Source organism: Protopterus annectens, chromosome 3.part1 (assembly GCF_019279795.1).
Source record: "Protopterus annectens isolate FY-2018-M chromosome 3.part1, PAN1.0, whole genome shotgun sequence".
Taxonomy (NCBI): Eukaryota; Metazoa; Chordata; order Ceratodontiformes; family Protopteridae; genus Protopterus; species Protopterus annectens.
In genome coordinates this window covers 1,557,964,796-1,558,036,884 of record NC_056732.1, presented here as the reverse complement: position 1 = coordinate 1,558,036,884, position 72,089 = coordinate 1,557,964,796, and the positions used below count along the sequence as shown (strand labels likewise).

The following is a 72,089-nucleotide window of genomic DNA, read 5'->3' as shown; positions in this document are numbered from 1 at the left end:
CGAGTGGGTGTAAGCATGTTTGGCTACCAGTATGTGAGTATTGCATTGGTTAAGCAATGTAGAGGCTAATCGAGCGTAAGAGGCTGTAACCAGAGGATATCATACAGCGCAGTCATTCAACAGTATAGGAATGTATCCTATCATATAGATGTACATGTGAGTGTTTATGTCCAGCATATAGGTACATACATATATAGAGATGTATTAGAGACATACCATGTGGCAACAAAGCATTACAAATGAATGAAATGGGAAACACCAGTGACACCTGTATTATGTAGTGGTGCTGCTCTACATGATCACAAGACTCCCTCAGACATACATGTGTCAGTTATACACGCAAATAGTTGTACATTGGCCATATCCATCACTCTGTGCATGTAATGTACATTAACACAACAGTATCTGTCCAATCATTATGTTTGAGTAGTACTCCTGCAATGTGCTGTGTGCAACATTATCATCATGATAAAGGTAAATGGGGTAACCACAGAGGGACCGCTAGTGTTTTGTGTACAATGGGGTCATCCTCCTCACATGTACCTGGACCATGTAGGAGTGATGTGCATATCAGGACAGTGTGCCTGAGGGACAGTGGTGAGGATAACAGTAGTATGTTATGATGCATATTACAAGGGTTTCATGTGTCCAGTGGGCATGTGTGTGTAATGGACAGCTATGTATAGGGCAAATGGTGTCCTAGGAGCCAAATGGCCATATGTGTCCATAGGTGAGGGTCAGATGTTGGGGAAGGAGTGTAGGTATGTCCGTGGAAGATAGGTAGGAGCACAGAAATGACAGCATACAGGGTTGGTATATGATGCATGTGGGGAGGGGATACACCCTGGATGGGGATGGGTCTTTGGCATTCAAAATCCCATGGGAACAGTGGGACAGAGATCTCCAGCCATGGGCAACTGCCACTGCACCTACACAGCTGCAAAGGAGGCAGTGCTGGGGGCTGTCCAGGAGGGGCAGCATCACCCTGTAAATGTGACACTCTGCCCTTGAACTGGCGTATCTGGCTTTGTAACCCCTTAGGGAGCCACCTACACAACATGTCCGGGACCGCATGACAGCAGATATGTACATGTCTGGTCCCACTCCCAAGGGGGGCATGCTCCATCCTCAGTGGTGGTACCACCAGAAGGTGGTGCAGAGCCAACAGATGTTGATGTTAATGGCTGGGACCCAGATGTGCTAGCACCCTTTGCCATGGTCAGCTGAAGTGGGACAGGAGGATCTGCCGGGACCTACCAACCCATTCAGCCTATGGTGTTGCATTTTAAACCTACATATGGATTAGTGATAGACAACAGCATACAGGATTACCTACGACAGTATGCATAGATATCACCAGCAACCCAACACAACAGATGGCATACATTTGCAGAGGGAGCACAACACATGCATATATACAACATGGCAACTGTACAATGTGTAGTAGACATGTGACCGCAGCTATGAACAGTTGCCCATCATTGGCTTTCCACTGGGAATCCCACACAATGTCAGTCATACCACTGTCTCATGTGACACATGTCCAGTCAGGGATGCAATGGCAGTAACACATCCCTATCATCATGTACTGTCTGCAATCCCCACACCATGCTTCTGCTGTACACAGAAGTGTGTTCAGTGTGTAACACAGGAAACAAATGGTTGCACACACACACTGACCTGTTCACAGATGGCCCTACAGATGGGGTTCCCTCATGAACAGAGTACTGTCATGTCTGTATTTTAACATGCAGAATAGCCATTACCACACACATGTTAAACAGGCAGTAGCCTCAATGCAGCATAGCTACACTTACATGCTGTAGTTGTGTGGCACATCAACCTCCTGTCATTAGGTTATTTCCCACTGTGGAAAATGATTGAGGTACATCCAGATATCATCTGCAATGCCGTATCAGAGCACCACATCCAGGTACCACTCACAGCGACTGTCATGGCCAGATAATAACATGTTTCCCTAGATAGTGTACTGTGTTTATCATGCGGATGGCTATGGGAACACCATCACAGCTGTACCACATGCAATCATCTAGATGAGGACTGCAAAAGTGCAGAGGCCATCACCTGACCATTTCCATCTGTTACAATACACATGCTGCTGCTGTGCAGGTGTACACCTTCATATCCACCAGAGAGTGTGTGTGCGGGACAGGCAATGTACACCAGGGAAGGGCTTGGAGACTTAACCATAAGCATAATCTGCCACACACTGAATAGTACAGGGGCAAACCCCTGACTACTCATTACTATTACATGTGTATGATGTCACTACATGTGCCACAGAGGCGGCATGTTGCAGTGCTGTAAGAACATGTGTGTAGGTGAGTGAATGCGATCTGCAACAGATATAGTAGACATACATTAGGTGTGGCACACATGTCAGTCCATGTGAATGGATGCCATTGTCACCACAACCACACTCTAATGGACACGCATTGACACTTTTGCCAGGGCGGCAAATATACAATGTAACTAATTCGTCTGCCACACCGCAGTAATGCACGGGACCACATGCACTACAGGCGATATCTGGAGGTTCTATGGGCTAGGGCATGTGAAAGTGCTTGACAACTGTTGGTATGCCAAAGAGGTTTATACTGGGAGTGACTGTGGTTGGGAGCATCACAACCCACATGCAGACACAGGGTGCCAGTACTGTCATGCAGGTATGCATTGCTCCATGGGTGTGTAGTGTTTAGCTGTGCAAGATGGCTCTACAAGGCTGGGTGAGGGGTAATCCTTGCCATCGGGTCATCCGACAATGGTGTGCAGTGCAGGGGTGTAGTGTCTGCAATGTCACACACAGATGGGTACTGCATTATCTGGCCTGACATCCTGGTTACCAATATTTAGGGCCATAGCTTTGCAATGCATGCCATGTCTGTGTTTGATAGTCCTTCACACGGACATTGCCTGGGATGTGCATATCCCACAATACTGTACAGTAACATGTACATGTGTACCTGGTTTGGCAGACACATGTAGTGTACACAGCCTGTTATACCCTGATATGCCAATACAGGCCTGGTGTGGTGAAACCTGCTTATAGTGAGCAGGTTGGCCCTGCACCTGCATGGATAGAATGGACAGGTATACCATGGTGTGAGTGGCATGGGTCCATACAGGGCACATGTGTACAGCATTGTCTGGCCTTAGTGGATCACATATGATGGCACCACATATGTTGCAGCCATTCAGTGTGGAACATAGTGAAGGCACAATGTCTGCATATATGTGCCTATTGTACCGTTGTACAGGGTGCCATGTCCTCTGCAAGCCACTGTGATCACATCATGCCTACTATCTGTCCTCAATGTGCATGTTACTAGCAACATAGTGGCATATCCTAGGCAAGGTTGTATGTGCATGGCACATGAGTGCAGGACATATACCGGATACTAGTAGGGCTGCATACTTAGTTCACCAGACCTTTTGCCAGATGTATGGGTATGGCTTGCCAACACAGTGACGCGGCTGACTGACAGCTGTACTCCTCGTGAGGTGGCCAATGTGTCATAAGACGGATACTATATAGGAAAACTACAAAACCCACTCCCAAACGTGTCCAATGGTAAGACAATCACAGCCACCTCTACACAGGCTCTGACAGACAAACACACACTTGTCATGTCCTCTATAGAAACCCCTACCATATCACACTGCAGCAACACGTGTTTAGGGCATGTGCTACAGCGAATACTACAAAGCACTGTACTTGTCTCACTCAGGCAGACACAAACACACACACACAGTTGGCATGTCTGGGATTAGAAGACTGACCTAACTACTTTACTACACTACAGCATTACACAGTTACAGAACGCGCTACCAAGATTACTGGGACACAGCACTCTCAGAGGTGTATTTGTAGATGGGTGACATCATCAGCCTTGCTAACGGTGAGCATAAGCAATGTATGGAGTGTGAGCAGTATAAAGGTATTACTCAGTTCTCAGGCAAATGGACACACACACGCACACACACACACACACACACACACACACACACACACACACACACACACACACACACACACACACACACACACACACACACACAGCAAGTGTGGGACTAGAACACTAACCTAACTACTTTATTACACTATAGCATTACACAGTTACAGAACATGCTACAGAGATTACTGGGACACAGCACTCCCAGAGGTGTATTTGTAGATGGGTGACATCCTTGGCCTTGATAACGGTGGGTATAAGAAATGTATGGAGTGTGAGCAGTATAAAAGCATTACTCAGTCTTCAGACAAACGGGGACACACACACACATACATGGCAAGTGTGGGACTAGAACACCAACCTAACTACTTTATTACACTACAGCATTATGCAGTTACAGAATGCGCTACCGAGATTACTGGGACACAGCACTCCCAGAGGTGGATTTGTAGATGGATGACATCCTTGGCCTTGATAACGGTGGGTATAAGAAATGTATGGAGTGTGAGCAGTATAAAAGCTTTACTCAGTCCTCAGGCAAATGGGGACACACACGGTACCTGTGAGACTAGAACACCAACCTAACTACTTTATTACACTACAGCATTACGCAGTTACAGAATGCACTACCGAGATTACTGGGACACAGCACTCCCAGTGGTGTATTTGTAGATGGGTGACATCATCGGCCTTGCTAACGGTGGGTATAAGAAATGTATGGAGTGTGAGCAGTATAAAGGTATTATTCAGTCCTTAGGCAAACGGACACACACACACACACACACACACACACACACACACACACACACACACACAGCAAATGTGAGACTAGAACACCAACCTAACTACTTTATTACACTACAGCATTACGCAGTTAAAGAATGCACTACCGAGATTACTGGGACACAGCCCTCCCAGAGGTGTATTTGTAGATGGGTGACATCATTGGCCTTGATAACGGTGGGTATAAGAAATGTATAGAGTATGGGCAGTCTAAAAGCAATTTAGAGTCCACCGGCAAACGGGGACAGATATACACACACACACACACACACACACACACACACACACACACACACACACACACACACACACACACACACACACACACCGGTGGCGGGTACGGAACACCTGCCTATTTACAGATTACTATTACAATACTACATACTTACGAATCGCACCACACAGACCATCTGGGAATGCGGACATCAACAGGGATGCTGGCAGTTAAGATGTACATACCTATGAACCTGTGTGTTTAAAGTAGGAATCCATCCTGACCTGGAGTATGCCCATCTATGGAATGGATGACTACTACCACTATACAGAGGCACATAACCGACACAAGGTGTCACTGGGCATGCTCACACACTTAGTAGCACAGGGCTGTTCGGAATGCACTATGTGTCCATCTACACAAGGATATACCGGGCATGCTCATACTACTAGTAGCACAGGGCTGACTGGGATGCTCTCTGATGCTAAACATGAAGGGCCACAGTGGCCATGCTATTACAGGTAGACATAAAGAACACATTGTAATGGGCTCTGGTGTTAGTAGTTGTCATTGTTAGCGGGAACGCTGCTCTACATATATTTGACACTGTTTTTTTACACAACATCAGCTGTCATTCTGGGATGACATGGCTGACAGTAGGCAGTCCTTTGTCACATATCACATGCATCCATGATACAAGGGAGTGTGGATATTACCCAAGTCACATCCACCCACACAGTGCCATTCCAAGGCAAATGTCCTAAACACAGGTTAACTCCCATACACCTACAGGACAACTGCATTGTTTTCTTATGCTAACCAGTGCTAGATGTGTAGTGTCCATATTCACAGCTGGTCACTGTAGATCCAACAATGGGGAGTACTGACATATGTGCAGTGAGGAACACCTGGCTGATGTCTCTATAGTGCACAATAGCACTACCACCATATACCTCAGAACCTAGCATTACCACCATATACCTCAGAACCAGACATGTGGGCCATAACACAGGTACAGACTGCTCCAGGTGGTGTACCCACATACATAAAGGCCACTCACATGTACTGACCGGTCCCCCAATGAACGGCATCACAGATGAGCCATGTGCAGGACACAGTGTCACATGCTGCATTCTAGGATGTAAACTGCAGACACCACCATGAACTCAGACCACCAACACGCAACCATACATGTTGTATGACATAAACAAGTACACCACCATGTGACCCTTGACCTGTGTACTGTACTAAGCTCTACATCAACTGTAGAGAGTACACGTGTACTGACACAGTTGCATCATGTATTATGCAATGCAATGATACCACTGTCTGTGGCCAGGTCAGCTGTACACATACTAGGGGCCCTCAGTACTTTCCACCATTAGCAGATGTCTGTTGCTGTACACCAGTACACACCCTCATGTATGGATATGACATACATGTACCTGCCCTGGGTATGTACATGCCACCCACACAACATACCTGTAAATAGCATAGCTGTTGTAGTCCTTTGTGCATACAGGTGGCTACAGCCATTATACACATGCACATGGAATGTAGGTCCATGGCTGCTGAATGCTAACAGTACATATGGTGTGATATCAATTATGACAGAGGTAGCATCCTTTCTGTACTGCTCACCCATCATATCATACAACAGTCCATGTGTCATGTATGTCATTACACATATCCACCAATTGCAATGCCTACAAACATGACCAAATGTCAGGATTGTAGGACCTACACACCGGTACATGTAGTGTTGTGCATTCAGATAACATGCGTGTGCAGTTGCTGATGTATGCAGGTGGCGTGTATCCTAGTACATCATGCAGCTGCAATGCAGCCTCAACATTGCCAACTGTATATGGTGATATGCTGAATGTACAGAAAGATGTACCACAGGTATGGACAGATGTGTTGAAATAATTAAGTGGTGGGGCATTTTTACAGATGGATGTTTGCTGTGGACAGCTCACAGGTGTGTCAAAAATGGTCCTACAATACCCTGTGTAACTGATAAGCAATGGTTTCATTAATTTAAGGACATAACACACAACTTAGACAGTGGTCAGGGTGACAGCGAAGGTAAATCACCTGACACCTGTTAATAGATATGATGCCCCTAGTGCATATATCAGCACTATTGGCACAGGAAGCATCAGTACAGTTTGTAACATGTGCAATACTGCTGTACGTCTGACATACATAACATGAGCTAGGCAGGTCTGAGATTTACAGTACTGGCATGTGTGGTTACGTGTGTGTCCATATATGTCACATATTGTGGTGAATACATCTCAATTGTTACACACTCTCCTGTACACTAGTGTACACATCTGTACAGACTGCAATGTAGAAAGTAGGACAAAGGCAGGGGTGTGTATCTCACACATGTGAGGTATCTGTATGTGCATGACATAGGTGTATTAATTACTGAATGCCACAGTGTGTGTATGTAGGGCTGACTGGTCCCTGGGGTGATGATATATGTTACCATACTGAACTGATAAGACCCCTCCCACCATCCAGGTGATGCATTCTACTATCCGTGTTGATGTTCCTGATCTTAGGCCGTACTGACTACCTGTACATGTGTATTCTCTGTGGCGCGTCATGTAGGTGCACAGTACTGTAATGATGATTTGCACATAGACAGGGGTCCTCATCCCACCAGTAACAACTGTGTATGAGTGTGTGTTACTATGTCGGCAAAGCCATGAGTGTGTGTGTGTGTGTGTGTGTGTGTGTGTGTGTGTGTGTGTGTGTGTGTGTGTGTGTGTGTTACAGTGTCACTGAATATGTGTGCCAATAACTGAGTGTGTGGGTACAGTTGTGTGTTGGCATCCTGTCATGGGAACATGTATTACTGATTCCCATTGAGGCATCATACTTCCCACTGGCCTCTACCCTTGTAATCAGCTAGACCACTCTCTTACCTCACCACTCCATGTAACTGTACCTGTGATGTCACCCTTTATGTATGTCATGTATGTGGCAACAGTAGCTTAATACACAGCTATCATGCTCTTGGAACGGTAGACGTGTTTGTAATGTGGGACATTCTCACTGGTATGTGGCAGCTACACGGTGCATGCTGGTATATTCATACATACCTGTGAGTAGTCCACATTGACATATGGGACACTCAACTGCAAACACTGACATTCACTGGCATGTGCAAGTAGACCTGAAGAAGGACAGCAGAACATCATGACCAACATGCATTTACTGTTGTTACACAAGACACATACTGTTAACAGTATTGTACACCTGTACTACATGGTATATCTGCTGCCTGTCAACAGTGCTCAACATTTGTAAACTACACATATCATCCTAGTCTGTTCACCCTGTGCATCAGACCATATGAGCATGTCCCTGTACTGATGGTGTGGATGTCAGGGATGTGGCACAGGCATCATCAAATGCACAGGGTGTTAATGTTTGCCGGAAACCTAGGCTGCACTGTTGTTACACAAGACACATACTGTTAACAGTATTGTACACCTGTACTACATGATATATCTGCTGCCTGTCAACAGTCCTCAACATTTGCAAACTACACATATCATTCTAGTCTGTTCACCCTGTGCATCAGACCATATGAGCATGTCCCTGCACTGATGGTGTGTATGTCAGGAATATGGCACAGGCATCATCATATGCACAGGGTGTTAATGTTTGTCAGAGGCCTAGGCTGCACTGTTGTTACTCAAGACACATACTGTTAACAGTATTGTACACCTGTACTACATGGTATATCTGCTGCCTGTCAACAGACCTCAACATTTGTAAATTGCACATATCATCCTAGTCTGTTCACCCTGTGCATCAGACCATATGAGCATGTCCCTGCACAGATGGTGTGGATGTCAGGGATGCGGCACAGGCATCATCATATGCACAGGGTGTTAATGTTTGCTGGATGCCTAGGCTGCACTGTTGTTCCCTACATATGTGTCCAGTATGTGTGTATGTTTGCACACAGTTAACCCATGTGTCTGGCCTACACAGGGGTATTACTGACACCTGCAGATTGTACAGGTGAGGTTTTCCGGTTCACAGTGTCTGGCCACGGACATGTGACCTGTGCCTGCCAGGGGTTGCACAGGCGCTACCAGACAGATGTGCAAATTGGGTACTGTCTGATGTCACTTGTCCACTGGAACCGTGTCCCTGTTGCGACCATCCCAGGCCACGTGCACGTGGCCTGCTGTGTCATGGTGTGGACAGCACAGCACCAAATGCACTGCTGCTGCTACCTCCACTATGGGAGTGGGCATGTGAGGTAACTCGTACACGTAGACCTGAAACAGGTGATGTAGCAGGCCTATGTCCACATGCCCAATGCCTCACTCCTACCAGATATTCCCACACAGACAGCTCACACTCGCGGATTGTCATGCCATGGTCAAGGACTCCAACCATGTCACCCAACCGTCTATCCAAAGCATCAGCAATCTGCTGTTGAGCATTTACCATTGCCTGGATGCTGTTGTTTCAAGAACAGACAGCAACCTCTGTAGCCTCTGATCTTCTCTGTTGCACCATTCAGCACATGCCTGTGCCTCCATTACAGCCTGAAACATGCATCTGATGACACCAGCTGCTGCACTCTGTCATGCAAGAGCATGTTGGCCAGAGGTCCTCCTGCAAGCAGCACTGGCCATGTGCCTGTATGGGGCACCACCAGTAGTTTGGGTGACACCATGGTGTGCAGGCACATCTACCATAGCTTCCACACTTTCCTGTTCCAAGCTACCACGTGCCAACTGTTCTTCCTCTATGGCCACTGGTGATGGTGTATGTGCAGATATGGGATCTGTGTGCGGGAATGAGGTGGATATAGATGGAATGGCAACCAATGGCACAGTTTCATCCCCTGACAACTCTGCCTGTGTCCCAATCATACGTTCATCATCACTGCTAAAGTCTGTGGGGACACTAACATCTGATGTACCGCAGGAGGGCAATGCACCTACATCACCTGTGAGGGCAGACAAGAACTGTACATTGCAATCTATACAATAGACACACACACACACACACACACACACACGCATGTGATATGACAGAAGGCATGCAACATGCATGTGATACGGCAGACGGCATGAAGCACAGGCAATAATAGTGGTAGTTATCATACATCCCTAGGTTGCACACAACAGCATACATGTATCATAGCAGACGGTATGCAAATTACACATTCATAGTAGTGGTTAGCATACATCCCTGTGTTACACCATGTGGGCCAGCACAGGTTAACAGTACACCTGCCTGATGTGTGGCATATGACCTTGATAATCACATGTAGTATGACATGTAATCTGCTGACGTGCGCAATGACATGCATACATGTTTAACACAATGGTGTCCTGTCAAATATACAGTGGGGCAATGGTGTACCAATTCAGTGTTGTCTGTCCGCCCTACAGATATACTGCAAATTTAGCTGATGTGCATGGCCATTGCAGGGAATCATGAGGCATCTCTAGTGCTACACAGTGTGAGTTACAGACAGGGTTCATAACCATGACTGCGTTCAGATACAATACATATATACTGTTGAATGTGACCCACGTCACTGAGGTGTATACACACTAAACCATGATGTGGGAGTTGTGACACAGGTCACTGATGCATATACGGATGACACCCCTGTACATCTGCAACCATATTGCTGCAGCCTGGCAACTATGGACAGACATGGCGAACACGTCGGTACACCATGTCCCACATGACATCTGTGTACCACACACACATGAGGAGCTAGTATGGCATTTATGTCCAACACCAGCAACGGGAATGTACTCTATCTGTGGCCTGATGTGGATACTGTACAGGTGACTGCTGTCATGCTGCAACACCCTCAAGATGTTCAACACATCTTATGTGGTGGATTGATGTTACGCCTACACAAGATGTGCACAGGCCTGTAGGATGTCTAGCGTTCCACATCTACATTATGACCATTATACAAAGGCCATGGTTGAACCATGTGTAGCCATTGTACGACAGGGTGTACACACAAGCACAACACGTCTACTGTGTGTGTTGCTCCATGTCTCTGGCCATCTTCCATGGCCATGTATGTACATGTGTTGTCCAAATTATTGTGATGGGCATCTATTTCACATGTCTGTGTTGTCCCATATGACATATATGCACCACTGACAACAGGGTTATGCAGATAAAGGGTGGTATGTGGGATATGTTTTTAGGTTAGGTAGGCAGTGTAGCAGCTAGGCCAATAGATGTCATGGACATGTCAAGATAGCACATCACATTGTGTGACATTCATAGCAGGGCTATGATCCACACCGGTGAAACCTGTGTGCTGGTCATACTCTAGCCCCCTGTGTAGTGCTGTTTGTATTCACCACATGTGTAGATCAGATCTGTTGTACGTCCCTAAAGTGAACAGCACCTCCACCATTGTATGCACAGCTGTCAACATATCTGGCAATAAAGTTTGTGAGGATTCATGTCGGTGAGATGATTCACATAGTTTGCAAGTGTTGCACATGGGTAGTCATTGTGATGCATTGCAGGTCCGACCTCTATATTGTGACATGACCATACATTATGTGTACATGTTGTGAATGGCCACATGGCAGATAGATTTGTGCATTACGGTTCCTGATAAATAATAACACTCTCACCTGCAACGGGCTGCTGTCACAGCGGAACACCAGAGGTACCTAAATAGGAGTAACACAGCACTATGAGCATAATCCACCCCTGTATAAAGGCTACAGGGATCAATAAACATAACACATACACCAGTACATTAGACTATACTATGGTGTATGCACATGTGTGCATACACAAAGTAGCATACTATAATATGCGGCATGTGTGTATACATGCCTTGCATATGATGTTACATTATATATTGTACAGTGACACATGCAACTATATGGAATATAGTTGTTATAGGTGCAGTACTGACTTACTAGGCAACTCTAGGCTCAGTGTTTGAGAGACACCCACCTACACAATATCGGCTAAGGCTTGTGGATGTGGTTCTGCAGGTGTCCCAAGGTTGGCCAGTAGTTCCTCGGTACGTGTGAGTGGGGGCTGGGTTGGTTGTCCACCACCTTTTGCACCTTGTTCCCTGGCGATTGCATTTGCATGCTGTTTCACCCATCTAGTGAGGTCTGTACAGTGTCTGTGCACCTGCTGGTGTGTGCAGTTGTGGCCACCCACATCATAAACCCTCCTGTGAAGTTCCATCCACAGGGCATCCCGCTGCTGTGCATCCTGTGGCACATGGCTGAACAGGTTATCATGATTGTCAAGTAGGTATGGGATGAGGGCCTCATCCTCCAAGCGTGTAAAAGGGGGAAGCCTTGCACTCAGCATATCTGGAAGACATAATGATGGAGACAGGTCACAGTAACTCACAGAGACATACAGAGCTACAGCTGAGCATACATGTGTATCACATTAATTCAGTTCAAATAGTTGTATTTGCAAACCTACATGACACTGACATGTTTGTGTCACACACACGTGACACTCAATGTTGAATGGATATTATTACCATATATGTGTGTGTGTCACCTGATTACTTGCTCATACTCCATGTGGTTGCTGTCTTGATGTGGGCATGTCTGTTTGCCTGTACTGGTGTTCCTACCTATCAGCACATGGCTGGATGTGTCCACATTAATGCAGTTGACCTTGATGCAGTGTATATGTCACATATAAGGACTTACACTGCCTTAACAGACATTACCTGTGACCCTGCAGACATGCTCATGTAAGGTTTTACATGTATGTGCTCTACCATATACATCTACATGGCAATGTACAGCGATTTAACATCCTGCCATGTATCACCTGTGTTGCACATGTGATAGACATGGGACACTGGCTAGCCAGATGGTATTTGCAGGGATGGATATCAGCTATAGCATGTACAGTCAAAGTCAACTAGTGGGCTATATGCCATGGGCTATGTATGAATCTAGGATGAAAGGTTACCTGGCAGTAGCCAACAGGCAGGTCTGTGGGGCCAGGTGGAGCAGTGCCACATTACTGATCCACAGGGTTAATGATACATATACCATGCGTTACCATGCTGTCATCACACCATGTCTGAGAGGGGAGTGATGTGCAGCTTTGACGGACAGGAATGCATAGTATGGCAGGACTATGTCAAGTGTATGAGACAAGGATCTGTCCAGCATGTGGTAGGAGGATGTCCATGAAGTATGTGTTCGAGATCAGGATGAGTACGTGTAGCATGTCCAACATCACTGTGTTGGACATGGATCTATTCAGGGTATACATCATGCTACATAGTGGAGATGGGGAATGGAAAGGCTGGTGTAGGCCATCTGCACATGGCCAATACCCCTTAATGGAAATATGTGATCTGATATGGGTCACTTGAGTGTTCTGTATGGCTGGACAATGATCTCTATATTCATGAATGGCATGCTATCATTATTAGGGTTGCCATATATAACTACCTGACAGGTGTGGTGAAGTAGCTATCACAGGAAAGACAACTGCCCAGCTGCATCCCTCACACACAAGTGTCCATTATGTTGACTGCTGCCTAGGTGGTAGTTCATGGGTTCAGGGTTATTAATATAGGGGTGACAATGCGAGTCAGCTATTGCTTCTAGGTTATAGTCATTTGCATACTTCAATAGGCAGATGCCTTCTGTTTGTCTGTGAGGTATGGACTACAATGAGGAGGAATAAAATTCATTAACCCTGACATACTGTAGCTGCCACTGGTGTGATGATCACGTATTATTCAGACACCTTCTGTAGTGTTGGTTCTGCCAGCAGTCCTGTTGCAAAACACTCCTGTGACATAGGAATGTACATCTAGTATACCGGGTGTAGGTGGTACACAGTATGGGTGATGATGTTCTATGACCTGGCAAGGTTATGATATGCAGTGTGACATCAATCATACTGTCATCTACATCTGTACTGCTGACATCACTTAAGTGATCATGGTTCATGGCCTTCCAGACCAGACTCAGCAAGGTAGTAGTAAAGTACTTACCATTATCAGTGGTGTCTCCCACTTTGTGGGTTGTGATGCCTATTGATGTGCACCATTCAGTGTGTACACAGCCTGACATGGAGCTATGTTTTACATGATGTGTATGTGGAGAACATTTTGTTTTGCCATATGTGTATGATATAACCTGTGATGTGGGCAGGTCCCATGCAGACTGAGTGCAGCTTGTAACTGCATAGTTGTGGGTACAGGGGCCCTGTGGTGTACATGGATATATGCTTGTGTACCTGTTTGGGGGAAGGGGCCGTGTGTTTATATTATCCAAGACCCTATCTGGATTGCTTATTCATGCTAAGCTCTTGTTCAGGACTTGTAAACAGTATGTAAGCTAATAATTACTATAGCACTCAATTTTCCTCATTACCTAAAGGTAAGGGTGAACAGGTTTTGTGCATACTTTTCTCACTTGCGTAAAGTAATGTAGCTGTTGTACTCACTTTCCTCACTTATCTAGGTGAATGTAGTTCTATATTCAGACATGTCCAAGAGTCAACTGCCAGTGTTCTCACCTGTCTATCTGATGAATCTGGACATCTTGAGACAATGTACACATTGCCTCATGTACACAGACAAGCCTCTCTGCCTACCACCCAAGACTACAACCTGTGAGAGATGTACTCATCTAGCCAAACTGGAGGTAAAGGTCTCCTAACCCTGACTGTTATGTGGAGAAGGTACACAGTCGCACAACACCACACTCATCACATAAGTCTCACTGAATCTACCCCACCATTAATTGGGAAAACTACTTGTGTACCAACACATTGGCTCAATGGTTTCTGAAATTCATAAACACCAATGCCCTGACTCAACATACCCACACACACACCAGGGGCAACAATATCCTAGACCTAGTCATTACCAACATGAGTGACTGGTGCTCCACACATGAAGCCAACTCCTTGTTGGTCCAATCAGACCATGTGCTGAACACCATTGATATCCACATCCAGCACCTACCCCCCATTAAGGGAACCACAGTATAATATGTCTACAAGGCCAACTATATGCTTCTTAAGACAGACCGATGGACAGTACTGATACAACTGCTGAATCCTACAAAAATGCACTCTATAAGCACTTACAGGAGTGCATGGCTTGTGCTATCCCAAACAGAACCAGGACGCTATACCCCTAATTAACTAAACCAATCTGGTGGTCCCCTGCCATAAACATATTGTACTACAGGAGGAAGACACTGTTGCAAATGAGAGTACAATACCATGCGTGGAGGAGATCCCTGGCCAGCCTCAGTAAGAAGGTGAGATCCCTTATAAGATCCTCCAAAGCTAACTATGAAAACTATAACGCAACTAATACCAACAACAACCACAAAGCATTCTATAGCTATGTCACATATCTCGATGTCAGCAACCAGATCTGCTCTGAGTTACAGCACAAAGACACGAACATTACAAAAACAATTGATATTGGCAACATCCTGGCATATCCCTCTCAAAGCTGCACACTCTAAAGGCAATATCACAGCATCCATGGGACTGGACAACATCCCAGGTTGGGTTTTACTTGAACCCCAGATCGTACTGTCTCCCCACCTATGCACCATGTTCAATAATAGCCTCACATCAGGCATAGTACCCCTGAATGGCACACAGCAACAGTTATCCCACTCCACAAAGGTGGCGCCACAATGGACCATGGGGCCTATTTCCCTATAGGCCTGACTAACCTGGTCTGCAAGGTTATGGTGCACATCATGGATCACTGTCACAGAGACATTGGGTACCTCCCAACCTTTGACCCCTCCCTGTTTGGCATTGTTAAGGCTGTACCATGCCTCCTAAACCTGGTGGACTTCTTAGAGACAGTTACCAAGGCATTAGATGAGGGTAAGGAGGTCCACACAGCCTAACTACATCTCTCATAGGCTTTCAACACCATTACTGTTACAGACACCCTCTGGAAGGTTCGCACTGAGACGGATACCTGGTGTTAATATCATGGCATCAAACTGAATGCCTAAAAGTGCATAGTCATCCCCTTTGGATATAACTAATTACCCGCGGACTATCACATAGGTGCTAGTCCCCTACATACAGAAAAGGTAATACGGAATCCGGGAACCTCAGTAGATAGCAATCTCTCCTTCAATACCCATAATGACAAAGTGGTTAGAATATCCTTCTACATGGCCCCCCTAATTTCTAATGGGTTTGCATCCAGATCAGAGGTGCCATTTTGACTCTACACATGTCATATTAGACCCATTAAAGGATACAACACCCCATTTGGGATATACCTTACAAGACAACTGCAACAGCTTGGAAGACCACACCAGTACCACATCAAGAGCATTACTGACCTCAAACAGATGACCTATGCAGCCCAACCTATGAAACTCCAGCTGTACTCAGTTGCATACCGCATACTCACAGGTGATCTCTGCTTGACATACAAGGCCCATGTCCAACCCTGTATTGCTGGATATGCTCCAGCTAAACAGAAGGCCCTAAGAGCCACATGCTCTAGGGATATACACCTGACCACAATGATGAATAGGACGTGCTGGATGGATAGACTGATGACCCGGACACTCCCTATACTTTGGAACATGATTCCAATGTACTTCAGGCAGGGTCCCTCATGAGCACTCTTCAAGGGAAACCTTGATGTGTGGATGGGAGACAGACATGTACCCTGGGGATCAATGCAGTGGCTCTGCTGGACAGAGGCAAAGGGAACTATTGGCTCTACCATTCAGATGCACAGGGAACTAACCTATGGGGGTGGTGAAAGCCAACACACGCTAGCTAGGCTTACAGATACCCTTGGTAAGATAGCCTAGTACCTACCTTTGCACATATTACATGTCTTATGTGCATGGATAGTTAAATAGCTCTACCATTTTACTTTGCTATCATGCTGATAAACTGTCGGTTCACTAAAAGACATATGTATCCTGTTATTGTGTATTGTAAATGCCCATTGACATAACTAATGTTTGCCTAACATTACAGTAATGCTATGTAGCTTGTAATACATATCTGCCTAAAATACTGTACATAACACAGTTACTGGCACAATATCCCACAATGCAAATCATACTTGCACAGTGGCCCAACCTTCCACATGTTATTCTCTGTAATACACCATACATATGGCTACAGTTACAATACATCAACATATACTATCCCCTGTTATAGCACATACTTGTTGGACCAGCCCTGCCACTGACATCGGCTGGTGAGGAGTATTTCTGTTCAAAGCCCTTATATAGCATCCTTTGTGGTGTATGCGGTGTCTGCCTTGTGACCTACAGCAGTACACACAAATACTACAAGCGTTACTATGCTCAACAATACATCACTACAAAATAACTGTTTCCACTATATGGATTGCGTGCACTTTAAATACTACAGAATAGTACTACATACACAGACCTACTGACTGTTCTACATACCTTATTAGTAACCCGAGGTGTTGTTAACTGTTGATTCAATCCTTTTCGGTTTGTGTTTCAATGTCCTTTGTAACGTTCTGCTGGTATATACGGATGGTTTGAATGTGTGATAACACATCCTTTTCTAGTTACATATCGGTAACATGTGGTATCCTGTCAACCAATTGCTGTTCCAAAGGAGTTAATTGGATGCACATCAGCTGTGCAGCTACTCCATTAGCCAATACCATGACAACAGTGGTGTATAAGTAAGTACTCCTTCTGGGTGTTGTCCCTTTGCCTTACTTTTGAGGGAGATGGCCTAGATGTGTTATTTTGATATAGTTCAACAGCTATATGGAGACACACAGAGATATATTAGCTTCATGACTCCCATGGACTGTGTGTAATGGCTAGACGATTTAGTTCTACATGTGAATACAGCTGTTATATTTTGGAACAGTGCTACTTATGCAGGGTTTGTTTGTACCTGATACTTCTGCAGATGTTTAAGTCTGGCAAGGATGTTTGGCCAGCTCAAGGCCATATGGCTATGCATGAACTGTTATGTGGTGTACCGTGTGCTCACCAGACATCCTTGATTTGGTGTACAAGTGTAGCATACTGTGCTGTTACTCACTAATTGCTAACACATCCCGAAGTACGCACAACCCTCTGAAATGGGATTAGTGCAAACAAACCGTATTACATCAGCAGCTGTTCCATTGTATAACAGCAGCTATTTCACATAGGGCCATGTTAGTGTGTTTCTGACAAGGTACGTTAAGGCTTCTGCAGATGTCATACAGTGTGTGAATGATTTGTGATGTTATTACAGTTTGTATTGTAATATGTTTGGGTGTGGGGGTGATGTTGGTGGGTGTGCTTAGCAGATGCAGGTATGTAGGAACTGCTTTTATACATAATCACTATGTGCGTGAGGGTTCCTTCCCTATTTGAACACCTATCCTTTTGTGGACTAATACAATGGTAATTGCAGGCTGATTCATTAAGGCACTGTTATGTGGTTCCTGTATAGCATGCAGATGATGTTAGTCCTTGAATCTCTTCGGTAATACATCTGAATGTAATAACATGTTGCTACATGATAGCTGTGTATTTCTGTCATAGGTATTTGCAGTCATTGCAATGGTGTTGGTGACTGACCCTCTTTGGCTAGGCTTGCCACCTTTTCATATGGCCATAGTGGGACATTTTCGGGACACACATCAGATGTTACAGGCCGACACAAACCCATGGTCAGTACAAGGGATAGAACTTTCCTTTCTTGCCTAAATATAAGCTTATTCTTGTAGCAGTTTAGTTGCTTATCCTGTTTCCTGTAACATGTAGGTATTTTAGATACAGAAATAACTATTGTATGCAACTATTACAGTACATATGGGACATAATTATGTCCTACAATCCCATGTTTAATATATTTGGTCAGGACACAACCGCCCAAAGAGGGAGTGTCCCTCGCAAAGTGGGACAGGTGGTAACACTATCATTGGCTCATGTCCATAGCACATATTTGTAATAGTGTATAGGCATATACTCTCCATATCCTTTGTTCATAAAGGCTGGTAGTGGCAGAATGTGTGATTACTATGGTTTATGTTATACACACATATGAACACTTCAACAGCTGTATACAAGAGACTTATGGAATCCCGAAACCACAGTGTTCCGACGCACACAGTACCGAGACCAGACTCCCATACCCCACATTACCATCGACAGTAACTCACGAAGGTAACACGAACATGGAACACACACATGCACACACAGACACACTGCTACCCAACACATCCAAACAAACCATCCTACACTACGTATGAGCTGGTGGTCAAACCCCCCTACACCCCCCATGTAGGTGTCTGCACCCCCCACACCACCCCCCTACTTTAATATTCTACATTCTAGGTCACGCAAACAGATGCACAAAGCTAACCCACAAGCACACATTACAGTCCCCTAAGAACACACACCACACACAGAACACAAACTTCCACACACTACAGCCCTAAGAAACACACGTACACACAGTAACCTACCCAAACCGCAACACCAGAAGCACTGACTAACTGTCCATTAACATCGTGAGATTACACCTCGTGCATCTGGTGTTTCGGTACTGTGTTCTTTCGGACCTTAAGCCTCGGGATTACGCGTGTCGGTATGTGAAGCAGTCGGTATGTGGTAGGTATCCCATTTATATGTACCTCCATGGTTATGTAGATGTTGTTAACCTATCTATATATATATATATATATATATATATATATATATATATATATGTCCCCATATATCGACATATCTGTCTCTCTCTCTCCTCTCTATATATGATGATGTATATATATATATATATATATATATATATATATATATATCTATATATATATATATATATATTATGTGTGTATATATATATATATATATATATATATATATATATATATATATATATATATATATATATATATATATATATCATACACCTTTCATTGGGTACATGCCGGTTTGTCCTATTTCAACACATTCCTACCTTTTGTGTTTTATCCTGTCAGTATGCACGACTGCCATTGGTACATCTCAGGCAGCTTAGTGGTATGTTATTGTAATGAATGTGTACATGGTTGCGTGTTCTAATCCTGGCAGTGATATCTTACCTCTCAGAGCAGGCACTGGTAGTGCATGGGTTATTAATGTACATTTCAGCAGTTGTGTGTTCCACATGTTTATTATTCTGTGGAGAACTACCTATATATGCAAGCTGTGTTTAAGGTATACTATGCAACATGTACACATCTGTGAAGATTCCTGTCAGGGATACTCCCCATTATTTAGAACTACATCCCCGATTACATTATACAATCCATTACTGACACTCTGGGGAATCCTTGCAGACTGGGTGGTGAACAGTAGCTACACCCCAGGGATCCTGCACGTGGCTCTGCTCCACAGAGGGACAGTTAGTTGATCGATGGGGTGGCGACAGCAGACACGTTTTGCCTATGCTTATGAGTGGCTTCAGCGGTTGGGCATGTACCTACCTATGTATCTATGAACCTGTACATACAGTATGGAACATGTTGATAGCTTAATTTACTGTTCATGTATTGACTTACCTTGTGCCACTGGTGGTTGTGTGTACAATAGTTGAGGGCTACCTATGTAGGATGCACACAGTAGACCACCTATACATGACAATTTACAGGTGGTCGTGTGTGTGTGCCATCCATGTTTGCTGTGTGTGCAGGTGGAGAAGGGTGTCAGTCCATGACTGCCCACACTGTCAGTGTGTGTGCTATATGTTCCCTCTTTGCCAAGGCATGGGCATACTGGGCATGCCTCTGTCTGCCTACTGGGGCTAGCAAAGGGTGTTCATGGTCTGAGTCCCCCTGTGCCTGTGGGTCCCTTGGCAATGGTGGTGGGCTGTGAGGGCCTTCATCATCCTGTCCCTGCTGCAGCTGTTTCTGCAGGATCATATTGCGTAGCATGGCACATACTATGAAGATGTGGGCACACATTCCTGGAGAGTACTGCAAGGCTCCACCAGATATGTTCAAGCAATGGAACCATGATTTCAGCATCCCAAACATGCGCTCTATGATGATTCTGGTTTCTGTGTGTGCCTCGTTATGGCGTTCTTGTGTGGCTGTGTGTGCATTTCTGATGGGAGTCATCATCCAAGGTTCCAGTGCATAGCCAGCATCCCCCACCGGGTGGCCATATGGGATGTCCCCTGGCAAATACCTGATACAGCTGTGAGGCATGCCAGATGTGGGAGTCGTGATAGCTTCCAGGGCTGCCAGCACATACATCCATGATAATGCCCTGGGCATTGCACATGACCTGGCAGTTGATGGAGGAATCCCTTGCGGTTTATGTAGTGCCTACCCTGCTCACCGGGTGGTGACTTGATGTGTATGTGCGTGCAGTCTATTGCACCCAGTACCTCCGGGTAGTCTGCCACACGGTGGAAGAGACGCATATTGCTGGCCAACTCCTCCTGCATTCGGGGGAAGTATATGTGCTCATTGGCATGTGGTAACATGGCATCCAGGAACTGGTGGAGTACCCTGGATGCTGATGCCTGTAAAATCCCCATGATATCCCCAGTTGGCCTTTGGAAGGTACCTGTGGCTAGTATTCTCAAGCTTACACATACCTTAGTGTCCACTGGGATGGGTTCCCCTCTTTTACTTCTGGCTCTGAGGCATGGCCGGCACAGCTCAACAAGTTGCTGTATGATGTCCCTGTCCACCCTGTAATGCACTTCTATCTCTAGATCATGTAGCTCCTGGTAGGTTACCCTGGGTCTGAACAGTCGTCTCCTCCTCCAGTGCCTGAGATGATTGTCAGCATCATCCGCCACACCACTGTCAGTCTCCAACACATGCTGGTGAATTAAACCTATGGCAGCCCCTAACATATGCATATTAAAAGTTCCCCGTCTATATATACCAATGGTGCAGAGTGTCTGGGAATACACAAGTGTGTGTGTGTGGCTTTCACACCATATACTATTGTGCAATGGATGATGCTGGTGTAATTGGGTGTGTTTGTGCTTTTCTAGCTGCAGGGTACCTTAATTATTGGTTTTACAGCAGGTACTGTTATTGTGGGGCCTTTGGTGTTGACTTACGCTTGTCTGCCATGATTCATCTATTGCCCTTTACTTCTATTTTCAACCCGATTCACCACCCATTGTCAGGTATGCATACAGCTGCCGCCTTTCCTTGTTTTGTGCTTCCACAACCCAGGATTGTGTTGGGAAATGTGTTATGTAGCTGATCTGCTGCAAGTTTGCTTTGTTCTGCTGTGGCAGTTCTCTTTTCTTTGCTGTACGGCACCTCCCCTTTCCTCTTTTGCAGGTAGCTGCTAGCAGCCTTGTTAGCTGTGTATATGGCCCACTGTGAGTTTCTAGGTGTTAATTACTCATTTGTATTCCAATTACCATGCTGCAGCATTTCCTTATTGTCTTCCTCTATCCTTCCTGTTTCAACTGTCGTGCGCGCCATGCACAGCCATTTACCGGGTTTCGTGTGCGTTTTCTTCCATGTTCCCATGAATTTTCAGTTACCTTGTGTGCTCTCAGCTAAACAAAGCTATGGCTATTTCCACACCCCTATCCTGCGGCTTTGCTTAGCAACACACAACATGGATTAGCAATGATCCAATGTGCTTACAGCTACAGTTGCTCACCCTCTCTTGATGTCATGTTTACCTCCAGTCCACTCCTTGGTGTTGTAATGCTACGCCGTGTGGTAAATCCTTACGCTGGCGGGGTGTTTGCAATTCAGCATTACTTTACTAATTTGCATAGCATTGATTGTTAATTCCTAGTTACCACATGGAACACTGTCACAGACCCTTAACAACCCTTGTGCCATGGTTGTGGTGTAGCATGCGTGCCATTGACTATTATGGGGATATCATGAATTGCATTACATTACAGTTTTATGAATCTAAATATATTTTCCTTGTGATCCCATTTGCACACCGATGCACTGCGGTTTTACTTTGCGTTGGTGTGACTATGACATTAAATGTTATTTTTTATATGTTGTGCATGTTGTTTTATGTCATTGGCTATATATTTAGCCATTGGCATATATTAACATTATAATACATAAGTTTGGTCCGCTTTCATGGGTCCGATTTTATGTTTGACAAAATGTAAACCATTTTTTTTGGTTTACATTTCTACATGCTTACGCTACACCTACATAACTTCATGAATCGCTATATACCTTCATTTGCATGCTACACTGCTGCACATGGGGTAATTAGCATACATGTGCCAGGAGCTGCACAGCTCTGGCGTATGCTAGAAGTGCATGTGGAAACAGCTCTTACCTGAATCGCTCGACGGCCATATTTGGTGCTAAATCGCCGATGCTACTCCGGCACATGGCACAAGCTTCATGAATCCCAGGGAATGTCTGTAATCTCAGGGTTTTCTTAAACAAAACAAAAAAAAATCTAAATATGCTTTGCAAGGGTTTATGATCTGTTTTAAGATGAAGGTCTTTAAAATTTGTAGATATACTCATTGGATTTTTCACATCTATACACTCTTTACAGTAATTAATTTTTTCATTGTACATGATAGTGACCCATAGGACACTAGTCTACTTTTTTGTAGGGTCACAGCTCCAATACCATTCAGATTGGTTTATACTTGCAGCACAATGGGTTGTTTGCTTCATTGTATTTAAATCTTGTTGTATCTAGAATTACTTTGCAAAGCATTTTAGAATCTCGTTTCTTGGTCGTAGATCGATTCCCAGGGTATATCCTAATCTAACAGCTTTGTTACAGGCATAGTTATCTCAGTAATATTAACTACCAACATGGCATGATGCTGCTTCAATCAAAAATGCCATTTTAATGCTTGTTTGTCTTATTGTTTTGAAATTTGTTTAAGTGATCTTTTTTGCATTGTGCATGAGTCTCTCTGATGACAGCATATGACCCATGTATTTATTTCACATTTGATGTTATTTCATTTAAAATAACATTTTCTTCACCTACTGCATACTGTATCAGCTCTAATCATGGTGAGTGTATGTTTGATTCCACACCAACATCTAAACAATTATGTTTACAATACCTTTCCAGCCATCTATTACCTCTGCAGGAGATCTCTGGAAAATTGCTCACTATGAGGAAAACCAACTGAAAGTCTGACGGATCTGTACCCATCTGGAGATAGACGTTTCTTCATCTAGCTTTTAGCAAGAATCCCTGGTTTGCATGTAGTAATGAGAATAATAGCATTAAGAATTGTTTAAAACATATTTTCTTTAAACAAAGGGAAATACTATATTTAATCATTTATTCAGGTCTTTTGGAATGATAAAAATGCAGCTCACATCTTGCTACCCAACAGTAACCATACTGTAACCCTTTTTGCTGGCTCTAAGTGATATCCACTGTTTTCATCTCTTTCAGTTCCTTGTCAGTACTATTCCTTTGGGTTACTGGCACTTGCCTGTTCTGAGGATATACCGCTGGTAAAGTATTGACATTTATTTATTTGTTTATTGTATTTTATTGGCAAATTTCCTACATCTGCAAATAAATCACCACTGTCATGCAGAATATCATTGCTGTGGCTATCTACAGTATCTGTAGGTATATGAGATTCTCTGACTGTTGCTGTTACTGCAGTCTTTGCTTTCACATTGTGAATTTGTTTTTTAATTTGAGTTCCTTACAAATCAAATAACCCATCTTGTGGGATGAGACCAAGAAGACATTTGGATTGCAGGCTGCAGACCGACCGCCTTACTAGGGCTTGATCTTAGGGTACAGGCAAAGATAAATAAGAGAATAAGATAAATAAATAGGGGGATTTTAAGTGAAAGAGCTGCACTGGTAGAGTTTTCAGTTGAATCTACAACAGAAGCAGCTGCTAAAAAATGGGATAATTCATAGGGCGTATAAAATATTGCATGATAATTATAAGAATCAATCAGAGGAGGCTAGAAAAGATTGGGAAGAGAGACTGGAAAAGCAATTTACAAAAAAATAATGGAAAGATGTATATATGGCTCTCAAGTATGCAACCAAGTCCAGAAGGTTTAGGATCTTTGCTTGGAAGTGTTTGTATAGATATTTCTATACCCCAAGCAGACTTCAAAGAAATTTTCCTCAGTTAGATAGCAAATGTTGGAGGTGTATCAGAGAAGAAAAAGATAACTGGGAACATATTTTTTGGGAATGTAATGAGTTGGCAGATTTCACAAATTCTCTTAGAGCAGTCTATCAGAAATATTGGGTGATCAAATGGCTGTAAGTAAGGGATGATTCTTTTGAGATGGGATACAGGATTTGAATTATCTAAACACAGTAAGCCTTATTAAGTTTAATTCTTTTGGCTGCCATAAAAGCAATTGCTATAAAATGAAAATCAAAGTCTACATCAAGTGTACTTGAGGAATTGAATATTATAAAAGAGATAAAAAAAGTGAAGAGGGATCTTTAGAAAAGAGAAGGAGCAAATTACATAGAAGTAAATGGAAATTGTGGGAACAATACGTTCATAATAATGTCCAGGAGGAGGAGTGAGGTTTAAGGGAAGGCAGGAATTCAGCAAATTTTTGTACTGTTGGGACTGATAGCAGTAACAAAAGTATATGTGATCTATATTATATTTCAATGGAAAAGTGTTAATTTGTTTTCTTTTCTATAAATGTATGTGTAGGTATCTTAAGTGATAATTTAATAAAAGTGTTTAAAATATTGGCAGACTTTCCTTTTTATGTGCAGTGGTTTGAAGCAGGATGCTGTGTTTCTTATTCTTATATTTGTGCCAGCATATTTGACCTAGTAGATGTAATTTTTGCCCTGTATATGTTAACAGAATATACTTTTTTGTCTCTACATTTCAGCCTAAATTTTTTAAAGAATTTCAAACTAAATATTGCCATTTGCACTTCTATATGGTTTAAATGAAACATTTTCTTCTTTTCTGTGCATTTCTTGCCAACAGTCTGACTTGCACCTTTGCCCCAGTATCTTGGATGCATACTAAAACATCACAGTATCAGATCTTTGTACTTTAGTACTGCAAACAAAATACTCATTTGCACATTTCTATTTAACATGCAAATTATTTTTGAATACACATATCTGCACTGATGTTAGTTATGTGTTCAGGTTAGTAAACTGGTACTACGGGACATAGATCTCTGCACCATCTTACTCATGTGTGCTAACCCTAACCCTGTGCATTATGTTAGTACCACCCCTTTCCCTAACAGTACCACTAATCAAGACAAAAGGACACAGAACACCCACCATAACATTAGCGTTAAATTTATCCGAATGGTATCAGTGTTATGGGAATGTTTTAATGGTGTAGGGTTAGGTATGGGAGAAGGGGAAGCATTAGGATTAGGGTTAGCACCCATTACTAAGATGGTGCACTGGGGACAGCCACTACACAACACAGACTTAGACACACAAACATTCACAAACAATATTGCATCTATCCCCTATCCTAACCCTTACCTTTACCGTAAAATGCACAAACTTGCATAGAAACACACAACACCCAACCTTCACTCATCCCCAACCCTAACACACACACACACACACACACACACACACACACACACACACACACACACACACACACACACACACACACACACACACACACACACACACACACACACACACACACACACACACACACACACACACACACACACACACACACACATGCTGTTAACCCCCTCAATCCCACATACCTGTCTATACCATCGACATACCCTCTTTTCGGCCATGTGTACCATCGACATTAAATCACACCCCTACTTTTTTCATTTGTCTAACAAATGCAGATTTGGTAAAATGCAGGGGAAAAATATAAAGATATACATACACAAACACAAACATGTATATATATATTGGATAATGAAATTGAAAAGGTCCCTCTACATGTAATTCATAGTACCGTTGCAGTCCATTGGTTGAAGGATTTGAAGTCAAAAACTAGACAGCATTCATCAAGCTTTTACATGACATTTGCTAAGATGTAATCATGACCCCCCCCATATAGGTGAATATAGAAGTTCAGTACAAATAAAACAGAATACCATTGCCAAGATTAATAAATATTAAAAAATAAATATATATTGTGTATAGTTTCTATATGTGTATATTATTATATAACAATTATATTCCTATCTCAAGTTCTGCTTCTGCATTTGCTGCTTTAAGGAAATGGCTGATGCTATGTAATGTTAATATATGAATGTGATTTTTATCTGGTTTTATGGTCTGATGAAGCAGTTGCGAAAGCGCTAACCGTTCATTAAATCTTTCCTTTTTTATGAACCTTTGGGCAGTGCTTTATTCCATTGGTGTGTTTGCTTTACTATTTATTTGGTTTACCAACAATTTATTAATTTTGGCTACAGTATTCTATTGCATTTGTGATGTTCTCTATATTACATCGGCTGAGAGCATGGCTGATGGGTTTGGAAGTGATTTGGAGCTTAATTATAATCTGCAGAGTGCTGTAAAAGAATTTTGTGATTGTAACAATCGACAGGTGCAATGCTTAGTGAGGAAAGACTATTTGCTAATGTTACCCAGTGAAACTCCTAATCCGGAAGTTGAAGGTGGAGCAAGCTTGGATGTGGAAGCATTTATGAAAGCAATTGATGATGTAGAATACAATATCTTGAAATTAAAGCATTTACAAACTCAATGACAGCACTTTTAGGTCTGCCTACAGAGGAAAATCATTCAGAGAGGGCTGAGGGTCTTTAAAATGCCAACCTGCGAACAATATTGGGAATTACTCACCAGATGGCAAAAACTCAACCTGGCGGCGAGTTATAATTATTTGAGACTTTTGATTGATTTTTTCAACTGGAGGAAGAGGCTCTGATAAATAGAATAAATGAACAACAAGTTAAGTTATACGACCACTTTCCCAGCAGCATGGTTGATTTCTCCATTGATAAACTTGTAGATACTGCACTGCTTTTTGAGAGAAACTTACTCCAGCAGAAATGCCTTAAAAATGAGAGAGACATAAGGGAATTTAAGTTAGGAAATGCATTTACATGGCCTAAAAACAGTACTTCTTATCGCAGTAGCTCCCAGGCTCCATCTAATTCCATCACATAACCCTGTGAGCATATGGAAACATCACAATCCATGACTAGAACAGGTTAAATGGTTGCACCTGTTATTGCCAGCTCACATATTGTTGCTTGTAATAATGACTCTGATACAGCACTTAAGAACACTCTGGCTGGTAATGAGTTAATGGTCAATGACACTGCTGGTGTTAGTGGGGTGAAAGGTGTACAGAGTACAATAGCTTTACCATTGGGTAATGATGTCAGAAGGAAAGTTCCTTCCGGTTTGAATAACAGAATTGGCAAGGATGTTGTGTTTAATAATAGTAACATTTCCTTCCCTTTACCCATTGGCAAGGAACAGTGGTTGAACAGGAATCACTCACAGAGCAAGAGAAGGACAAAGAAGAAATTACCCCTGGAACAGAGCACCAATCAATCTTTGAATAAAATGTGGAGACAGGTCAAAACTTAATTGTGTGGAACCTGTTCCAGAGATCTGTAATGCCTGATGAGTTCAGTGTATTGGGGAAGGGTCTCTCTTTTATTCCCACACAGCATGGTGATGTGACTGATACTGTTTTGGACATTAAGATGTTTGCAAGGAATGTCTCTCTTAAGATACAATGTGGTGGTGGTGGTGAGGTGAACAACATAGGTTCATGTGTTTTTAAAAAACTAGTTTATTTATGCCCAATCCACACCACCTACTAGAATCATTTGCTAAACTGATAGAGAATGACTTACATCAAGCCTATAATGGCAATAAGCACAGTTATAATAACAATCTTACACTTAAGAAGAGATTGGCTCCAAATACACTGTGGGATGACACAAGTATAGCCATTAGGCCAGCTGATAAAGGTGGCTCTATAGTCATCACGGACAGAATAGATTATTTTAACTCTATGAAGAAGTTTTTAAGTGACATTGATCACTATATGGTCATTAGCAAAGGAGATATTAAACATTTGAATGTTGATATGAGACATTTTAAATAATTGTTTACATAATAAATTGATTAATTTTGATTTGTATAATTAATTTTTGGTGAATGAGCCCTTATTCCCTGTTATACAAGGCCTCCCCAAAATTCATCAGAACAAAACCACCATTGAGACTTATAGTGGCTGGTCATAGTTGGAGCACCAAGTCTTTCTCAGTATTTGTGGAGAAGCATTTACGTCCTGTCCTAGACAAAAATGAGGTAGTTCTAAGGGACTCCAAGCAATTTCTCAGGAACATCATTGATTTCATCAAAATGCAACCCTTGAATTTAGAATATCTTTTAGTGACGATGGATGTACAGTCACTATTTACAATGATTCCAAACCAGATTGGTATGACATACATTGGCAAATATTTGTCCAAGTACAGTACATATGATCAATCAGCACTTGAGCTGATAGGTTTCTGTATAAGGACCATCCTTGAGAACAATGTTTTTGTGTTTGATGGCATATACTACAAACAAAGAGATGGTGTAGCTATGGGCACATCTATTATTAACAGCTATGCCAACATGGTTATGGCAAAGTGGGAAGAAGTATATATGTTTTCTACACCCACTTTTCAGTGATAATTCCCTTTCTACCTTAGGTTTGTCAACAATTTGTTCTTCATTTGGACAGGTGAAGTAGATGGGTTGGTTGAATTTCACCAGTGTCTGAATCTGTCTACCTCTTTTTTGAAGTTTTCTTTGGTATATTCCAATACACAGACTGAGTTTTTAGATGTGCTGTTGAGTAGGTAGTCTGATGGCTGTTTATGCGCAGGTATCTTTAGGAAACCTTGCTACAGGAACTCTCTACCACATCGACACAGTATACACCCACCCCATGTGTTCAAAAATATAGTGAGAGGACAACGGATGAGGGCATCAAGATTGAATGCATCAGACACTGGTTTTAGATCTGAGCTCTCCAGTTTGAAATGTAGATTATCTGACAGAGGTTATAAGGAAAGGGAAGTTTATGATATATTATGTACTATTCCTCCCCTGAGGATTGATGCAGTAAAACCATACTACACAGAGCAACCGATAAATTTTGGTAGAGAGTGTTTAAAATCTGACAGTTGTACTAATGTTTATGTTCCTTTATCTTATACTACAGATACTAGGATGATAACAGATGTTATTAAGAAACCAGTCCAACTGGTGAATCTGGGAATCTTGAGGCAATGTTACAACTGTCTCATGTACACGGACAACCCTCTCCTCCTCCAAACAGGTTCAAACATATGTGAGAGATGCAACCATATAGCCAAACTGGAGGCCGAGCTCTCTCACCTCAAAACTGGTGTAACCAGTCAGGAGGAGAAGGTAACATCACACAACACTAATCCAGTCTCACATAGTCCTACCACAACAGCAATCCAAACAGACAAACACACATAAACATACTCGGAGGCTCTAATTAAAAATCTACCTAAACAGCAGAGACCTCCAAAGCAGACATCCAAACAAACGCTACCCCACAACAAAACACGTGCAACACATAACTTACAAAGTCAGTGTGCCAAACAGTCACAGCCCTTAAGGCAGAACAACACACCTGACACACTTGTAATAGGTGATTCTATAGTCAGACACAATGACGTCCCGCTCACCAGGCTGAACAAAGAGAAGATCACACTGAGCTGCCTGTCGGGCACTAGGATCCGCCACATAACGCAAGCATTCAGGTCACTCCAAAGCAAGTACAAATATGACTCGGTCATAGTACATGCTGGTGTGAATGACCTGAGATGTACCTCCCTCGACTACATGAAAAAGAGACATGAAGGAGCTCTCCGATCATGTAGCCCAGGCCGGTATGACCCTGACCTTGAGCAGCATCTTACCCTCACCTAGAATGATGCCGCAGTATAAAGACAAAATGATCGATTTTAACAATTGGCTAAAATTTTGGTGTCATTCAAAGGGGATCCAGTGCCTGTTAGCCTGGGATGACATGCTTGACAAGCCACGTTGCTTCGCAAGGGACGGCTTGCACCTGTCACCCTTGGGCTTTCGGATACTGGCAAATGCTCTTGCCACCCCCATAGTGCCTTTTTTAGGCAAGGCTCAAAAGACAAACCCACCTCCTTAGAAAACACAAAGAACAAGAAACTAAGGGTAATGCTGCTAAACGCCAGAAGTCTAAACCTCAAAATGCATGCACTCGAATCTCTCCTCAGTACGGAGAACATCGATATCTGTGCAGTGACAGAAACCTGGTTCAAGGCTCCAGAGAGCACCCCAGCACTACCAGGTTATACCTCATACCATGCTTTTTGGCCCCAAAACTCGGACCAAACCACAAAAGGAGGGGGAGTATCCATATTTATCAAGGATACCCACACCTCCAGGTTAGTGGCATTGCACGAAGCATTAGAAACCATCCATGTGCAACTAACAGTGGGCAAAACTGCCTTTCAGTTTATAGCATGCTACAGACCACTATCTCAAAATCAGGAATCCCACTCGGCTTTCCTGAAAACATTGGAGAACATGAAGATCTCTCCAAACACCATTATACCGGGTGACTTCAACTACCCAAACATTGACTGGGAGCATTACTCAGGCCCCAACTCCCTAGCCCAAAGGTTCCTGGAATTTATAAACTCAAATGCTATGGAACAACTAGTCAAAACGCCCACAAGAGGGGAAAACATACTTGACCTGATCATCACCAACATGGGGACCCTATGCTCCACACTAGAAGTATTCCCCTCATTGGTAAGATCAAACCATAAATTAATTTCACTGGATATCCACAACCCGACCCCACCCCCAGCCCAGAAAACCACAGTGAAAAACTTCTCAAAAGCAAACTTCACACTTCTCAAATCTGAGGTAGAATCTTTTAAGGCCCCAGGGCCAGTGGAAACTACGGCCCAAACCACAGAATCCTATATAAACACATTCTATGGACACCTCCAGGAATGCATGGATCATGCTATCCCAAACAAAACCAAAACCCAAGTGACCAAAGGCAGGCATCCAGTCTGGTGGACCCCAGCCATAAATAAGTTGTACAACAGAAGGAGGAAGCTACTACATGATAGAGCAAAATCCCTAAAAGGGAAGGCATCTCTGATCAGTACTAGCAAAAAATTACGATCCCTCATAAAATCCTCCAAGGCCAGCTTCGAGAGAAAAATTGCACAGGACACTAAAGACAATCACAAGGCTTTCTTTAGCTATGTTAGGAACCTGGGATGCAACTCCCAGATATGCTCAGAGTTGATTATAAATGACAAAAAATACACTGAACCCACAGACATTGCCAGCATCCTGGCAGACAGGTTCAGTGCAAAATTCTCCCCCCTTCCCCCCTAAAGAGCAAATATCTAACCCAGTAGAGTGCAGCTTCCCTAACATCTCAGATGCTCAGGTGAAGGCCGCCCTCTCCAAGGCAAAAAACACTGCTTCAATGGGACCAGACTGTGTCCCGGGTTGCATCCTACATGAGCTCCAAGAAGAACTAAATCCTCACGTAAAACTGCTGTACAATCTCAGCCTCACTACGGGATATGTACCTAAAGAATGGCGTACAGCAACAGTGGTCCTGCTCCACAAAGGTGGTGCCTCAACGGACCCTGGTAACTATCGCCCCATAAGCCTGACTAGCCTTATCTGTAAGGCCATGGAGAGGATCATCATGGAACTCATAAACAAAGACATTGGGGACCTACAGACACTGGATCCTACTCAGTTCAGCTTTGTCAAGGGCAGATCCTGCCTCTTGAACCTGGTCAACTTCTTCGAAACAGTCACCAAGGCCATAGATGAAGGGAAGGTAGTCCACACAGCCTGTCTGGACCTCGCAAAGGCATTTGACACAATACCTTACTCGGGCATCATAGATAAGCTATCCAGCTTAAACATAAACCCCTATGTCACAAGATGGGTTGCTAACTGGCTCAAAGACAGAACACACAGAGTCAGAATTGCCTGAGTCATGTCAGATCTGAAACCAGTTACAAGTGGTGTCCCACAAGGCTCAGTCGTGGGACCTCTCTTATTCGGCATATACTTTTCTGAGGTACAGGCCAGCACGGGAGGACTATGGCTGACCAAGTTCGCAGATGACTGCAAACTGGGCGCCATAATTGACTCTCCAGCTGACATGAACATCCTTCAAAAAGGTCTCACGGAGACGGATAACTGGTGCCAAAGCCATGGTCTAAAGCTAAATGCCAAGAAGTGTATAGTCATACCCCACCAATTACCACATGGGTGGAAACCCATTAAATACAGAAGAAGTAATTAGGGATATGGGAACCCAAGTTGATGGCAATCTCTCCTTTGATAACCACATTGCCAAAGTGGTTAGAAAGACCTTTTACATAGCCCAACTTATCACGAAAGGATTCACATCTAGATCAAGGGAGGTAATAGTGCCCCTTTATTCATCCCTCATCAGGCCCATCATAGAATACAATGCTCCTTTTGGGATGTACCTTACCTGACACCTGCAGCAGCTAGAAAGACCCCAAAAGTACCTCACAAAGAGGATCAAGGGACTCAAACAGATGCCATATGCTGCCAGGTTAAAAAACTCCAGCTTTACTCAGTCGCATACTGCCTACTTCGAGGCGATCTATGCCTGACATACAAAGCTATGTCCAACCCAGAATTAATGGACATGCTCCACCTCAGAAAATCTAAATCCCTTAGAACCACGCACTCGAGAGACTTGAACCTCAGCACAAAAATAAATAGAACTTGCTGGAGGGACAGATTCATAACCCAAAGGCTCCTTTCACTTTGGAATAGAATCCCGGTCCATGTTAGGCAGAGCACCTCACTGACTCTCTTCAAGAGGAATCTTGATGAGTGGATGGGAGATCGTAGGTTTACCTCGGGGATTACTTCTATGTCACTACTAGACAGAGGCACAGTAAACTAACCTTAAAAAAGGGCACAGCAAACTCAAATCTAAGGGTGGCAAAAGCCAAACACACTCGGGCTAGGCTTATAAATGCCCCAGGGCAGATAGCCTAGTATGAACCTATGAACTTATGAACATTGGGGTATATTAACTACCAACCCAGACATCAGAAAAATAGTGGGAGGTGCTCCTCATTTTGTATATAAAAACAAGAAGAACTTAAAAAGGCTCTTGTGCTACTCAGATAGCCATAAGCTGGACACGTGAGGGAGGAGGCATAACTTTACCTTGTGGCACATGCAATTACTGTACTTATGTAGACAGTATTGGGAGTTTTGAACATCCTAATAATGGATGGAGGTTCTATTTCAAGGTAGGAGCTATGTGCTCAACAGCACATGTGGTTTATCTTGCTTACTGTACACTATGCCAAGTATTCTATGTTGGCAAAACTGACAGAATCCTGAAAAGATTGGACTAGGAAACATCTGTATAGTATACGCTATGCCTCTGTAAATAATACCCTTTCCAAACATGCTGTGAGTATCAATCCAGACTATATATTTAGTTTTATGGTTATTGATAAAATACAGCCCAGCACTCGAGGTGGTGATGTAAGGAATCTTACTGAAACTAGGGAGGTTAGATGATTGATCAGAATAAGAGCTGATCAGGGCAGTGGACTTAATGAAAAGGTACCACTTAGACCCATTTTGAAGGGACGAGGACTTAGGACTTAATTGAGGATATATATTTTATATTTTTATACTTTTACAAGTTGGAATTTTTTGTGTGTACATATTTATATTTTTCATATGTATTTTTATACTCATTTTTCATATATAGTTTCTATATATATTTTTTATGTACAGTGGATATAAAAAGTGTACACACCCTGTTAAAATGCATTTTTTGTGATATAAAAAAATGAGACCAAAATTTAATCATTTCAAAACTTTTCCCACCTTTAAAGTGATCTATAGCATGTACAATTCAATTGAAAAACCAATAAACAAATCTGTTAGGGCACAAAATATAAAAAAATAGAAAACATACAAAAAGCTGCTTGCATAAGTGTGCAGAACCTTAAACTTATACTTTGTTGAAGCACCTTTTGATTTAATGACAGCATTCAGTCTTCTTGGGCACACACCTGCCATCAATTAAAGAGACTCTGATTAACCCCAAATAAAGTTTAACTGTACTAGTTGGATTTTCCTGACATTTACTCAATTGTCTGCTACAGCAAAAGCCATGGTTCACAGAGAACTTACAAAGCATCAAAGGGATCTCATTGTTGAAAGGTATCAGTCAGAAGAAGGGTACAAAAAAATTTCCACAGCATTGGATATACCATGGAACACAATGAAGACAGTCATCAAAAAGTGGAGAAAATATGGGACCACAGTGATGTTGCAAAGAACTGGACGTCCCTCCAAAATTGATGAAAAGAAAAGACAAAAACTGGTCAGGGAGGCTACCAAGAGATCTACAGCAACACTGAAAGAGCTGCAAGAATTTCTGGCAAGTACTGGTCGTGTACTACATGTGACAACAATCTCCAGTATACTCTATATGTCTGGCTTATGGGGGTAGGGTTGCAAGATGAAAGCCTTTTTTTACACAGAAAAACATCCAGGCCCAGCTAAAATTTGCAAAACAATTCATCAGGTCTCCCAAAAGCATGTGGGAAAATGTGTTATGGTCTGATGAGACCAAGGTTTAACTTTTTGTCCACAATTCCAAAAGGTATGTTTAGCGCAAAAACAACACTTCGCATCACTAAATGAACACCATCCCCATGGTGAAGCATGGTGATGGCAGTATCATGCTTTGGGGTTGCTTTTCTTCATCTGGAACTAGAGCTTTAATCAAGGTGGAGGGAATTATAAACAGTTCCATATACCAGTCACTTTTGGCCCCAAACCTTCAGGCGTCTGTTAGAAAGATGAAGATGAATTTCACCTTTTAACATGACAATGACCCCAAGCATAAATCCAAATCAACAAATGAATGGCTTCACCAGAAGAAAATTAAAGTTTTGGAATGGACCAGCCAGAGCCCAGACCTTAATCCAATAGAAAATCTGTGGGGTGACCTGAAGAGGGCTGTGCACAAGAGATGCCCTCGCAATCTGACAAATTTGGGGAGCTTTTGCAAGGAAGCATGGGCAAATATTGCCAAGTCAAGATGTGCCATGCTGATAAACTCCTACCCAAGAAGACTGAATGCTGTAATTAAATCAAAAGGTGCTTCAACACAGTATTAGTTTAGGGGTGTACACACATATGCAACTAACTTATTGCATGTTTTTTATTTTTTATATTTTTTCCCTTAAAAGATTTGTTTTTCAATTGAATTGTACAGATTATAGGTGACATTAAAGGTGGGAAAAGTTTTGAAATGATTTATTGTGGTCTCATTTTTTTATATCACAAAAGCCTGGCATTTTAAAAGGGGTGTGTACACTTTTTATACCCACTGTATTTTTATTACATATATATTGTGTATAGCTTCTGTATGTTCATATTATTATATAACATTTATATTCATATTTCAACTGTTGCTTCTGCATTTGCTGCTTTAAGGAAATGACTGCTGCTATGTAATGATTGTTTTTTGTTAACTGAAGTCCTTATATATATATATATATATATATATATATATATATATATATATACACGCACACACACACGCACACACGCACACACACACACACACACACACACACACACACACACACACACACACACACACACACACACACACACGAGTGTGATTTTTATTTGGTTTTATGGTCTGATGGAGCAGTTGTGAAAGCACTAACTGTTCAGTAAATCTTTCCTTTTTTATGAACCTTTCGGCAGTGCTTTATTCCATTGGTGTGTTTGCTTTACTATGGAAGTTCAATACTTAATGTAAACATTTCATGGACCCTTAACTGGTATAGCAGTAAGCTGCCCAAGAATTCAAGATGCTGGTCTTCCTTGATGAATATGGTACAGCTATTAACTCAGCTTCATAAAGTAAATATAGGGGAAGATGTCTGGGGGTCAATGGTTCATTTGCATAGGTGCCAGGAATCAGGATGGCAGAAGAGCCATAGGTCTCTGAATAGGCAGTGTGTATAGGCCTTTACTGAGTGGTCTGGTTGCAGTTTTGGTGAGAAGCTCTTCAGGGACTTTATGCAGTCTAGCTGTTTGTTGCACTCATCTGCTGTAGGTTCTCTTCAGGGTGTCTACCTAGAGAAGACTACAACAAGTGTACTTAACCCAGTAAAATCTGCTTAGTACTACTTCTCAGGAAGCAGCTTCGGATTAGTGCTGCTCTTTGCTTCTGGTGAGAGAAGGAACAAAGGATCATTGATTCCTATCTGCATGCAGATGTGTTGAGACCAACACTAGCATCACCTCCTGTAATGAAGTGTCAACCTCACAGGCACTCCTCCCTCTTCAACCCATACCAGTAGGCATCTGGAACCATGGATTTCCACTTTCTAACCATCTCCTTAGCCAGCTTGTTTGAAATGGGCATCTCAAGACAATGTAGCAATTGTCTCATGTTTACTGACAATCACATACTTACAAATTGACACAATGTGTGAGAGATGCAGTTATTCATTACTATTAGAACAAAAGACTCACACAAAGACATGACAGATAACACACAGGTTGTCAGTACCACACAGCGCCCCACTTATCCTACCACATATAGATCAGACCAAACACATAGACCTACATATGCTGAGGATTTTAAACACAATCTATAAAGGCCTCCTAAATGTAACCTAACAAACAACTACTGTCAGCAACCTCACAAATATACAATATAGGCAGCACCCACCTTGAAAAGTAGCATCAAAGACTATAGTGTCTCAGTTCAAAAGCCTGTAAGACAACACTCCACATGGTCCAATATTCTAGTCATAGATGACTCCATTGTGAGATGGACTGATGCACAGCTTGCCAGGCTGGACAAGGAGGGGATCACAGTCAGTTGCCAATCAGGAGCAAGGATTCACCACATCATGTAGGCACTCATGTCCTTGCACCACAAGTACACACATGACACAGACATAGTACACACGAGTATAAATGACTTGACATGTACCACCTTGGACTATATGAAGATTGACATGATGGACCTCCTGGAATATGTGCCCATGATAGGTATGAACCATGAACAGCATTTTACCATCACCAAGAATGATGCTACAATATAAACAAAAAACATTTTGACTTCAGTATTTGGCTTAGTGTCTGGTTTAAGTCAAATGAAGTCCAGTATATATATATATATATATATATATATATATATATATATATATATATATATATTAGCCTGGGAGAATATATAGTAGCCTGGGAGGAGGTGGTACTTAGTACTAACTGCTTTGCCAGGGATAGCATGCCTCTATCTCCCCAAGGCTTTTGTATATTGGCTAAAACTTTGCCTACCCCCCATATTGTCTTTGTTAGACAATGTCAGTCCTCAAAATCTTCCAATATAACAAAACAAAATCTGGATTACATAATGTTATTGATGCTCAGTGCTAGGAACCTTAACAAAAAACTCTACTCACTACAGCCACTCCTTACCCTGGAAAACATTGATATCATATATGCATTGTTACATAGCTTTGATTCAGGGCTTTTGAGAGAACCCCAGTGATGCAGAGTTTCAGCTCTTATCACACATTCAGTCCCACTGCACCAGATGAAGGCACTAAAGGCTACCATGTCTCCATATTTGTAAAAAAAAAAAAAAAAGACACTTCACCTTCAGACTAGTTATACAAGATAACAATCTGGAACTCCTCTGTCCAACTTACTATTATATAGACCCCTTATCATATTGTGGCAAACTATAGTAACCCTTTCATGTCTCCCTTGGCTCATAACTCCTTCCTAACTAATATTGAGCCCCTATGCATTAAGCAAAACACCATTATTCTAGGAACGTCAACTAATCCTACATTAACTGGGAGATGTATGCATCCTCTAACATGTATGCCCAGTGATTTCTGGACTTCATCAATAGTATGCTCCCTATCAAGTGTAATTCCCTTCATGTTCAAATCCGACTACAAATCAGTCACATTCACTTTAAGACTGAAACCAGAAGCATCCTCCAGTACCTTGGTATACAGAGATAATTGCTTTCTTGCTTTTACATTGCTTATGTTGAATCCTTTACTGACAAATTCTATGCACATATGAATAACTGCATAGATTCATCTGCCCCCCCTCAAAAGTAAAGCCAATGACAAATTCAAAAATAAACCCCTGTAGCGGAACCCTAATATAAAAAGGCACTACAATAATAGTAAAACTCACTGCATGTAAAAATTTAACTCTCAGGATGGAAAAAAAAAAAAAAAGATCTTGCTAGGCTTAACAGGAAACTCTGAACCCTGATCAAATCAACCAAAGCCGGACATAGGGTAACATTGCCACCCAGGCAAAGAACAACCACAAAGTTTTCTTTAACTATTTTAGAAACCTTATAAACAATGCTCAGCACTGTGCAAAGCTAATAGTAAATGATATCAGATACTTAGACCCAGAGGATATAACATACCACATTACTTACTGGCCAGCCTGAAACAGGACCAGTCAGATATCATGCAGAGGTTATTTAATGTTATTCTCCAAACAGGCATTGTCCCAGATGAATGGAGAACAGCAAATTGTCAGTCCCTTGCACATAGGTAGGATGTCAGTGGACATGGGAAATTATAGACCTGTAAGTCAGATCAGCCTCATCTGTAAGGCTATTGAAAGGATCATTATGCAATAAATAAATAAAGATTTAGGTAACCTACAAACTCTCATCCCAAGCTGGTTTGGATTATAAATAAAGATTTAGGAAACCTACAAACTCTCATCCCAAGCTGGTTTGGATTATAAATAAAGATTTAGGAAACCTACAAACTCTCATCCCAAGCTGGTTTGGATTTGTTAAGGGAAGATCCTGCTTACATGACCTGGTTAGCTTCTTTTAGAAGGTTGATGAAGGAATAGATAAGGGCAAACCAGTATACACTCCATATCTAGACCCCACAAAGGTATTCAGCATCATTCAGCACTCAGGAATCAGATAAAATATGCCAGCTAAATGTCATTCCTAATATAACCTATTGGATAGCAAATTTTCTCACAAATATAATCCAAGGAATTAGGGTGGGTTGCCTTAACTCCTCCAAAAGATCTGTCACTAGCAGTGTATCCCAGGGTTCAGTCCTTAGGCCACTCATCTCTGGCATTTATTTCTCAGATGTCAAAGCAACTGCTAAGGGTTTATGGTTAACCAAGATTACAGATGACTGTAAACTTGGTGCCATCATAAACTCTCCAGAGCACAATAAGCTCTTCTAAAGGGTCCTTTCCCAAACCAACAGTTGGTGTAAAAACTATGGACTAAAACTGTTTGCCAAGAAATGTTTAATAGTATCATTCGACAAACAAAATGTCCCTTGTAACTATCGCATTGACACACCAGAGCCGGTTCATGGTCAAATGGGGCTCTAGGCAGGGTAATGAACTGGGCCACCCATCAACCCCCCCCCCCATATGACAGCAGCATCTTCCCCTGACAGCAGCCCCCTCCTCCCCCGCAGCCATTCCAGATTCCCATTACTTGACTATTTCTCCCCTGTTACCATAAACACTGTTCAAACCTGTCAGTGTGCATACTGTTTTCGTCTTTCCTTCTACAATGATTACAGATATTTGGATTTAGTTTAAAATTATTGTTTCAAATTTTATAGGACAACATTGATAGCCAAAAGACAATACAGTTGCACAATGAAAAGAAACTTAGCATGAACAATAAACTTATCTGCCATTGAAACTCACATTTTGAAATGGCATTGAAACCCACATTCCAAGAATGCATCTGGTCAGTAGAGGATTAAGTTTACTTTTGTGCGTTTTCAAACCATAGGCCCCTTGCATACATTTTAAGACCATGTATACATACGTATGTTCTTTGATTCACCTTCCTGATTGCATTAACTTAATTCTTTACATAATACAGCACCACTTCTAAAAGTGTGTTTTAAATTTGTAATTTTGAACATTGTTTCCATTAAACAATGAAATGAAAAAATGTATGAAGCAATAATGACAAAAACTGCCCATTTCAACAATACAATTCCAATGATAATCTGTCATTACAATCCACCAGTATCAGTAAATATGCATGATTCCAGATTAAGGAGATCTATAACTTATGAGGGGGTGGCATACAACTTTACATTTCAGTTTTTCATGTACAAATTCAGAGTCTGCTGCCTGAAACATTGAGAGACATCCCTGGATGTTGGATATAGATTAACACATTTTTATTGTGTCAGTAGCTGCAGCTAGCTAGCAGCAATTAAATACCCAAGGAAAAGCATCAGTGAAGGGGAATGTATAGTAGCAACTGAAATATTTGTTGCTAAATGTTGTTAGTAATTTGGAGCTGGAGTTTATAAAAACTAACTAAAGATAAGATGCTATATTTAATATATATTGATAAGCAACATATTTATCTGTTGCAATACTGATTACTCTTTCAAAAAATAAATAACAGGCCAATTGTTTGCAAACAGTCCTATAAATGCACCCATAAACCACTCTGTGTTGTAATTACTAATTCAGCAAAAAAAAGTTAGAAAGTTAACAAACTTGCCTCAACAGATTATATAACTTTGTGTGCTCTGTCCCAGAAAACAACACTACTGCTTCACCTTCCCTACAGCTAACATTCAATCATCAACTTTCAACAATTTGGAAACTGATAATTGTAATCACTGCCCACATCTCTCTATTCCAAAAATGAACAACAAAAACTCATGAGAGATAGTGTGACTCCTCTACAACTTCTTGGTCCTCATTTTCTGATGCCTTGCACTACATAGTTTGCAAAATCAAAGCATTTTCTATGGAATTTTTTACTAGTGGCTAGACCGAATAAAGCTACATTTTCTGTCTTTAAAATAACATAAAGGTCACAGTCAGTTTAGTGTAACTACAAAACATCAAACTAATTGCTTCCCTGTCACAGTGCACCAACACAACTTTACAGAAAAAAATGTCACATTATCAGTTACCTAGGTGGAACCTAAGACATTTTCAAAAAGCAGTAACTATCACCATACATATTCATTCACTAATATATATTAATTGAATATTGAAGCCCTTAATTCATACTTCTCACTCTTTCCCAGTGATGAACATTGATAACTTATGATATTTTTGTTTATTTAATTTTTGTCATCTGTTTTCTTTAATTTTAAAAATCATTGCAGCTGCAATTGGATTATATTTTTAAGATTATTTAATTTTTGTCATCCGTTTTCTTTATTTTTAAAAATCATTGTACCCGCAATTGGATTGCTATGGTCCAGTCCACCAAACAATTAAGCAAATATATACATTTCTAGTACTCGTTAAAGGTTTCTCATATGAGAACTTTACTGTATGTGCTTTGCCTTTGCAATTTATCATCTGTTTCGAACACGTGCATACGTATATATATATATATATATATATATATATATATATATATATATATATATACATACACATATACACACACACACACACACACACACACACACACAAACACACACACTATATGTACACCAGAATCAGTCTAACTTCTTTAGTCTGAAGTTAGACACAGCTTCAGGACTGCGTCCAGTTGGTCTTAGGTTTAATGGATATGGCAAGGAAATCTATTGTCCCACTACTGGTCTTGAGATTTGATGCTGACAATCAAGGACAAGTTTACCTGGGAATTATTTGTTCAGGCTTTAGAAAGGTTTGAGTTCTATCCACAATGGTAGATGGTTTCATTTGTTTATTTATGTATTATTTTGATAACTGGGTAGACCTTGGAACCTTTTAACCTGCAACCTGGTCAGAGTGGCAGAAGATATTATAAGATGACTGAAAATCATGCAAGGAAACAACGACAAAGTGTTCAGTCATAGGTTCATAAAAGGATACTAGGCTAGTGGCCCTGGAGCCTTTACAAGCCTAGCCATGTTAATCCCAACTATCCTTATTTGTTCTTTTTGGGTAGTTCGCAGAATGAATTTATGAACAGAGCAGGTCTGATTATGATCAACACCAGCTACCCCTATCCATGAGGCACATAGGTGCCACACCAGGGTTAAATTTTCCGGTCTCCTATCCAATTATCTAGGTTGAGTTTGAATAGGGTTCATAGGTTGGTACTAGGCTATCAGCCTTAGAGCCTATACAAGCCTAGCTATAACAATTCCCTGGCTATTTCTTCCCACACTATTTACTTCCTGGACCCCTGTCTAGCAGGGCAACTGACGTGATCCCCAGGGTGAATTTCCTTTCTCCCATCCAATCGTCAAGGTTCCTTTTGAAGAGGGCCAAAGAGGCTCTCTGCTTGACATGTATTGGCAGTCTATTCCAGAGTCTGGGGAGTCTCTGGGTCAGAAACCTATCCCTCCAGCATGTTTTGTTTATTATGATGACATGGTTTAGATCCCTGGAGCGTGTGGCTCTGAGGGATTGCGATTTCTTTAAGTGTAGCATGTCCAACAGCTCTGGGTTTGACATGGCCTTGTATGTTAAGCAGAGATCACCTCTGAGTAGACGATATGCGACTTAGTATAGCTGGAGGTTTTTAAGGCAGTCAGCATAGGGCATCTGCTTTAGGCCTGTGATTCTTTTAGTGAGGTATTTCTGCGGCCTTTCCAGTTGTTGCAGGTGTCTTGAGAGGTACATACCAAATGGGGCTCTGTATTCTATAATGGGTCTAATGAGGGATGAGTACGGTGGGACAATGACCTCCTTTTTTCTGGATGAAAAGCCCTTAGTGATGAGGTGTGCTACATAGAAGGATTTCCTGACTGTTGTGGCAATGTGGTTATCGAAGGTGAGACCACTGTCCACCTGTGTCCCTAAGTCTCTTATCACACTTTCAGTGTTTAGTGTACAGCCACCTATTTGGTAATTCATGGGTACATGTTTTTTCCCAAGGGGGATAACTATACATTTCTTGGCATTGAGCTTGAGCCCATGGCTCTGGCACCAAACATCTGTTTCTGTAAGACCCTTTTGTAGAGTATCCACATCATTTGGAGATTCAATAATGGCTCCCAGTTTGCAGTCATCTGCGAACTTTGTTAGCCAGAGTCCCTTAGTATTGGCCTGTACTTCAGAGAAGTAGATGCCAAACAAGAGTGGTCCCAGGACTGAACCCTGAGGTACTCCACTTGTCACTTGTCTGGAGATGGATTTGGAGTCAGCTACTTTTATAGTGTGGGTTCTGTCAGTAAGCCAGTTGGCAACCCATCGGGTGACATAGGGATTAATGTCCAGCTTAGTTAGAGTGTTACAGGGTTAGAGTGGAGCTCTGTTTTACGTGAACAGGAAGTCTATTCTAGAGAAGCAGCAGTCCCTGGGAGATATATCTGTCTCTCCAGCATACTCTGTTAATGTCACAGGCTAGGTTGAGATCCCTAGATCGAGTGACTCTTGTACCATTTGACTTGCAGATGTACAGCATTTCCATTAAGGCAGGGTTAGACATTGCCCTATAGGCAAGGCACAAGTGTCTCTTAGCAGCCTATAAGCTACAGAGTAAAGTGACAGAGCTTTCAGTCTGTCCATGTAGATCATGGTTAGGAATCCTTGTATTTATTTAGTGAGAAACTTCTGAGGTCACTCCAGCTGCTGCAGGTGTCTGATGAGGTGCATGCCAAATGGCTCATTATACTCTATTAGTGGTTTGATGAGGGTTGAGTACAGTGGAGTCACAACATCCTTTGACCTGGATACTATGCCCTTGCTTATGAGGTGCACTACTTAGAAGGCTTTCCTTACCACTGTGGAAACTTAGTGGTCGAAGTTCAGATTGTTATCAACCTGTGTTCCTAAGTCTCACACCACTGGGTTGGAACTCAGGGGAGTGCTGTCAGTATTGTAATTTTTAGGGAATTCTGTTTTGCCAAAGGGAATAATAATTTTTTTGCATTTAGTTTTAGACCATGGCTTTCTCACCAGTCATTTATTTATGTTAGCCCTTCTCGTAAAATGTTCTCATTGTTGGGGGACTCAATGCTTGCTAGCAGTTTACAATCATCAGCGATCTTGGTGAGCCAGAGGCCATCTACTTTGGCCTGGACATCTGAGAAATATATACCAAACAGTAACAGTATAAATGCTATAACAAATGCCCTTGAACAATTAGTATGTTCCCCCACTAGAGGGGACAACATATTGGATTTAATCATCACAAATATGGGCGCCCACTGTACCACACCCATTATCACCCCCTCCTTGGTCAGATCCGACCACAAACTGATAACCCTGGACATCCTCACTCCTCCACCTCCCCCAGTCAAAGAAACCATAGTCAAAAACCTTTCCAAAGCAAACTTCAAACTACTTGCATCCGAAGTGGAAAGCTTCACTATTCCCTTGCAGAAGGATAATAATATCCAGGATGTGGAATCCTACACCAAGGCACTCTATATGCATCTTCAGGATTGCATGGACTGTGCTATCTCAAATAAAACCAAGACTCCTTCCTCAAGCAAGAAGAAACCAGTCTGGTGGACCCTGGCCATAAGCAAACTTTGCAATAAAAGGAGACATACAAAAAAAGGCCAAATCTCAAGTAGAAAAATCATCCCTGATCAGCATTAGTAAGAAATTGAGGGCCCTCATCAAGTTAAAGCTAATTTTGAAAAGAAAGTTGCCAAGGATGCCAAGGATAACCATAAGGCTTTCTATGGTTACATCAAAAACCTAAATGGCAATGCTCAGGTCTGTTCTGAGCTAGTACAAAATGGAACAAAATACACTGACCCCACTGACATTGCCAACATCTTGGCTGACAGGTTCAGTGCAAATTTCTCCCCCCCCCCCACCACCTACAGGGCCTATTACCATTCTAGGGGATTGTGCAAGTCCAATTATTACTGATACGTTGGATAACAAGGCTCTATCTAAAGCTAAAAACACTGCCTCCATGGGACCAGATGGTGTCTCAGGCTGTGTCATATGCAAGCTCCAAAAGGAATTAACCCCACATCTTAATACCCTGTTCAGTCTCGGTCTCAGCCTCTCCACAGGATATGTGCCCATAGAATGGCGCACAGCAGTGGTGGTCCCACTACACAAGGGTGGGGCCACAACTGACCCCAGGAACTACCGACCAATAAGCCTGACCAGTCTGATCTGTAAAGCTATGGAGCAAATCATTATAGAACTCATAAATGGAGAGATTGGGAACCTCCAGTCGCTGGACCCCGCACAGTTCGGCTTTGTCAAGGGCAGATCATGCCTCCTGAACCTGGTGGATTTCTTTGAGACAGTTACTCAGGCTATAGATAAGGGAAAGGAGGTACACACAGCTTACCTTGACCTTGCTAAAGCATTTGACACCATTCCCCATTCAGGTATTATTGATAAGCTCACCAGCCTGGGCATAAACCCTTACGTCACAAGATGGATCGCAAACTGGCTCTCAGACAGATCCATAAAGTAAGAGTAGTGGGATCTATGTCCGAATCCAGACCAGTAATGAGTGGTGTGCCTCAGGGCTCTGTCCTGGGCCCCCCCCCTGTTTGGCATATACTTCTCAGAAGTACAGGCAAGCACGGAAGGGCTGTGGCTGACTAAGTTTGCGGATGACTGCAAACTGGGTGCTATAATAGAGTCTCCGGCCAACATGGAGATCCTCCAGAAGGGCCTTAATGAGACTGATGCATGGTGTCAAAGCCATGGTCTCAAGCTAAATGCAAAAAATGCGTAGTAATCCCCTTTGGAAAAAACAGAGTACCCGCAAACTACAACATAGGAGGTAATCCCCTGAAATCTGAAGAAGAAATAAGGGATCTAGGGACCCAAGTAGATAGTCAGCTTTCCTTTGATAACTATGTTGCCAAAGTGGTTAGAAAATCCTTCTATGTGACCCATCTGATCACGAAAGGGTTCGCATCAAGATCTAAGGATGTAATGGTGCCCCTCTACTCTTCCCTCATCAGACCGATTATTGAGTACAATGCACCAGTTGGAATGTACCTGGCTAGACATCTCCAGCAGCTGGAGAGACCACAAAGGTACCTAACCAAGAGGATTACTGGCCTCAAACAGTTGCCCTATGCAGCACGATTGAAAAAGCTAAGACTGTTCTCTGTTGCATACCGCTTTCACAGAGGAGATCTCTGTCTAACGTACAGAGCCATGTCCAACTCAGAATTGTTGAACATGCTCCATCTTAGCAAAACCAAATCTACTCGAGCTACATGCTCTAGGGATATAAACCTCAACACAACAATGAATAGAACATGCTGGAGGGATAGATTCCCTTTGCCTTACTATGGAATAGGGTCCCGATCTACATAAGACAGAGCCCCTCACTATCACTCTTCAAGAGAAACCTTGATGAGTGGATGGGTAACAGAAAGTTCACACCGGGGATCACACCAACAGCACTACTAGATAGGGGCCAAGGGTACTAGCTGCTAGTACAAGGGACTAGGGAACTACTAAAGGGGCGGTGAATACCGCACAACATGGCTGGGCTAATATATGCCTTCGGGCAGATAGCCCAGTACCAACCTATGAACCTATGAAACTATAATAAGAAAATACCAAAATCAAAAACATAGTGCAGTACTGCCAAAATATAACTGTTAATTTTCATTGTTAAAACATGTTTTCCAGTTTTAAGGGTAATGTGCATTGATTTATTGTTTGCTTCAAAAACATTTTTACTAAAGTGATTTATCGACATTCCAAACCTTACTTTTGCAGCACAGCATGCATAAACTGCCTTACTTCTCCCTTCTCGGAACATTTTTGTCACCTCCTTAATATGTGGTTTCCTTGAGTGGCATCGCTGAGAAAAAAAACAGGGAAGTTTGACCTCTATGTCATTAACATAGAAAAAGTGCTGATTGCGTCCATGGTCTTTAATGGGTGCACTACTCAGTAATTTGCAAAGGTGCCCCATTAAAGTCTATGGCCCAACCACATGTTACTTTATTGTAATGTCACAAGTGGAGAAGATACATTTTTGTCGGCAATGGTTTACTAAAAGGTTTACAATGCTTTTAAATAAGAAACAGACCAAAAAATAAATTAGGAAGGGCAAGCAAGAAAATGCATTGTGGCACTTTACTCATTAAATGACATACTGTTCATGGAAACATCAGCAGATTACTTTTAAGTAAATTTTACTCAGTAATGCAAATGAACATATTAACATCTTTATATAACAGAAAAAATGCCAATGAATTTAGGAGTTTGTAGGTTTATGAAGTTATGTGTTAAGTACGAGTCACAATTCCGATAGTTTTCCCCCAGTCTGTCTGTAGTTTGTTAACTTATGGATGCTAGATTGAAAATGGTTCCAGAAGGCATGGATGAGTGTAAAAAATTTCTCTGCAATAGCTTAGGTGAAGAGAGTTTCTTTGGAAAGACAAAGCACCATTGTCTTGTATTCTTGACATGTAAAGGAATGAGTGTAATGCTCATTTTTTTAAGGGTTGGACAATATCTGTTATAAATCATTTGTGTGTGAAAGTGGAGAGAAACAGGTTGGCTCTTGCCATTTGATTTTGTTGATAAACACAGTGATGTCCAAGTCTAGTTCGGAACTTAATGAATCTGCATACACTGTTAACTCTGGTTTGAACATTGTTGGCACTCTAGGATGAATGGAAAGTGTTTTACAGGTGTATTTGTGGCTTGTGTAGTTAAGGTTGCTTGAAATTGTATAAGGAACTTGTAATTTTGTGTTGACTTTACCAGTAATGTATTCAGTATGTTGTTTGAGTATGAAATATGGATTGAGGGTACATCCTAGTTATTTGCAGATCTGATTTATGTGATTTGTGAATTGCAATGCACTATAATGACTAGGGGTTTGCTTTTGCAAATCTTTTTAGAAGTAGTAAATATCATAATGAATGTTTTTGAAAAGTATATAGTCAGCTGATTGGATATGAGTCGTGTGGAGTTGATTAATTTCTTTATAGGGCTGTTTGAACTGTAGTTTTTCCTTTATTTGAATTGTGAAGAATTTTGTCATCTGCATATAATATATATTTGTGGGGAAGATGGAGGACATTATGTCAGTAATTAATAGTGACAACTGTATTGAACATTGTGGAAGAGTTTAGTAAAAGGTAACTTATTCTGCTATTATATTATTGACTCATTTTTATAAGTTGTTTTGGAAAGTAGTTTTTAAACCATGTGACAAACATTTCTCCAAACCAAGATATAGTAGGTCATGTATTAGAAGGGTATGACTTAAAATTCTGAAGGCTCTTATTATGTTTACACTGATAGTTACAGTGAGTTGTTGATTTCCATTGAAGTGTATATTTTGTCAGTAACCATATATAAGGTGGTAATTCATGTTGGCAATCAGTTTAAATTTTGCAATTAAGAAGGTCTAGAACTTAATTTTATATTACGTGTTATGGCAGGATATAAAATAATGATGGTTCTATAGTTGTGTTGGAGGAGGTAAAAGACCTTTTTGTTATGGGATAATTACCAAGTATTTGAATTGCTGATGTATAGTTGTAGATGTGAGATGTTAAAAGTATGCACCAGAGGTTTGGAGTGGGATGGGCTGCAGTTTTAAGGAAACTAAAGTATAAGTTGTTAGTGTTTGGATTAGGTTTTGTACTTAGTTAATAGGTAAGTACTATGCTAGCTGTCCTTGTGGACAGTTTTAAATCTGGACAGTTTCCTTTAGCGAGAATCAAACCCTATTTCTCTTGTCTGTGAGGGAAACACCTTAATCATTATGCCATCCCCCAATCCCAAAAGTACTAGGTTAGTTCCACTAGTGGGTCATTTTAAGCTTAGCCAGTTTTCCTCAAAGGTGAGAATCAAACCTTGTACACTGTATCTGTGATGTAAACACCTTAACCACTATGTCAAGTTTTTCTAAAATGTGTAGTCATTCTTGCTGTGATACTCTTAAAGCAGAAAGTATGTGAAGGGAGTGGCCTGGGGTTTATAGGTGCATAACTGTATACTAGACTAACAACCACTGGGGCCTTTGCAAGCCATGCAATCCAAATACATCCCTTGCGTTATTGTGGGGATGTACATTAGTTAGGGCATGATTTAATAGCAGTGTCTGTCCATCAGAGACATAGGCGCCAGACTAGGGGTGAATTTACAATTTCCCATCCACTGGTCCTGTACTTGGAAATTCTTTGAGCTGCATACCTGTCCTTCCAACATGTCCTATTTAAGTTGCAAGCAAAGTTTAAATCTTTAGATCTAGTAGCTTTGGTGCAGTTTATTTTGCAGATATGTAAAAGGTCCATCAGAATGGGATCCAAGAATACCTTGTATGCCAGGCATCAGTTGCATCTCAGTAGTCTATAGGAAACAACAGAGCTAGGACTTTGAGGTGATCTGCATAGGATATTGTGTTTACACCCTGTATTATTTTTGTGATGAGTTTCTGTGGACATTCCAGTTGTTGCATGTGCCTGGTCAGGTACATACAAGGGGGTTTAATACTCAATGATGGGTCTAATGATGAGGGACATGATAACTTCCCTGGACCTAGATGCCATGCCCTTACTTATAAGTTGTGTGACATAAATTAATTTTCTTACAGCCTTAGGGTGAAGGTGTAAGATGTAGTTGGGGGATCAAATGGGTCAGAGTTGCTTTTGGGAGGTGAAATAAGTATTATAAAGGCAGTTTTAGATTGTTGAAACTTTGTACAGTTCATTGGAGGATAATTAATGTAATTTGTATTAATTTCAATGTAAGCCATCGCTTTAATTAATTTTCCAGAACTGCTTCCATGTAAATAAATGCACTGTCAGTTTATGAAGTTATTAGGAAGTATTTTCTTTGAAATCAAGCTAATGTTTTTTTTTCAATAAATGACCTCAGCTTGTTAAGATTACCAGTAGCTTCCCATTGTTTACATGATGTCATCTTTTTTTTCTTTTTTATATCTGTTTTGACTGTAGGTTTGATGTAGGAACAATTTTTCACGTGTTTGAATGTGAGTGGAGGGGGGGTTGATGAAGGATTTAATGACTTTATTTAAGTGTTCAAGGGCTAGGGATGAGTTGTCAGCTAGACAGACTGAAGATGAGTGGGCTGCTTGGTGTTAAACTGCTCTCCTGGTATGATTTTGTAATAATACAAGTGGAAATTATGTTGGGGTTATGTTGGTCTTTTGAAGATTGGAATTACAATCTTGAAAATATGTTCACTGAGAGAGTTGAGAAAGCTGTGCACATTCCATATACCATGCAGGATATTAATTATAAATAGACAAGTAATAAGTTGTTCTAGAAGCTGTTTTGTACTGATATGTTATAAATATTGTTTTGTTTTGCTCTCAGCATGTCTTTGCAAAGGTCATCAAGTATTAAACTTTTGCTTTTGTTAGAAAGTGTTAGCATGCAACCCATAACACCTTTAAATATTTCTGGGTTGAATGGGGCTGAAATGCAGACAAGTTTTGCATGCCCACTGTTTCTGAACAAAGCCAAGATGGTGCTGGGGAAATTTTCATTAGTGGATTTGTTATAATCAACTAATCAGAGTGAACGTTTGGAGACTTTTTATAAAGCAGTATGGCACTACCACCTTTTTAATATTTGTCCTGCTGTTTTGAGAAGCTGTTACTGGTGTTGTGGTTGATCACTAGGAGAGAGGAAGAAATACATAGTACAATAATGAGAGAAGTAAGGAGACAGTATTGAGAACTGATGATGCATCAAGTATGTAGGTAAATGCCTGACGAGTACCAAGGATGTAGCTGGCAGCCAGATGGTGGCTGACTGCTGGTTATTTGATGGACGGAGCCACGGAGAACTGTAATTGCTCACTTTTCCCCACTGTTATTTGACCATGGAGTTGGAATATAAAAGTTAGGGTGTGTGGGGTAGGGTGCAAAGGGATAGGCTCTCCTGCAATAAAAGCTTGTTTTGTGTTTTATTAAAAGTGGCTTTCAGTGATAATGTTATGCGATATTGCCCACTGGAGTTATTTTCTTCAGTGGATCATCATGAACCCAAGAAGATAAACGCCTGATGATGCCTCAAGAATGTAGATAAACAGCAGCATCTCTGCAAGCTTTTATCCTACCATCTCTCTGTGGTCTTTTATTAGGATGGATATAGAAATAGATAGATAAACAGATGCATAGTAATTTATGAATTATTGTGAGCACATATGTAAATGTGAGTGCATGAGTGTGTTTTTTTGTTTGTCTAAGTGATGTGCATTTATGATGCGGTACTTTATTTAAATGTATAACTCATAGTGTATCCTTCTTCAGTTGTCCTTTGTGAAAAGAAAATATTAGTAACAGACGTGACAGCAAAGCTATGTCAGTAGTACCCTAGCCATATATCCCCTTCTACAAATAGTGTAGTCAAGGGTGTATATGTTTATTTATTTTGGTTAAATATTAAATGCCAGTATGTTCCATTTCTTCAACTTATTTATCCCATGTTCTTTTTTTTCATATTGGTCTGTATTGTAAACGTCATTTCTAATACTTGCCATCACATTTTGTTGGTTACTGCTGCAGCACTGTATTTAAAAGCAGTTCACTCTGTAGAACAGAGCAGACAGGGTGATGCATTCAAATACAACTTTATGTTCAAAGTCAACAGTATACTCAGCTGTCAATGTATAGCACTTAAAATGTCAAGAAAGCTTCTGCTTACATAGTGTATATAGTAACAGAAGGATAAGGAGAGCCCTTAATTGCCCTGTAAATCAAGAAACCTTTGCTCGCTTGAATAGAATGGAGTTCATTTTTATCTGCTTGACTTGTCATTCAGTGTTTGCTTATCTGTCAAGAGATATGAAGGTTTTAAAACCACTTAAGGGCCTTATAACTGCCAGAATTTCCATTTGTTGTTTTTACTGAAGTAGAGAACACTCTTGATTTGTATGTAAATGAAAAAATTCCACTATGGGCTACAGAGGTAAGGAAATGTTATTCTTCATATTTCAAATTATTTCTTATTATTATTTCCTATTTCAAATTTAATTATATTAAGAAAGGTTTAGGTATTTCCTGGCAGAAAGATGTCAAAAGCTTAATACAATTGACATTAGAATACAGTTATCCCTAGCTTATTCTGCTTACATGTCAGATGTACTTAATTGACATGTGATACATCTGACTAAAGTGTTAACTACTAAAACATTTTATTTTATACTAATAGCTTAAAATGTGGTTCAGTTTTATACCTTGTCACTGTACATCCTTGCAGCAAGACAGATTGCTTAGAATATATAAAGTATGACTTTTTTGGTGGTGGGGGGACTACTGTTTCTGTGAAATCTTTCATGGTCAACCTTTAATGCTTTCACACTGCACAAGAGTTATGATATTTATAATGGACAGTAATAAGCCATGAGGTCATTGTATTGCTGTTCAGTGGTTCCCTGATATATTTATGTTATTTATTTGCTTTTAGAGGGCCAGGTTGATGTCACTGGGACTATAGCCTGTTTTCAGGGTAGAGCGGAATGGTATTTATGCAGCTTAGGAGAAAATGTGACCAGTGATTTGAACAGAACTCTATGGCAAGTCTTTCAGTCTTGTTCTGCTAAGTGCATGGAATATGCAGCATCCAACTCAACCTCCAGCAACTCAGTCAAATGTCACCTTGATTTAAAATCTCATCCCAATGACAGCACCTCAAAGATGAACACCATACCTTACAACCTGCAGTTGTTGAAAATAGGTACAAAGGCCCTTGATAAACAGGTACATCAAGCCAAAAATCTAGGCATCTAATTAGCATAAAATTTGGATATGAAATTATACATAACTCTTTTTGCTTACAGTAGAAATGTAGGTTACTAGTAAGAAATGTTTAAACAACACAGTGACAAAATGATGGAAAATACAAACTCATTATCAAAGCAACAGCATAAACTGTATTGTTACATTCTACCGCATAAGGTCATTTATTTTTGATTCTGAAAAAAAGTAACATGAGTGTCCTCTTTCTTTCAATGATTAGTACTACTAGTATATTGGGTATATAGTATGTTTTTCTATACTGGACTTCAACAATCAAGTGTCATGACAGAAAATTCAGACAATTGTGTAAATGGATAGATTAATCCTGAAAATAAGGACATACCTGAAAAATAGGTACATTATATGCAGATGTAAATTAGACCTGAAAATATGAACATTACTCCAAAATAGGGACAGTTGACAGGTCTGATGCACACCTATTATGCTGTATTGCACATTAGAAAATGAAGCTGTTGTAACAGAATCAATAGCCATCTGATCTATTCAGCATCAAAGGTGAGGTGCTGAGTTACAGGCCTTTTATCCTGTAGTGACTATGCATGTATTACTTAATGTCTGTTAATCACAGAGTTTCTTACACTACTAATATGTATGCATTTTCGATTCTGTACTAGAAGAAAAGTAAATAATCTGTGGTTCATAGGTAGTTACTAGGCATGCAGTCCAGGAGACCATTGAAGAGCCTAACCCAAGTTCCCAACTGCCCCAAAGCACTGTTTGGTTAAGTGACTTGCTGAAAGTCCTGCATTAGGCAAATGAAGCCTGAGAGAATCAAACCCTGTACCATAAATAAAAGCTTGTAGTTTTTAACTCTCTACAATAACTGCCACACCACTCTGCACAAGCTACCATATAAGGGATAGTTTTCAAACTAAGGAATGCCAAGTATTTTGATCAACAGAGCCAAGATTATTTATTTATTTGTTTTGTTTATTTTTGTTTAAAATTCATCTTCCCTACATTATTTAGTATAGCATTTGCATTCCACAATGCTTTGTATTAGACTTATGGTTACTGAAGAGCTTTCCCTTTGGTATTTTATTGTTTTAGCTCTTAGACTAAGCATCTTGTCTTATTCACTGTCTTAGCTGCATGTTTCGTGGCATACCATGAAGCAATCTGATGAATACAATTTGTGTTACACAGTCTGAGCAGCCAGTCCATGCACATGCGTTCTTTAAAGAATACAATGGCTGATTCAGTTTATATGAGATTTTTTTTCTCTCTCTCACATGTTCCTTGTTCAATATTTAGTGAACTTGTTATGAACTACATCTCTGCTTACTCAGTAATATCAGACAGCAGTGTTATTAATGCCAGTCAGAATAGTAATTTTTATTCCAAACAAAATGTCAGCTTAGTAAGAATGATGTTAATAGTTCGTTCATTACAAATATGCTGGTCCTAAGCACCATATGCAATGCATTATGGGATACTCTCATTCTTTTAATGGCTATGCTGTACAATACTCAAAGTGGCAATTGATATAATACATAATCACAGTATATACAAACTCAATCAGTTCTCCATTACTTATCATGACATCCCTTCCTCATGGAAAGAGAAAACTGTCTTTGAAATTACAAAGTAAGGATATCTGCACCATCAATGTACACATACATTCAGCATTGTAGTCTGATCCTGTTAATGCACATATTTAACATTCTGTAATGCTGTGGATTATTTTGTACTTTATTCTAGAACTTTAACATAAGCTCTAATACAATTACATATGCATGGGAACATGCAGTAGAGGTGGGAGGGTGGCCTAATGGTTAAGGCGTTTGCCTTACAAACACAAGGTGCAGGCTTTGAGTCTCACAAGGGATAACTGGCTAGGCTTAAAATAACTCAGAAGGGCATTTAGCTTAGTACTAATCTATGAACCGAAACAAAATGTTTTAATACAAAAATGCTGTAACAATTATCTAACCGTATGACTCTGCCACAGTCTTAGCAACAAATTGACACTAACGGTTCTCCCTCTGTGTATCACCCTAAAGGGACAGAAACTGAAAGTGGAAACTATGGAAGGAAAGCATAAACAAACTATTATAATGGACAGTATCATGCTTGGAGTCATTTTTGCAAAGTAGCTATAACAGGATCTGTAGCAGCCACACTCAGACTGCACACAGTCTGTAATCACAAGTTGTAGATTTCGAACTTAAAGATATTAGCGTGTGGTAATTTATGTATTTATTTTAATTTGTTTAGCAGGATAGTACAGTGATTACTATAGACCATTTGCAGGCATAGCCCAGGTGAAGAGATTAAAAAAAAAGGAAATAGTATAAATTTTAAACAAACACAGAAAACTCACAGAAGGTAGATAATCCCATAGACAATCCATACAATATGCAAATAATATTAACAGAGTAGAAAATCAAATGGAAATTAATTTAGTAGTAAATATGAGAGGAAAGCAGCAGTTGAGAACAGAGTATCAAAGTAAAAGCGATGCAGGTGAGGAGGGAGTTTGTTTATGTGTCCAGTGTAAAAGTACTTCCAGTCAGGTTTTTGAGCTGAATTCTGAACGTGGGTTAAGAGGAGAACTTCTTTAGGGAGAAGGTGGATGGGTTGCCAGATTTTGGGTGCAAGAATGGAGAAGGAATGTTTGGTACAGTGCACTTTAGTTTGGGGTGTCTGGAGTCAGAGAGTTCATTAGGAGAGGTTGTGGAGGTTGTATGGGGGGTGGTTTTATTATGAATTTTGGCTGCAAGAGGTGGAAAGGTACCTGGTTGAAGTAGTTTGAAAACAAGAAATCCTAGGAGTATCTCAGCTCTGTAGGAGACTGGTAGCCATTTGGCCTTGGAGAGAGTGATGCAGTGGTATTCTTGACAGGAGGAATTGGAAACGAGTCAGCAGATTTTGTTCTTAATTGACTGTAGTGTGTATGAATTTTTTCAGAGATTGTGGCTATAATGGGGAGCCCATATTCAAGTTGAGCAAGGAGAACTCATTTGCCTATTCCACCTCTACCTGGTCCAAAGAGAAAGGGAGAGATTTTCTAGGAACAGAATAAAAGAGAACTGATCTTTTTCCTGGTGCTTTCAATGTGGATTTGGAAGTTGTGACTGGTCTAGCCATAAAGGATGTGGTTGTTTCTATTGGGCAACCATTGATATCTGAGATGTTGAGATTTTTAGGAGTCCTTTACAGCTTTTATGAGGTTTCATACATCATACTTTTTGTTTTAGAGGGGTTTAGGAGCAGCTTATGGCTGTTTACCCAAGAATTAAGCGAATGAAAGTCAGACTGAAGTTGGCTTTGAATAGTTCAACAATGAGGGACTGGATTGAAGCATAACCATGTCATCTGCATAAAGCGTAATAAGAAGGTTAGGGAGATTGAAGGGCAGCTTGTTAATAAAGATTGAAAACAAAAGAGGGTCAAGTATGGATCCTTGGGGCACTCCTCTGTTTAGGGGTGCTGGCGGCACTAGAGATGACATAATTTGATTCTGAAATATCTATTTGTTAAGAAATGTTGGAATCAGCTGACAGTGTTTGGGCTAACTCCAATTTCTTTGAGGGAGTGAAGGAACAGGAGGTGACCAATTAGATCAAAAACTTTGGTAAGGTCAATGAAGAAAGCTCCTCCTATTTTCCTTTATCTATGTTGAGAAGGATCTCATCTGTAAGTGACCCTAGTGCTGTCATTATGCTCTGAGAATCCATGCTGTTTATGAGTGAGGAGGTGGTACTGTTGGATGTAAGTGGACAACTAGTTGCAGATTAGTTTTTCAAGTATTTTCCCAAGTGTAGGGAGGATGGAGATAGATTGGAAGTGTGAGGTATTTACTGGCTGAGGCCATTTGGGAAGTGCTTTAACCAGAGCAGTTTTCCATACGTCTGACATTATATTTTGAATTAAACAAAGGTTATAAATATATAGAAGATGTATGACAAGCAAGTCTTTGCAGTGAGATATAGACCAAGGGATTAGGTTGTCTGCACCATGGGGTACATCCAGGAGTATGTTTTTTAGAAAGGGAACAACTTATTAGTGTATACTTTTCTTAAAATAGAAGTGGGCTATAAAAGGAGTGGGGGCTAGTTGAGTTGGAGGAGAGGTAGAGGTTGCAATATTAGAGAGGTGGCTGAATTCTTCGAAAAAATCAGAAGTTGAGAGTTGGCCTTGAAATTTCTGGTTGGCGATAGGAGAGGAGGTGGGCTCAGTGGATTTATGCGATATGAGAAGATTTACTTCCTGCAAAAAATGACTGGGTTTGCCTAGAAGAGTAATGTGTTTGATTCTGAATTAGTTACTTTGCAGAAATACGAGCACTCTTAATTAGATGAGAACCTTGTCATTCTCAATTACAGCAGTTCAGGTTTATTTTTTAAAACACAGCATTCAGCTTGAGGCTTTTCAGGAACTATTCAAATATGCCTCCAATTATTTTCTAACTATGGTGCCACCTCTGTTTGCTTCATGTAGAACCTTGGCTCTTTAGTTTTTCTGCACTGTGCCTCTCTTCTTTCTTCTCATCTAACTTTAGGCACATTGGTTGGCCTGGTTGAATGATAGGTAGTGGTTGTGTAGAACAGCATTTGTTGTAAAACTTTTTGTATGACGCTTTAGTTCATTTATCATTAACTGAGTCATACAGAATATTGTTTGGCTCAAATTTTGACTCTAACCTTGGCATGTTTATTCTTATTTGTCTCCCAAGCATTAGCACAAAAGGCTTACTCCTGTAACACTATGTGGAGTAGGCGTAGCTAGATATGCCATGAGAGCTCTGGGAGGATCAGCTTTTCTTAATAGCTTTTTTTTTTGCTTTTTGCACTGCACTTTCTGCAGCTCCATTTGATAAAAGACAGTGGGGACTTGACATAGTATGAGTCAAACCATAGTCATCAGCAAGTGGTTGGAACCCAGTTGACACAAACTGGTATGTAACCAGTTCAACAGATATTCCATTACTTTTGAACATGGTCTTGAACCTGGTTAGTATTTGTTGGATAGTTGCAGTTGGTACATGGATAATTTATATATCATGAGGATAATAGCATGGCTTAACTTTTTATTTCAGGTTTATTTGAGTCAGCACCTAGCTTTTCCCAAGGGCTTTGAAGTAAGGATGTTGATGTTAATGGCTCTTTCTTTGAGATGGCTTGTGTTTGATTCAGAATTAACTCTTTTGGGCAAAAATTGATGTTTGGCTACCATACTGACATTTTGGCTCCTTCTTTAAATTTTGTAAGATCTTGATACCCCTCATGTGTGATGATGGTGCTACTATTCTGTCTTAATACATCAGTAAGCCATCATGCTCTGGTCAGATTGTGTAGTAGTTATACATAAAAAGATGTTCCTCATTTTCAGTACGGCAGTAACCTATGGGTTGTATCCTGTCAAGAATACAGCACCGGCCCAGCTTCCCAAAGCTTTAACCCCTTGTCATACAGTCATGGTGGGCTTCCTATAGGCTAACCCTTCCTGGAAGGAACCAGCGTGACTAAAAATCTTCAGTACTATATTGTTCCTTTGTGCAGATGAATCTCTGCAGCTTCCCTGGAGCAGCATTCTGCCAAGACTTCCCAACAGACAGATAAAGCCCCCTTTTGGGGACCCCTTCCACACACATATAAGTAATATTTAAATGTATTTTAGTACTTTTGTTTGCAGTGAAATAAGTGGTATTTCACTTTAAGAATAGGGTTTTTTCAGGCATATTGGCAGACATTCTTCGATTACCATTATTGTCTCTCTAGAGATTGCTTTTGATAAGTAGACTGTCATTTGGGTTGGGAGGGTGGCCTAATGGTTAAGGTGTTTGCCTTAAAATCACAAAGCGCAGGGTTTAAGTCTCACAAGGGATAATTGTCTAGGCTCACAAGGCCAGTTAGCCTAGTACTAACCTATGAACTCATTTACTGCTCTAATGTTTATTTGATTTTTATTTACTCTTATTTTAATATTTTAGACAGTTGGGAAGCATTTTTCTAGGAGGAAAAATGGACTCTTATGTGAAAACTTTTGATTACTGCTTGTTTACTTAATTTTATATGATTTTTACAGACAGCTAACTTATGTAAATCTGTCCGTGTTTTCACAGGGGAATTTTGTGTGCTGCTTGTGTAACTTTATTTTGGAGTATTTTTTTTCTTGTCAAAAGGGTTGTGTGCTACTGACAGCATTCCTTCCAACCAGCAATCAGGCTTCTTCCCCAACTACAGCATGGATACTTACCCGGTCCTGCTGATCCTTCTCCAAATGTATTAAACAATAAAAAATAATTGAAACATGAGTCCTTGCCCTCAGTGCAGGCTCTTCCTATGTATCAGCCAATGGTGGATGACTCTGTAGTAGCTATCACTGATTCCTCAGACCACTTACCTATTTCCTTGAATCCTTCTGGTGCAGCCTTGCCAACCACTATGGACTAGGGGGTCAGACATATCCTTTGTGTTTGTTCCAGTGCCGTGCTTGGGGATGGGAGAAACAATCATTTTGGGTAGAAGAGAGACTTTGGGAGGATTTTCTCGAGGTGCCCAGGGAAGAGATGTTTTTACTAGGATGATATGTTGTTCCCTAACCATTCTCCCATGAAGAATGTGTCTAGAAAAAAAAAAAAAAAAGAAGAAAATTAGTCACACTAAAAATAAGGATATGGTTACTGTTTATAAAAATTATGTATTACCCTGGCAAGGAGTTTGTTACAGATAGTTAATTTTGGGTACTGTTTGTCTTCTGCTATATTGTTCCCCTTCTTCTGAGGAACAGTATGCATTTTCTGATGATTCTGATGCTGACAGAGACAGGTTTGGCTCACCATAGAGTTCTATAGCCCAAGACTCTGTATCACCAGATAATAAAACTGAAGTTGTCCCTGTGGAAGCTTTCTCTTTTTTTGAGACTATTTCCAGAATGAGTGATGTATTTTCTTCTGAAAAGACAGATGTTCTCCCAGAGCTGGGCAGATATTATGATTCACCTGAACAAGAAGTCCCTATTTCTGCACCCATGCCTCGTATTTTGCCACCATTGGAGGACAACTTTAAAGTTGCCTGCAGTGGTCCTCATTGTGTCTCATCACTTCCTAAAAAGCAGATAAATTGTATAAAGTTTCAAAAGTTAATACATTTCTTTACTGTCATTATGTAGCTCAGCCGCGATCATACCTACAGTTCCAGTAGTGAAAAGTCATCTTTCTTCCTCCCACCTAGTTCCTGAGCATAAGGATGGAAAGTTGTCAGGCAGACAGAGTAAGCAACTTTTTTCTTCTACATTAGCCTTCAGAATCCTGAACTATCAGAGGTATATCTGGAAGTTTATTTTAAAATGTGTCAATAGCTTGTGTCCTCTAAAGGTTGGTCTTATGTGAATTAGATTGTGTCTAATCTGTCTCCAGTTTCTAAACATGCATTAACAAGTATGTTTAATTGGGCAAATACTACTTCCTGGGCCTTTGCTTCAGCTAACGTTTTAAGCAGATTTGTTTGGGTACATAACCAAAACTTTTCAGATGATCTGAAGTCAGAAATTTTGAGTTCTTCTCTAGACACATTTCTTTTCAGGCATGCTGCTACACAGGTCCTCAAACAATGGGCTGAGACAGGTAAATTAATGCAGGGGGTTGCTAGGATTGTTTAGGTCCCCAGATTCTTCCCTTTCAAACCCTCTACCCTCTTTCAGAAAACAGAACAGAAAGAAAACACAGCCTAATAACAGGCAGGTGCCCAAGATGAAATAGTAGGAGGATAACAGGCCCCAAACCAAAAGCAAGAAAAATTCCCAAAAAAGGGAGGGAGGCTGGCAAAAATTACTAAAGTGTCTACCTTACAGAGACAAGGTGCATGGTTTGATTCTCATATGGGTTAGTTAGCTTAGCTTAAAATGGACTACAGCCTGGTACTAATCTATGGACCTATGCACACCATCTTCAGAATGAGTGTGCAAGAGACCTGATCACTTTTGCCTCTCTTCCTGCCCCTATTTCCCTTCCACTTTCATAGTATCTGGCCCTTAATGCCCCAGCTTGGTGTGAGATAATTTCAGACAAATGGGTTTTGAAAGTGATTCAGGAGGGTTACAGCTGGCATTGGATAGATTCTCCTCCTCAGTCTTTCAGTGGTATTCCCTCCCACTCTCCCATCCAAACAGTTATTTTCTTAAGTGCTCTAGCACATGTTAGAAGCAGGTGTCATAGAACATGTTGATGTAGAACACTTATGAATTGGCTTTTATTCCAGAGTGTTTCTGGTCCCAAAAAAGAGCACACATGGAAACCAGTTTTGGATCCCGCCTTTCTCAATCTCTATGTATAGGTTGCTAAATTCAAGATGTTGGCCCTCCAGTCAGTGTTAGCACTGCTCCCAGACCAATGTGTTATGGTAACCTTAGATCTTAAGCATGTTTACCATCACATTTCTATTTTTTATTTATTTTATTTGACATTTGTTAACTGGGTTGGCCCAACTGGGTTTAGGGCCCATTTTCAGTGGAGACCCAAGGAGGAAAGCTCCAAACATGACAGCAATTTACAGTAATAAAAATATTTAATATATTTAAATCAGATTACTACAATAAAACTTGTTTTTCAGGAGGTCAAAAGCACAATAAAAAAGGCATGCATGTACAAGGAAGAGCTACCTAAAGTTTATACAGAGTAACGAATATATATATATATATATATATATATGCATATTTACATAGAGATCTAACCAACAGAATAGTAGATAGAGTACAGTAAGTATGCATTGAGTAGGGTAATAGTAGAAAGTGGAGGGATAGGTTGAAGGTGTATTTGGGAAACTTAGGTTGGTTCTTGACACAGGCACATTTTGGACTTCAGTAGGAGTAGTTTGATTTATTTTTAAAGTGTGGAGGGTGGGAGATGGATCTTATGTCTTGTGGTAGTTTGTTCCAGGCATGGGCAACAGAATATTTGTAGAGCAGTTTACCTACGGTTTTCTTGGGTTGGTAGATGTCTAGTAATTACTGGTCAGAGGTGCGTAGGGTCCGAGGTGGACAATATATGGAGGCAAAGGAAGAGAGAGCTGGAGAAGAGGAAGGTTTGTAAAGAATGGAGTGTAACATTTGGAATTGTGACAGTAGACGTTGTTGGGGAAGTCCAAGCCTTTGGAGAGAGTTAAGGGTGAGGCAGTGATGTGCATTGTATGGAGAATTTGTAACAAATCTGGCTATCTTATGGTAAGTTTGTTTGAGTTTGTTCAAGGTTGTGGTCTGAATGTGAGGGGAGGAGGAGTGCCTGTGCTAGTGACAGTCTAGTATTAGGGGTTAGAAATTGTTTGTTATGATAAAGCAGACCTAGTTTTTGGTGAGTCTTTTTTATGCATTGAAGTATGTGCAGGTTAAAATTGAGTTCATCATCAATGATGACACCAAGGAGTTTTGTGTGGATTTCAGGATGGATAATTGTATTGTTAGAAGATGTAATAGTAAAGGTGGATTTATGGTGAGTAAGAGAATGGGGGAGAAAGAGCAGGAGTTTTGTCTTCTTAGGGTTAAGGATAAGTAGATTATCAGATAGCCATTTTTCAGTGGATAGAAAGACATGCTGGGTTAGGATATGGAGTTCTGTGATATTGTTAGAAATGGATATGAGAGTTAGCATACAAATACATGAGATTCCTAAAAGTCTGTGTTTCTAGGTCACATTACAGTTTGAGCTACCTACTGTACCAACAGTGTTCACAAAGTGCCTAGACCCAGAGGTGGCCCTCTGCAGATTGCAGGACATTCACATTTTTTCTTATGTAGACCTGATTATTTGTGCAGAGTCCTTGCCTGGATGCCAGGATTCCTTAACAAAGGTTTCACACCACTAACACATTTGGAGTTTCAGAGAAATATACAGAAATCCTTATAGGATTGTTTTTTTTTTTTTCTAGGGCACCTCATAGACAGTCTCATGGAAAAAAAAATACTCCAAGACAAGATAGAGCTATTTCTAAGAAGTATTCCAAAACTTTTCTCATCTGTCCGAAGCTTTAGCCAGAGACTTCCTCAGGATACTAGGCTTTATGGCTTCTCTGATCCCAATGATACCACTTGCTAGACTGCACATCAGAAAGATTTGTTGGTTCCTCAAATACATGTGGTCCCAGCATCTCCAGTCCCTAGAGTTTAAAATACCAGTGCTTAAATTTGTATTGTTAGAACTTCATTGGTGGATGCAGGGATCAGATGACTGTCAATACAGGACACCCTTTTTCTCTTCCTATCCCAAAAACAATTGGTTATGACAGACTCCTCAGATTTTGCTTGTGGTGCATTTTGTACGAGATTAAAAATGCAAGGTCTGTGGGATAATTTGGATAGATTGAAGCACATCCATGTGAAAGAAATGCCAGCTGTAATTCAAGCTATTAAAAAGTCTACATTATCTTTTTGAATCAGGACTTCTTCAGGTGATTACAGACAACACCACAGTGATGAGGTGCTTAACCAAACAAGGGGGTGCCAAATGATACCCACTGTGCCATTTGCCAGTGATTACTTTGAGTTAGCTCTTTAGACTCGCTAACTCTTCAGGCTTCTTACGGAGCAAAACAGAGTATCAGACAAACTCAGCAGACCTGGACAAATCCTCATGAGTAGAAGCTTGTTTCAGAAGTATTCCAGGAATTGATTCAGATGTAAGGAATACCTCAAGTATGATTATTTGCCTCCTTTCAAAACAAACAGCTAGACACATTTTTGCAACCAAGCATGGAGAGCAGTTGCTTTTTCATTCCCTTTGTTGGGGATGTTTGTTATGCTTTTTGAACTTTTCCAATGATTTCTAAAATACTTCTGAAGATTCAGAATGATTTACAAAAATCCTTGCAATGACTCCCTTTTGCCCATGCCTTATTGGTTCACCCTCCTTATGGAATTGGCCAATGGTAATTATCACAAGCTTCTTCACAGGCACGATTTACTCACACAGGATAAGGAGTGTTTGATACACCCTAACATCAAGGAACTGCAACCAACTGCCTGGAAGATTCAGTTTTGATACACTTTAGGAAGCTGTTTCATGAGACTATATAAGGAAGTGTCTATTTTACATGACTGGAGCTTTAGTTAGTTGGATAACTAAAGCTAGATCACTAAATGTCGAAGTCCAAAAAACGCGAATGCCAGTTTCCACACAGGGAAACAATTTGTTTGGCCGTTAGATGGATTTTCCCCTTTCTACAATCTGGATCAATCTCTGAATTGGTATATTTAGTTAGGGGGGTGGATGGGCATAGCCCCCCCATCAGGGGTGTGTGGGGGGAATTTGATTTGTTTTTAATGTTTTTTTTTTTTTTTAGTTGGGACAATGGCATTGTTTCTCTGTGTGGAAATTGCCATTCGTGGTTTTGGGACTTTGGCATTTAGTGATTGAGCTTTAGTTATTCGACTAACTAAAGCTTCGATCATGTAATGTAGACCCTGGAAGTAAGGCAGGAAAGCTTGCTACTACAGTATCATATATTGGCAAATGGAAAAGATTTTCTAGTTGGTGCCCAGCCAATAACAATGGTTCAACTAGGGAGTCTGCACCACTGGTGCTCAAATATTGATGCGAGTTACTATCCTTTGACCTTTTGTAGACCTCTATTAAAATGCATCTTGCAGCAATTTCAGCTTGTCTGCCCATGGATCCCCCATTTTCCCTATTTGTAGAGAGTTTCTGGAAGGGGTGTCACATATAAGACCCTCCCTGCAAACAAATACTTCCATCTTGGGATCTTTTTTTTTTTTTTTTAAAACACAGTTTTATTGATTTACAGATACAAAAGGAAAAAATAAACATTATTGCAATATTTAGTGGATTAATCTTACACAGATAAGTACAAGTAAATCAAAATATAACCTATATATACATATATACATATATACATATGTGCCCGAGAAAACAAAAAGACACCATTAACATATTGGTAAAGTAATGTTGGATAAACATATGTCATGCTACAATGCTCCTTAAACCATCCATATAATCCTGCAGGAGGGGAGGGAGTTACATCTCAAACCATTACAATTCCAAGATCAATATAGCAGGATAGATGTTAAAGAATAAGTGAGTATGTATAGGGGTCAAGGGTAGAAAAGGTAAGATGAAGTACCTATAAGGGTATAATTATTAATCATTAGACAAGAGTATAAAGATAAAGTCCCATAATCTCTGGTATGTAGCCCGCTTAGGGGAATTAATTATTAGCAGTTTTTGGGAAGTAATGTACTTAATGGCCAGATTCTTAATGTCCCTCCAGGATATTTTGGAGCGATTCATCCAGTGTTTGGTAATGTAGAATTTGATCAGGAGGCAGAGAATAATTAGGGCACGGAGCTTAAATTTAGGTATGTAAATACTAGTGATATGTAATAGCGCTATTTCCCAGGACAGTGTAGATTTATGATACCCCATTTTCTCCAGACGAACCTTGAGTGAGCACCAAATACTGTGAGAGTATCTACAAGACCATAGAATATGCATGATATCTGCATGTGGATACGAACAACAGGAACATGCAGTGGAGATATTCGGATCAAATTTATTTAAGTGTACTGGGGTTAGATATAGATTATTGGTAATCATAAATTGTGTGTAGTAAAGTTTTTTATAGGGTGAATACATAAGTGTATAATTAATAGCCTGAAGCTTCTGTTCTATCGAGAGGCTTAAGCCCTGCTGATCCCAGTATTCTGCAAATATGATTTTTCCTTGGTTAAGAAGTGTGGAGAAGGTCTTGTAGGCAACAGATACCATATTTTTCTTGTTAGTTAGGTTTTTAAGTAGGGTGGCCACCTGGTTTTGTTCTATATCAGTACTGGGAAAATTGAGGAATGTTGATATGGTAAGCTCTCTTAATTGCCTCAGGGTGATGTTATATTTTTTAGGTAGGTCTAGCGCCGTACGGAGTTCTGTTAGGGATAAATGATTGTATTTATGTATATCCCATAGGGTAAAATCCTTGACTAATGGAAGGTTATTTAGTTTAATCATTTTATTGTTCAGGTTTATATTTGGGTTAAGATGGAATGGCTGGAAAAGGAGGAGGGCATTTCCTAGTTTAGTGGAATGAAATAGTTCCTGAAATGTTTTAATTAACCCTTTTAGGGAAAAGTGTAACTTTAGCTTTTTAAGGTTTACTTTGCTTAGAAAGGGTAGAGCTTTTGGGTTAATGTCATTATCTAGGGCATGATTGTTCAATAATTTGACCCACAGGGGATTCCAAGTATGGGAGTTCGGTTGATAGTTTGCGATTGTGAATATCCTGTTTGCTTGGATAATTTTGTAGTATAAAAGTAGATCAGGCATCGCCAGACCCCCCATATTTTTTGGCTTGGTAAGTCTTTGATATGAAGTTCTAACCGATTTAGGGTACCAAATAAACTTTGCAAATGCTTTGTGTATCTTGTTCAAGAAAGACTTCGAAGTATAAGAGAGAGATGCATGAAGCTGATAGAGAAGCTTAGGAAGAATATTCATTTTGATAATAGAGGTTTTAGTAAGCATGGGGAGTTTTAACTGTTGCCATCCTGAGATGTCTTGGGAAATGGAAAGCCATGTTTTTGATAAATTAGTCTGTAGGATAGAAGATGAGGTATGATCATACAAAACTCCTAAATATTTAAGGGAGTAGTCTAGGCGAAAGGAGACATCTGGGAATAGATATTTTTTATGTGATGCGGAGTTGATCGGGAAGATAAAGGATTTATTTTGATTAATTTGGTAATCCGAGATAGAGGCGAAGGTATTTAAGGATTTCACCAACTTTTTAATATCAGATAGAGGATGTTCAAAATATATATTCAGATCATCAGCGAAGGCAGTAAGGCTAATTTTAGTTTTAAGAATTTTAGGAATTGAATGATAGGTTTTCTGTAATAAAAACAAGAAAAGGGATTCTAAATATAAGTTGAATAACAGTGGTGAGAGAGGGCATCCCTGTCTAGTGCCATTTGCAATCTTTATCGGATGAGAATATTGTCTGTTTATATACATATAGCCTAGTGTAAGAACTACTGTATAATGTTTTGATAATATTGCTAAAGTCTGGGGTGATGCCAAAGGAAGACAATGTCAAGAACAGAAATTTCCAGTTTACCCTATCAAAGGCTTTGCAAGCATCTAAAATCAGGGCATATCTAGGATTTCTTTCTTTTTTGGTAAGGTTTATTATAGTTTCTAGTGTTAAGGTATTGTCCCAGGTATGTCTGTTGGGATTAAATCCTGTTTGTTCTGGAGAAATTAAGGTATGTATCATTTTTTTTCCATCTTGGGATCTTAATTTTGTGCTGGAGAAACTGACTTTGTCCCCTTTTGAGCCTGCCTCTTTGGCTGATTTGAGGTTCATTAGTTTGAAAACTGTTCTTTTTATTGGTCTGATATTTGCAAGAAAAGTATCTGAGGTGCAAGTTCTCATGGTTGGGGATCCCTATCTAGTTTTTCATAGGGATAGAGTCATTCTGTGGACTAATCCCTCAATCATGCCTAAGGAAGTCTCAGAGTTTACTTTGAATCAAGCCATCAATTTATCTGCCAGTTTTATATTCTGATCCTGGGAGAAATGATTCTTCACACCTTAGATGTGCATAGGCAACTGAACTACTACCTTGACAGAGCCAAGTCCTTCAGGAAAACAGACCAGCTATCTATTTCCTTTTCTGTGACTAAGAAAGGCTAACCCATGATTAAACAGACTATTTCTAGATGGTTGTTCTTTGCTTTGTATTGTACTACTCCCACCAGGGCAAAAACTATTACAGGTACAGTTAGGGCCAGTTCTACCAGGGACATAGCTTTTTCAATGGCATATTGGGAAGGGGTGGACTGTAGAAGTATACTTTAGGCAATAACTTGGCCCTCTGTCTATATATTTACAAAGCACTACAAAACTTGTCTAGTTCCAGAGTTTCCTTCGCCCAGGTTGGGTAAGCTCTAGTAGTCAACTCATAGGCTACTGCAGCAGTAAGAATAATGAAAATAATGCAGTTGTGTAAGTTGTACTTACCCATAACAGTAGATGCTCAAATTATTTACTGCTGCAGTAGCTGCACCCCCCCCCCATACATAGTTATGTGGGGGTACAACTTTTATTGTTGTGGTTGTTGTTGTTTGGTCTAGATTTGTTAGTAAAGTTGTTAGTTCAGAATGAATTCCCTTTTTTTTCTCCTTTGTGGCAAGAAAGCCTTGAAGATTTTTAGTCACTGTGGCTGTGTTTATAGTTACCTCCAAAAAGGATTAGCCTATAGGCAGCCAGAGTAATCATGTAGGAGGGAGTTAGAGATTTAGGAATCTGGATGGGTGCAGGATATAACCCACCAGCTACTGCAGCAGTGATGAATTTGAACATTTACTGTTAGATATGTGTGCTCGCCTGAATTTTCTGAAGAATACTGAGTCGGAAACTCACATGTATGTCATTAGTTAGTGACTTCAGTCCTCAGAGACTTGTCTGAAAACCAAAGAATTTATAAGGAACACATCAAACATATGAGGCAAAAACCTGGGCATTCTGTGAAAATCCAAACAGCTGAGAGGCATGGAAGGCGAGTGTAAACACTGTCATTCTGATAGTGCTCTCTAAATGCTTTTTGGCTTTGAAATCCAGCAAAAACACTTCACATGTTTTTTCTTTTCTGTATCTAGTAGTACATGGAATAGATATAGCAACATGCACTACAAAAAAATTATGAACGCTGTTCTCACTTCAACAAACAGCAGCGACTGCTGATTACTTTTCTTTGAGTGTTATATGCGTTGCCTTCACGATTAGCTTTATTAATTTGATAGCTTGCCTTCTTTTACTCATAGAATCGCTTAATTAAATGCTTCCCTAATGACCAGACAATTTATGCACTGCGCCTTATGCTTCGCTCTTAAGGAAAAATACTTTGTGTCTAGATTGTTGGAAAGGTGCTTGATAATTCAATCCATTGAAGTTCCTGCCTTTATGCTTTTTTCGCCCCTGCCTAATTCATTGATGTGAGTAGCAGATAGAGTAGTGCGTTATAAAGGAGTACTACTCTCAATTTAGTATTGTCATTTGTAAACTTATGAGAACCTGTCTCTCATTATAACAAAGATGTAAAAGCTATATTTTAACAGCACCTTTTTAGTAGTGGTATTAGCGGTTGCTGCTCAGGTCCTAGTTCTTAATATTAATAATGTAGATCTGGTGCTTGGCTAGCTATCTAGCTATCAACCATTAGTCTAGAAGTAGAGTTTAAGCTTAAATAACAAATGCTATACGTTTATGCCTGCTTTTAACTTTGTAATATGAACATAGCTTTTTCTTGGTTTAGACACCATTTCTGCTTTCTTAATCAGAGCTTTGGCCTTTCCCTGTGAATGCCTTTAATGCTTTTTCTGTATGTATTTGTGAGTGCGGAAGCGTGTTTCTCACTCTGTTATTTGTGCATACTTAAGTATCATTAATCTATGTCTTTATTTCACTAAATAATTTAATTAGTAACAATTGTGAATGACACTGCTGCTAATTTTATTGTGTTATCCAGCTCATTATGTTTTAATTGCTGTAAGGTAAGGTTTAAAAACCACAACTATTGAGCGAAGTACTGAGGCAGCGAGTAAAAACAACGAACGATAATAACGATAATAAAGTTAGTTGTTTTTACTCGCTGCCTCAGTACTTTGCTCACCAGTTGCGGTTTTTAATAGTTTTTCTTGCTTTTGTGTTGTAAGGTAAGGTTTGCCTTGGCTAATATTACCGGCTTACTAGAAATATATGGTGTAATATTTCATCACGCATCAGATATCTCTGCTGTTTTTATATGTTACTATATTTGCTGAGCATATGTTGTTTAAGTCCTGTACTAAAGTCAAATTCTTATCCATTGTACGTGTTCTTTTTCTTCCACTTTTTCTATCAAGTACCCAGCTCACTGAGCTCCATATCCTGTCCTTGGGAATCTGACTCCTCTGACTTGAAGGCTAAGGACCCACTCCAATCTGGTGTTTCAGCATAGCATCTACCATCCTGCTCCCCAAAGTATTAAAAAGGAAGCAAATGTATGTTTGTATCCTAAACCTGACAGTACATTCTAGAATTGTTACAATTAATTTATGGTGACTAATAGGCTGCTTTAAGCCAGGATAGCCAGCAGCCATTCCCGTATAGACTGTGTACCTCTCCTCCATACTAGCTTTGTACCTTACTTCTAGCCTCTTAGTTTTTATCCCTGATCTGTCCTCTCAGAATCTCTACTGTACTTTAGAGTTCTTCCACTAGGTGGCATCCTCTGCCAGCTCTTCTCCCCTCTCAGTTTGCCTGCTACCTCTGCATCTAATCTTTTTCCTATCCCTGGCTTAAGTTTCATGGTTAAAATATTCCCCACTTCATCTCTGTGACTACTCTATTGCAGTCCACTTCATCGTTTTATATATTGTATTTTACCTACTAACCCCCTCCTATACTCCTCCCACTTTTACCCTATCTCTTTACACACCTCTTATATTACTCTACCTTACATCATATGCTTTTTCACTGATTGTTCTTTTCAACATTCCTCCCTCTCTTGTCTCTACCTGCTCCGTTCGCCCTGCGGGCTCACTCCGCTCCCCTACTCTACCCAAAATCTCACCCACCCCCAGAGGCCCTGGACTTATACTTCCTTACCACACCCTCTTCCCCATCCCACCAATTAGACATCCTCACTACTCTAATTGTTTAGAACCACACCCCCACCTGACATCTAACCACTAACAATTTCCCTCCACTTAAACTAATTAACCACATCCTATTTCTTCTCTAATTGTCTTACTTTAATCCTAACACCTACAAATCACTCTTATTCAAACATAGTAACATGCCTAAAACAAACATGCTAACTCACTCTACCCTTACCAAGCTACTACTCATTACCACACTCATACCTATTCTAACCTCATCCTATCTCCTTACCTCTTATGAAAACCTGATACATCTTCAGTTTTACTATCCCTCCAAACAAACAGCTACACAGACTCTAACTCTCTCCCATAGTCATATAAACATTACAGCCATACCTAACTAGCCAAATACCACAGATTTACACACATTAAATATTATAGTCTCATAGTAAAGAAAGATAAATATCCAAATATTAATATACATAATCCCAGACTAAGACTAAAAAACCTCTCCTTAAAAGATGGTGACATTCATCTTAACAAATATCTCAACAATTGAAACTCATAACCATAATCCTTCTATCCCACTAATTCCCTCTTGACCTCCAAACTCACTCCTACTAGCACAACTCAATATTCAGAGTTTAAACAATAAAGTAGCCCATCTCCATGCTTTCCTAGACGTTCACTCCTTTGATATCCTAAGTTTGACTGAGCCATAGTTACAACCTGGAACTAAAGATATTGAAATTATCCC

The 72,089-nt window shown here is 40.6% G+C and overlaps 1 long non-coding RNA gene across 1 annotated transcript; it reads right to left on the bottom strand.

Moving 5' to 3' along the window:
- Positions 1–31,629: 31,629 nt before the first annotated feature.
- On the bottom strand, positions 31,630–45,206 carry LOC122798888. The gene is made up of 3 exons (XR_006364329.1): positions 45,119–45,206; positions 43,220–43,222; positions 31,630–31,642 (listed from the first exon to the last, which is right to left on the bottom strand). It is a non-coding gene; the product is annotated as an uncharacterized LOC122798888 (long non-coding RNA).
- Positions 45,207–72,089: the final 26,883 nt, after the last annotated feature.